Source organism: Onychomys torridus, unplaced genomic scaffold, assembly GCF_903995425.1.
Source record: "Onychomys torridus unplaced genomic scaffold, mOncTor1.1, whole genome shotgun sequence".
Lineage (NCBI taxonomy): Eukaryota > Metazoa > Chordata > Mammalia > Rodentia > Cricetidae > Onychomys > Onychomys torridus.
In genome coordinates, this window is record NW_023413825.1 from 607769 (window position 1) to 668716 (window position 60948).

Below are 60948 nucleotides of genomic sequence, written 5' to 3' on the forward strand. Positions count from 1 at the left end.
CTAAGAGATCATGGATGCCAGCCCAGACTAATATACCCACCAAAATTGTCGGTCATCATAGACGGAGTGAATAAGACATTCCAAGACAAAGCCTGATTTAAACAGTACTTAGCCACAAACCCAGTCATACAGAAAGCACTAGAAGGAAAATTCCAACAAAAGGAAGTCAGATACACCCTAGAAAACACAGGCAATAGATAACACCACAGCAGTAAAACCCAAAGAAGGGAAGTGCACACATACTACCACCAAAAACAACAGGAATGAACAGTCACTGGTCATTAAAATTCCTTAATATCAATGGACTTAATTCACCTATAAAAAGACACAGACTAACAGAATGGAAATGAAAGCAGGACATATCTTTCTGCTGCATACAAGAAACACACCTTAAGTTCAAAAGCAGAAACCTCCTAAGAATAAAAGTCTGGGAAAAGACTTTTCAATCGAATGGTCTTAAGAAGCAAGCTGGTGTAGCCATCCTAATATCCAGCAAAATAGACTTCAAACTAAAATCATTCAAAAGAGATCATGATGGACATTACATACTCATCACAGGAAAGATCCACCAAAATGAAGTTTCAATTCTGAACATTTATGCCCCAAACACAAGGGTACCCACATATGTAAAAGAAACACTACTAAAGCTTAAATCACATATAAAACCCCACACATTAATAGTGGGAGACTTCAACACCCCACTTTCAACACTGGAAAGATCTCCCAAATTGAAACTTAAAAGAGAAATAAAGGACATAACTGATGTTATGACTCAAATGGACTTACTCAATATCTACAGAATATTCCATCCAAACAAAAAAGAATATACCTTCTTCTCAGCACCCCATGGAACCTTCTCTAAAATTGACCACATACTTGGCCACAAAACAAAGCAAATCTCAACAGATACAAAACAATTGGAATAACCTCCTGCATTCTAACAGACCACCATGGTTTAAAGTTAGATTTCAACAACAACAAAAACTACAGAAAACCTACAATCTCATGGAAACTGAATAGTGCTCAACTGAATCAGCAATGGGTTAAGTAAGAAATAAAGAAAGAAAGTAAAGGCTTCCTAGAGATCAACGAAAATGATTACACAACATACCCAAACTTATGGGAAACTATGAAAGCAGTGCTAAGAAGGAAATTCATAGCAATAATTGTCCACATAAAGAAGTTGGAGAAATCTTACACTAGTGACTTAACAGCACACCTGAGATCTCTGGAACAAGAAGAAGCAAAGTCTCCCAGGAAGAATAGATGCCAGAAATTTATCAAATTGAGAGCTTAAATCAATATCATAGAAACAAAGAGAACAATACAAAAAAATAATGGAACAAAGACTTGGTTCTTTGAGAAAATAAAAAAGATAGACAAGCCCTTATCCAAACTAAACAAAAGACAGAGAGAGAGCATCCAAATTAACAAAATCAGAAACGAAAAGTGGGACATAACAACAGACAGTGAGGAAATCCAGAGAATCATCAGGTCATACTTCAAAAACCTCTACTCCACAAAACTGGAAAATCTAAAAGAAATGGATAATTTTCTGGATAGGTACCACATACTGAAGTTAAATCAAGATGAGATAAAATATTTAAATCGTCCAATAACCCCTAAGGAAAGAGAATCAGTCATTAAAAGTCTCCCAACCAGAAAAAGCCCAGGATCAGATGGTTTCCTCACAGAATTGTACCAGATCTTAAAGGAAGAGTTAATACCAATACTCTTTAAATTGTTCTACACAATATAAGCAGAAGAAACATTACCAAACTCCTTCTATGAGGCTACAATTGCCCTTATTCCTAAACCAAACAAAGATGCAACAAAGAAAGAGAAATATAGACCGATCTCCCTCATGAACATTGATGCAAAAACACTCAATAAAATACTGACAAACAGACTCCAAGAACACATCAAAACAATTATCCACCATGATCAAGTAGGCTTCATCCCAGGGATGCAAGGGTGGTTCAACATATGAAAGTCCTTCAATGTAATACACCATATAAACAAACTCAAAGAAAAAAAACACATGACCATCTCACTAGATGCAGAAAAGGCATTTGACAAAATTCAACCTCCCTTCATGATAAAGGTCTTGGAGTGATCAGGAATAGAGGGAACATAAAGTCAATTGACAGCAAGCCAATTGCCAACATCAAATTAATGGAGAGAAACTCAAAGCAATTCCACTAAAATCAGGAACAATGTAAGGCTGACCCTCTCCCCATACTTATTCAATATAGTACTTGATGTTCTAGCTAGAGCAATAACACAACATAAGGAGATTAAGGTGATACAATTTGGAAAGGAAGAAGTCAAGCTTTCCCTATTTGCAGATGAAGTGATAGTATACATGACTGACCCCAAAAATTCAACCAAGGAACTGATACAGCTTATAAACAATTTCAGCAACATAGCAGGATACAAGATCAATGCAAAAAAAATCAGTAGCCCTCCTAAATATAATTGACAAACAGGCTGAGAAGGAAATCAGAGATACATCGTTCTTTACAATAGCCATGATATTAAATACCTTGGGGTAACTCTAACTAAGCATATGAAGGACCTATATGACAAGAACTTTAGGTCCCTGAAAAAAGAAATTGAGGAAGATGTCAGAAAATGGAAAGATCTCCCATGCTCATCGGTAGGCTAGATTAACCTAGTAAAAATGGCTGTCTTACCAAAAGCAATCTACAGATTCAATGAAATCCCCATCAAAATACCAACACAATTCTTCACAGACCTGGAAGGAATAATATTCAACTTCATATGGAAAAACAAAAAACCCAGGATAGCCAAAAGAAGCCTGTATAATAAAACAACCTCTGGAGGCATCACGATCCCTGACCTCAAGCTCTACTATAGAGCTACCATAATAAAAACAGCTTGGTACTGGCATAAAACCTGACATGTGGACCAATGGAATCTAACTGAAGACCCTGACATTAATCCACACACCTATGAACATATAATGTTTGACAAAGAAGCCAAAACTGTACAATGGAAAAAAGAAAGTATCTTCAACAAATGGTGCTGGCATAACTGGATGTCAACATGTAGAAGGCTCCAAATAGATCCATACATGTCACCATGCACAAAACTTAAGTCCAAGTGGATCAAAACCTCAACAGAAATCTAGTTACTCTGAAACTGATAGAACAGAAAGTAGGAAGTAGTCTTGAACGCATTGGCATAGGAGATCACTTCCTATATATAACACCAGTAACAGGGACACTGAGAGAAACAATCAATCAATGGGACCTCTTAAAACTGAGAAGTTTTTGTAGAGCAAAGGACATGGTCAACAAGACAATGCGACAGCCTGCAGAATGGGAAAAGTTTTTCACCAACTCCATATCTGACAGAGGGCTGATATCCAGAATATATAAGGACTCAAAAAATTAGACATCAAAATGCCCAACAGTCGAATTAAGAAATGGGCTATAGAACTAAACAGAGAATTCTCAACAGAGGAAGCTCAAATGGCTGAAAGACTTTTAAGGAATTGCTCAGTATCCCTAATCATTAGGGAAATGCAAATTAAAACGACTCTGAGATACCACCTTCCACCAGTCAGAATGGCTAAGGTCAAAAACACTGAAGACAACTTATGCTGGAGAGGATTTGGAGCAAGGGGAACTCTCCTCCCCTCCTGGTGGAATGCAAGCTTGTACAGCCACTTTGGAAATCAATATGGCACTTTCTTAGAAAACTTGGAATCAATCTCCCCCCAAGACTCAGCTATACCACTCTTGGGCATATACCCAAGGAATGCTCAGTCATACCACAAGGGCACTTGCTCAGCTATGTTCATATCAGCATTGTTTGTCATAGCCAGAACCTATAAACAACCAAGATGGCCTTCAACTGAAGAATGGATAAATAAAATGTTGTACAAATACTCAATGGAGTATTACTCAGCAGAGAAAAACAATGACATCATGAGGTTTGCAGGCAAATGGATGGATCTAGAAAAAATCATCCTGAGTGAGGTAACCCAGACTCCGAAATACAAACATGGTGTGTACTCACTCATAGGAGGATACTAGATGTAAAACAAAGATGATTAGATTGCTACACAACTCCAGGGTGGCTTCCTAAAAAATAGCAGCCTAAGAAAGACACAGGGATCACCCAATGACAGAGAAATGGTGAGATCTACATGAACAACCTGATTGTGAGTGGGGGAAATGAAGTGCAAGTTTCAATGGGAAGAGAGCTTAGGGGAGCAGGAGATCCCAGCTGGATCAAGAACAGAGAGGGAGAACAAGGAATAAGAGACCATGATAAATGAAGACCACATGAGAATAGGAAGAAGCAAAGAGCTAGAGAGGTCCCCAGAAATCCACAAAATACCTCCACTGTAGACTACTGGCAGTGGTTGAGAGGAAGCGTGAACTGACCCACTCTTGTGATTGCATGGCCAAACACCCTAACTGTCATGCTAGAAATCTCATCCAATGACTGAGGGAGGCAGATGCAAAGACCCAGGGCAAGGCCCCAGGTGGAGCTCCAGGAGAAAGAGGAGGGGGTTGTATGAGCGAGAATTGTTGAGACCAAGATTCTAAAAAGCACAGGAGCAAATATCCAAACTAGTGGAGACTCATGAACTATGAACCAATAGCTGAGGGTTCCCAACTTGATCAGGCCCTCTGTATAAGTGAGATAGTTGATTAGCTTGAACTGTTTGGGAGGCACCCAGGTGGTCGGACCGGGACCTGTCCTTAGTATATGAGCTGGCTTTTTGGAACCTGGGGCTTATGCAGGACACTTTGTTCAGCCTGGAAGGAGGGGACTGGACCTGCCTGTGCTGAAGCTCCCCAGGGGAGTCTTTGCCCTGGTGGAGATGGGAATGGGGAGTGGGTTGGTGGGTTGTGAGGGTGTGCTGGGAGGGAAGAGGACAGGGGAATCCATGGCTGATATGTAAAATTAAATCAAATTATAAAAAAAGAAGTAGTAATTGTTAAGGCAACCCGAATCTCATGTCCACCTCTGGCAGTGTCTTTCACTCAACACAGACACTAAGAATTTGTTTTATTCTGATGATGACATGACTTGACATTAATCTGATCTGGAATTGAGTTGGCCTGATTTTAAGGGGAGTCTTTGCCCTGGAGGAGATGGGAATGGAAGGGGGGGGGGGGTGGGGATGGGGACAGGAGGGGGGAGGACAGGGGAACCCATGGCTGATGTGTAAAATTAAAACACAAATATAATAAAAAAGAAGGGAAAAAAGAACACAGAGGAAGATAAAAAAAGAGATATTTAGTGAAAATACTTAAATTTCATAGATATTCGTCATGCACACTTTCCAACTAGTTGCTCAGGAAATATTAGCACCTCCTTTGCCTTGAGTTTAGAGGTACATTTCATAGATTTGCAATTGAGTATTACTGTCTAGGGATTCCACATTAGGAAATAAGGAAAAATAAAAAAGTCTCAAAGAATATACTGTTCAGCTTTTATGCAAAACAATTAAGGTATGGTATCTTTGAAGAAAGAAGTGTCTTAGCTATGAGCAAGTCTGAGGGACAGGATTCAACCATTCCTGCTCAATGATGGGTGGCATGTTTGGACCCCATTAAGACTCCTGGTTTCAGATTCTTCCAGACACATCAGGTGTTTATACCAATGTGTTTGATACAGAAATCGAAGGGAGAAAGAGAAAGATCAAGACAGACAGATTTCAAAGCATTCTTTATAGTTCAAAATAATTATCCCTTCCTGAGGCATGTGGGCAAGCTTCTATTTAGTATTTTGAAACTTCAACATCTTTTTCTTCTTAAAAATTTTTTAGATTTTTTTTTGTATTTTATATGTATGAGTGTCTTAAGCATATGTAAGTCTATGTATGTATCATATAAATCCTGGAACTGGAGTTACTGATACCTGTGAGCCTCCATATGGGTCCTGGGAATTGAATCCAGGCCCTCCACATGAATAAGCACTCATAACTGCTGAGTCATATCTTCAGCCCTGAATCTCTAACACCTTCAATGAACATTTTTTACTGTAGAAGTTGAAATAGAAGTTTAAGGTTCTCATATTCCTATATAATTTTTATCATTGGGGTCAAATCATTTTACGGTTCTCATTTAAATGCAGTAAACTGTCTGGAAAGAAAACTAGTAACCAGCTTTTGGAACTTTGAACCTAAAAGAAAGTAAGAATGTGAGTGAATGTGGATGATTGGCAGCAATGGAGAAAGAAGAAGGTCAAATTTAAAGATTCAGAAAGAAGACCTTTGTGGTACAAGTAAAAGTCTAGTGTGAAGAAAAAACTGGGACAATGAGTTGAATGTTTTAAATATTTTTTGAAATTGCAATATAATATAACTGTCATTTCCTCCTAACATTTCCACCCTCCATAAACTCCTATGTATCCTCCATATACATATTTCAACTTCATAGCCTTTTCTTAAAAATTATTTACAAACACACACACACACAAACATGCATGCATGTACACACAAATATATATTCCTACAGACAAGTTGGGGTTTGAAAGGATGGGCTCTAATCCAGGGTTCCTATGTTTATCCTAAGACAATCTTAGCCTCAAGAAGAGACCATGTTTTGACAGGCTTTAAGTGTTCAGTGGAAATAGTCTACCCCCAGGTATCATTGCATAAGCTGTCATGTGAGATCAGTTCCTCACCTGGGATCACATTCTGGAAAACATTTTTTCATTTCCATTTTGTGTCATCTTAAAAATGCAGTAAAAGTCACTGACAATGTCTCAGAACATGGAAATGTCAGAGTGAGTGACAGGGACACCTGGCCAGGCCACATTCACATACTACAGGAGAGACTAAAGAGGTATTGAAAGACTTTTGCTTCCAACCTGAGCCTTGGGAGGTGGCCTTCTCAAGAGGCAGCCCAAATAAGTACTGACTAATGATCAGTCTGCCATGAACAAAACCTTCACAGTCCTAGACATTCCATGTAATTCTAGCCATAGGTGGACAAGTGAACTCTTGAAATGGAACAGTGTAACAAAGGAATAGAATGTTTTCATTTTAGTTTTTATTGTCTTTTGAATTACATACATAAATATTTCCATAATGAGTACCCTTTCCTCTCCAAACTTCTCCTATGCTCCCCAACTATGTCTTAAATCAAGGACCTCTTCTATCTATATATCTATATCTATATGTATATATGTATGCATGTATATATATAATGAGTCTGTTGAGTGTTTCTATGTACATATGTTTAGGGATGATCACACGGGATTGGATAACTTATCAGGGAGCTTGATCCCTGGAGAAAACTGACTTCTCCCTCTCCCAGCAGTTGTTGATTGCCTGTATCTCTTTTTCTAGGGGTACAAGCTGATGAATCTTTTCCACTCACAGTGTCATGTCAGCTGATGTTGTTATACAAGTCTAGCTTAGACAAACATATAGTTGAGAAGTAATGGGAACAGCTTTTCCCTCAGGAATTCTGATTCTCTGGCACTCATAATCTTCCTACCTCTTCTTCTATGATCCTCCCTACACCTTAGGGATAGGATTGCACTGTAGATGTGTCAATTAAGGCTGGGAAGACCACTGCCACTTATTCTTCATACTGAACAGTTGTGAATCTCTGTATGTTCTACATTTATTACAAAAAGAAGCGTCTTTTTTGAAGCATGAGAGCTGTATCTGTGCATAAGGGTGAGGATTTAGACTACAGTGAGGAATTATATTGGTTTAGGAGAATGGCAGCAATGAGTCCTCCTCTGGGGTCTGTGGCTTTCAGCAATAATATACAGCCCAGCCCTGGGCTAGCTAGCATTCACCATTGCCCTTCTGACTCTGCTGACTGTCTCTAGAAAGATCAAGCACACTGGGCTGAGCAACAGTTTATTCCATTGTTACCAGAACAACAAAATTTAGTATTCAAAATCTCAAGCTATTTTATCTAATTTGTTTTTTCTCAGGTCTAACATATTGAATGCAACTGGTAAAATATTTATGATTCTGTTTGTATCTCTTCTTAAATATCTGTAAACCATTCTCCTACTTACAAGGGCCAGACCTGAGTTATCCATTATAGTATCTTTATAAATTTGTGTCTTAATACTTTGTTTTAATTTGTTCTCTTTTACTTCTGGCTTCTTCCATGCCCACAGCCATCTCCAACTGGTTCCTATCCATCTTCCAGTTATCCCTCTACTCTGTTGTCATATAACATGCATTACCTTACCCTGTATGTTTCTCACCTCCTTTGAGATGTTTTCCTCAATTATTATAACCCCCTTTCCAGTTTCCTGACCTACACATATCTACACATTTACACACACACACACACACACACACACACACACACACACACACACACACAAGTATAAGCCTGTAGATATTTAAAAAATGCAAGATTTATCTTTCTGGATGTGGCTTATTTCAGCTGATGTAATTTCCACTTATTTTTCTTCATGGCTGCATAGAATTTCATGTGTCTAGGCACCATGTTCACCTTGTCCATAAACCTGTTCATGAACCTCTACACAAATTCCTTTCATGATTGTGAATATTGCAACAATAAACATGGATATACAATTGTACTAATTCCTTTTCTGTTACAGGGACAAAATAACATGACCAAAAGCAACTTAAGAAAGAAAGTTTTTTTCAGCTTGTAGTTCCAGAGGGATAGAGTTTGTAATGGCAGTGAAGATATGAAATATCAGCAGGAGCTGGAAACAGAGATGATATTTCATCTGCACACAGGAAATAAAGAGAAGGTACAGGAAGTGGGGCTAGGCTAGAAAATCTCAAAACTAACCGAGAGTGACCTACTTCCTCAGAGTGACCTACTTCCTGCAGAGTGACCTAATTTCTCCAACAAGCTTCTACTTTTTAAGGGTTTCATGACACATGCTGCAAACTGCTCCACTAATGGAGGACTAAGTGTTCAAATACTTAAGCATCTGGGGACATTTCTTATCAAATTGATATAATAATATAAGTATTTTTATAATATGGTTGCTTAGGGTATTTGGGTTTATACTTGTGAGTTTTAGAGCTGGGTCACATGATAATTCTAATTTCAGTGTTTTTATGAACTTCCATACTTATTTCAACAGCACTTGGATGAGTTTATGATCCCACAGGAGTGAATAGGGTATCTGTTCCCACACATCCTTGCCAATATGTTATCCTTTCCCCTTACTGACAAGCTGTTATGACTGGAGTAAAATGGAGTCCCAAGCAATTCTAATTTAAATTTCTCTGGTATCTAAGGATGTTAAACACTTTTTCAAGAATTGTATATTCAGTTCAGTAGTCCAGTTACTGAGTGGATGGTGTTGGCATTCTGGCCCGGCCCTTGGGGACCCACCCTACATCTTGACATAAAACCTCCTTTAAGACGAAAGATCCCTCCCACTCCTTCTTCTTCCCCTTTCCCTCTCTCTTCTCCACAAGGCTGCACACACCTCTGATTTCCTTTCTTTTCTGTGTTCTCTGTCTCTGTCTCTCTCTCTCTCCCTCCCTCTTTCTCTCGCTCTCTTGTTCTCTCCTCTCTATTATAATAAACTTTCCATGTGGATGCATGTCTGCATGGTGTGAATAAAATCTTAGTATACCACACTGCCACTTGCCACACCTGCATAGTCTCCCTCAACCACCAGGCCATCTTGGCCCAACCCACAAAGGCTTCCCATGTGCTGTATCATTACACTGGTGCTGCATGATTGGCAGGTTCCCCCTGGCATTTTCTCCTATCCACTTGCAGTCTAAAAGATGCTGGGACCCTGTACCTTTCAATTGGAGGATCACTGGGACCCTTCATCCTGTCAGTAAGCTCTTCCCTTCTGGCCATTTTCCATGAGTGAGGATTTGTTTCATGTTTACCGTGGTTTCCCTCAGGCCCTTGTCCCTATGTGATGGCAGGCACATGGGACAACTTGTGCCTACTCAGTACTCCATGGCCCATAGCCTTTAGATGATAATCCACTGGCTATCTTACCCTCTAGGATGCTGGATGTCAGTCAGATGGACCTGTGGGAAATGAAAAATGTGCCTACCACCTAACATCTATCCCAGCTCTAACTGCAGGAGTCCTTCCTTATCGCCATATCCTCATGCTCCTCCAGTCTCTGCCAAAGCAGTTATATCATCACCTGTTCCTGGGTCCCATTCCACAATATGTGCACCCTTTTAAACTGCTGACCATGCAGACCTCATTCTCTTCACCTGTCCCTTGTCCCTTATCCTTTTCCTTCTTTGTAATTTCATTCCAGCTTATTTTCTCTCTATTTCTTAATTCTGTTGCCAGGACCTCATCTGATTGTTCCATCCGGGAATGCCTTGACTTGTTGTGGGTGCCCATGGGGGCACACGTGAGCCTGAGTTCTCCTGGCTGATAATGAATGACACCTTGAGGCCCACCCCAGGCCAACAGGTGGGCCAGGAGCTGGTATGTAAGGGGATGGAGACATTCTGGTGCTTGGGGGTCCCAGGTCCTTATGGCTGCCAAGAAGAAGGGATGGTGGATGAGCCCCAGAAATGTCTGGCCATTTGCCTGTATTTATGTCAGATTTTTAAATGCTTGAGGTTCTCTGTTCCTCATCTGTTCAGTATGTCATGGAAAAAAAACAAAACCATGTAACCCCACGGTCAGGTGCCAGAGAAAAATCAAGTGGTCAGGGGTGCCATCTTGACTGAGGTCAAAGACAGATCATTTGACTTTGTCACTATCTTTGATTTGGTTAGGACCTGCTTCTCCCAAGTCTCCACCCCTTTTCAGCAGATCTACTCTCTTCCACTTGTACCAGGCCTGCTTTCTGATTCATCCTCTTATACTAATAACAAATTTGCTTTCTTGCAGCTTTACAGTTTACTAAAACATGAGAGTCAGAGATGAAGAGGCCAGCTTTGGCCTGCTCAGCCCACACTGATTCTTGCTTACCTTAAGATTTATAGATTTGTTTTATTAAATATGATTAAAATTTTGTTTAAATTAAAGAAAAAATTAAAACTATTAAAACTGGGAATTAAAACAATGCTTGTTTAATGAGATATTAAAGCTGCACCTCAATGCTTTTATACATAAGAATACATCTTGCCCTGGCAGCTAAACTCTGTAATTTAAGAGTCACCAAATGATAATGGTTTGATATAATTATGGCATATTTTCTCCCTATTAAACTAAAAGAGGATACTTTATGTCTGATATAGCAGGAAGATATTTGAGAGATTTAAATTCTTCAGATCACTTTCCCCTTCTATGATATTGTTATAATAAGATTTCAAAAGTTCAGATTTTAACAATAATAGAATTCTGATACTGTTTGGGTCAGGATTTTAGATTTTCCCTGGTTGTCTTCTAAATACAAGCTTAAATGTTTCATCAGGCTAGAGACATCTCTATCCAATCTATACCTGGCTCTCTCTAAACAAAAATTGTACATACCTTTCAGCCTAAATCTGTCATTTTGCTAGGACTCAAAGGTATAGCCTAGGGACCCATTACCTGCTTTTCTACAATTTGGATTTCAGTACTGATTGATAATACTAACATATCTAAAACCTTTATGTACTTTTATAAAAATAAAAATTTATTTGATCAAAATACCATTGGTCTACTTCACAGAGGTCAAAAGAACTCCAGATAAATTAGTTTTCCCCACCTGTCTATTCCAGAGAATGCCATTTTTCTCTCTCTTGGTCTCCCCTTCCCAATAACTAAGACTGGAGGCCTAAAAGCTCCAAATAAGTTCATGAATTTTAACATTTGTCTCTAATCTATTTGTTTCGGCAGGTTTCTACTTGGCTGGCAGACACATCCAAGCAGCAGTTGCTGGTTGTAACCTGCTCCAAAAGCTCACAAGCTCTGGACTTGCTGAATGCCAATATGATGTGGACCAGTTCAGCCAAATGTAATTGTTGCCTGTCTCTATAGCTACATCATATGACCACATACTTCTGATAAATACCCCATTACCTGAGTTCCCTCCTTACCTTTGACTGGCCTTTGAGCCTCCCTGGTCTCTGACCATCTGTGTCCCATTTCAACTTGAATCAGTTATGGAAGAGAATATGTCATCCTGTGCTACCTGTTCCCAAAACAGGCTAAAAAGCTAAGTTAAAGGTAAAACCCCTGGCATAGGGGACAAAATGGCTACACAATGCCCATTGATATACCAGAAAACTGGACACCAAATTGTCAACTGGTAGATTTATTAACTAAAATGATTCTGCAATAAGATAAGACACTTGGCTATCTTTATGCATAACCATAGAGGTATTATATGACCTTAAGAAATTATTATTTCTTTATAAATTACCCAGGATTATAATCTGGCTCTACTCAAATATAGAAACTACAAAGCCCTAAAAAACAACAGTACAATAATGTATGTCTAGCCTCCTTATCTTTGCCAGCTGTAACTAATTGGGAAAACTGCTAAAATTAAAGAAATCCAAATTTAACTTATATATGCTCTCAAAGTTAATTTAGATATACCCAACAGATCTTGTTCCTCCAGTCTTCAAGCACCTTTAGGCATCTGAGAATATGGCATTTAATATAAAGGATTTTTATGATAGACAGATATGTCAGCTCCAGGGAATACCCTATATCTTCTCCAAGAAGATGGATGGCTACAGTAGAACTTCTACCTGGAGGCTTATGGCAAGGCTGGCAATACTGTGAAAATCCAACTTAGACTGCTGCTGAGATCTTGTCCAGACTGTGAACTAGTGAAAAAAATAGAGGAACTATTGCCTCATGCTGCAAAGCCAAGGTGGGTCAGTCTCCCAAAATTCCTACTTCATAAATAATCTGTCAGATTTTCTGGTCTCAGCAGCTGAATGACTGATGCCTTTGGGGCTTCTGTCCCCTAACAACCATGGAAAGACTTGGGATTGCTGCCTAGGTAGATGGAAAGCTGTCTTAGTTCTTCTAAAATTTTTCTTTCTCGGATGTGATGTTGTTTGATGACTAGGGTACCAGTTTAACAGTTCCAATCCCAAGACTTTAAGCATCTTGATAGAACATTAATAAGTTTCCTGTTAAAAATACAGACATGTAAGCATCATTCACAGATTTCACGGTACAGGATAAAATTGTTTCAAATATGCCTTTGGAGGGTCAAGGTTTTAATATTGATAAGTGTAGTTTAGCCTACACACAGTTCTTAAGAGTCTTTAAATTTCTGTGGATTTTTAACCCTTTTGCTATGATGCCAAAATGTAAATTTGTTCCAGCTGTCTTATAGATAGATATCTGCAGGTTCCTGGAAAAAGTTACGCTACTGTTATCAAGAAATCTGGTCTGATGGAAATCAGCAGTCTCCCGAGCCCATTTTGACTCCACCTGTTTTCTGGCATATTTTACAGTTTCACTCCTCCTGTAGATTTATGCCAAAGCCAATCCACAGAGGGCTCCTCTAGATACACTAGGCCCCAGAACAGCTCCAAGGGTGCCAATCACCAACCAAGAATGCCAACTGAGCAAATACTGGCAGGTTGATTTCACCCACATCTCTGCTCATAAAAGGCTCTCTATCTCTTGATTCTTATTGACACCTTTACAGGATGGATACACCCCCACCTCTAGAGAAACAGCAGATGTGATGATGGCTCATGTACTCCTAAAAATATATCATCCCTCAATTCACTGCTGCTACCACCTCTCCAGGTTCAAGCATGCACCCACCCAGCAACTAGAACCTGGTTTTCCAAGGTGTCCCAATAAAGGGTGTATCTACACTCATGTTTCACTCAATCACTCTTGCCTCTTCTGTACAACCAGGACACTTATCTTTTTCCATTCTTTCTGACAGATATCACTTTTCTCATGGCTAGACCTGATGGCCCATAATTACAATCTATTTTTTTTCTCCTAGAAACCTGCCTTCTCAGCTCCCTCAAGGAACAGAGGCTAAGGACTCCATAGTAACAGCCAACTGAATGCTTCCTCACTCAAACCTCCAAAATTCATAGCCCCAATTCCCAACTTCCCCCTCCCACTTTGGCCCCAAAAGAGGAAGAAGCAATCTCAAGAATTCAGTGCCCTTATTCCCCCACATGCTATCCATAACTCACCTTATAATCAAAATGGAAGAATGTTGGCATTCTAGCCTGCCCCTTGGGAACCTGACTTGCATCCTGATTAAAGTCTCCTTTAAGAGAACAAATCGCTCTCCTTCCTTCTTCTTTCCCTTTACCCCTCCTCCGTGAGGTTGCCTGTACTTGTTCTTTCCTTTCTCTCCTTATCTCTCTCTTTCTCCCCTCTCTTTCTATTCCCTCTATATTATAATAAACTTTGCACGTAGATGTGTCTGCACAGCATGAGTAATTTTCCATCATGCCATGCTACCACTTGCAGAGTCTCTCACCCACTGGGGCACTTTGGCCCAACTCAACAAGTTCTCCTGTACACCATATCATTATAGATGGATGCATTGTTTTGTTTTAGAGTGCTTAATTGCTACAGTTTATTTATAAATTTATAAATTTACAGTTTGTTTATAAATCCTATCTATAAATATCTTGTCTGCTATGTAGTTGGCAACCAATTTTTCTAGCATCATGGAATTTCTTCACCATCACAATTGTTTTATTTTCTTTGCAGAATTCATTAATTTAAAATGAGGTTTATCTACTTCTTAGCTTTATGTGTATGGGTATTTGTCTGTATATATATATGCATGCAGCACCTACAGAACACAATAAAACATCAGATTCCCTGGAACCACAGTTACAGATAGTTATGAGCAACCATGAAGGTGCTGGGAACCAAACCTGGGAACTCTGGAAAGGCAGACTTTATGCTTGTCTGTTAGATTGATGAAGGAAATATGTAAGCAAAGGCAGAGGAGACTGAGTGCTTCAGAAGCAGATTGTCATTTAATGAGTGAAGGGCAGCAGTCTCTCTGAGGACATGGAAACTGCATCTGGTGCAGGAGGCTTGGAGCTTTATAGGGCAGAAAATGGAACTTTGTCAGAACAAAGTTTATCAGAGTGTGTGTTCTCCAGAGTTCCAAAGCCAAGTGAGCTGGCAAATGTTCTCAATATAATGCTTTATTTCAAAAAGGTGTTCTTATCATTAAGTTAAATCAGGAGTTTCAAGCTCATCTGAGATTCCTTATTTTAGGTTATTAACCTCTCATTATCCACTGAAATATCTCTAGAGTCTCAAGATCATTTATTTTGCACAATCCCCTTGTAAACCTTGGCATTATATATGGATGGGGCTCCTTTGTTTTTGGGGATCATTGACCACTGGCCTTTGAGGGAAGAGAGAGCAAAAATTAAAAGCATGATTCAGGCACCTGCAAGTACACACACAGTACCACCAAACACAATAACAGGAATAAACAATCCTGGTCATTAACATCCCTTAATATCAATGGACTTAATTCACCTATAAAACGACAAAGGCTAACAGAATGGATATGAAAGCAGGACCCATCTTTCTGCTGCATACAAGAAACACACCTCAAATTCAAAGAGAGACACTATCTAAGAATAAAAGGCTAGGAAAAAAACTTTCCAATCAAATAGCCTTAACAAGAAAGCAGGTGTAGCCATCTTAATATCCAACAAAATAGACTTCAAACTAAAATCAATCAAAAGAGATCAAGAAGGGCATTACATACTCAAAATAGGAAAGATCCACCAAGATGAAGTTTCAATTATGAACATTTATGCCCCAAACACAAGGGCACCCACATATGTAGAAGAAACAGTACTAAAACTTAAATCACATATAAAACCCCACACATTAATAGTGGGAGACTTTAACACCCTACTTTCAACACTGGACAGATCTCCCAAATCAAAACTTAACAGAGAAATAAAGAACATAACTGATGTTATGACTCAAATGGACTTATTAAATATCTGCAGAATATTCCATCCTAACAAAAAAGAATACATCTTCTCAGCACCCCATGGAAACTTCTCTAAAATCGACCACATACTTGGCCACAAAACAAAGCAAATCTCAATGGATGCAAAACAATTGGAATAACCTCCTTCATTCTATCAGATCACCATGGTTTAAAGTTAGATTTCAACAACAACAAAAACTACAGAAAACCTACAATCTCATGGAAACTGAATAATGCTCAACCGAATCACCAATGGGTTAAGTAAGAAATAAAGAAAGTAAAGACTTCCTAGAGATCAATGAAAATGAATGCACCACATACCCAAACTTATGGGACACTATGAAATGAAAGCAGAAATGAATGCTAAGAGGGAAATTCATAGCACTAAATGCCTACATAAAGAAGTTGGAGAAATCTCACACTAGTGACTTAACAGCACACCTGAAAGCTCTAGAACAAGAAGAAGCAAAGTCTCCCAGGAAGAATAGATGCCAGGAAATCATCAAATTTAGAGCTGAAATCCATAAAACATAAATAAAGAGAACAATATAAAAAATTAATGAAACAAAGAGTTGGTTCTTTGAGAAAATCAACAAGATAGAAAAGCCCTTATCCAAACTAACCAAAAGACAAACAGAGTATCCAAATTAACAAAATCAGAAATGAAAGGGGGGACATTACAACAGACAATGAGGAAACTCAGAGAATCATGAGGTCATACTTCAAAAAACTCTACTCTACAAAACTGGAAAATCTAAAAGAAAAGGATAATTTTCTGGATAGGTACCACATACCTAAGTTAAATCAAGACCAGATAAACCATTTAAATAGTCCAATAACCCCTAAGGAAATAGAATCAGTCATTAAAAATCTCCCAACCAGAAAAAGCTCAGGACCAGATGGTTTCAGTATAGAATTGTACCAGATCTTCAAAGAAGTTAACACCAGTATTCTTTAAATTGTTCCACAGAGTAGAAGCAGAAGGAACATTACCAAACTCCTTCTATGAGGCTACAATTGCCCTGATTCCTAAACCATACAAAGATGCAACAAAGAAAGAGAAATACAGACCTACCTCCCTCAAGAACATTGATGCAAAAATACTCAATAAAATCCTGGCAAACAGACTCCAGGAACACATCAAAACAATTATCCACCATGATCAAGTAGGCTTCATCCCAGGGATGCAAGGGTGGTTCAACATATGAAAGTCTGTCAATGTAATACACCATATAAACAATCTCAAAGAAAAAAAACACATGATCTTCTCACTAGTTGCAGAAAAGGCATTTGTCAAAATGCAACACTCCTTCATGATAAAGGTCTTGGAGCAATCAGGAATACAGGGAACATACCTAAACACAATAAAAGCAATTTACCGCAAGCCAACAGCCAATATCAAATTAAATGGAGAGAAACTCAAAGCTATTCCACTAAAATCAGGAACAAGGCAAGGCTGTCCACTTTCCCTATACTTACAATGTAGTACTTAAAGTTCTAGACAGAGCAATTAGACAACATAAGGAGATTAAGGGGATACAAATTGGAAAGGAAGAAGTCAAGCTTTCCCTATTTGCAGATGACATGATACTACACATGTGTGACCTCAAAAATTCAACCAAGGAACTGATACAGCTGACAAACACCTTCAGCAACATAGTAGGATACAAGATCAACTAAAAACAAACAAACAAACAAACAACTGCCCTCCTATATATAATAGACAAACAGGCTGAGAAGGAAATCAGAGATATATCACCCTTTACAATAGCCACAAATGATGTAAAATACCTTGGGGTAACTCTAAATAAACAAGTGAAGGACCTATATGACAAGAATTTTAAGTCTGAAAAAAGAAATTGAAGATGTCAGAAAATGGAAAGATCTCTTCCCATGCTCATGGATAGGTAGGATTAACATAGTATAAATGGTGATCTTACCAAAAGCAATCTACAGATTCAAAGCAATCCCCATCAAATTACCAAGACAATTTTTCACAGAGCTGGAGGGAATAATACTCAAATTCCTATGGAGAATCAAAAAACCCAGGATAGCCAAAATAATCCTATACAATAAAAGAACGTCTGGAGGTATCATGGTCTCTGACCTCAAGCTCTACTATAGAGATACAGGAATAAAAACAGCTTGGTACTGGCATAAAAAGTGACATGTGGACCAATGGAATCGAATTGAAGACCCTGACATTAATCCGCACACCTATGAACAAATAATTTTTGACAAAAAAGCCAAAACTGTACAATTGAAAAAAGAAAGCATCTTTACAAATGGTGCTGGCATAACTGGATGTCAACATGTAGAAGGCTCCAAATAGATGTATACATTTTACCATGCACAAAACTTAAGTCCAAGTGGATCAAAGACCTCAACATAAATCCAGTTACTCTGAACCTGATAGAAGAGAAAGTAGGAAGTAGTCTTAAACACATTGGCATAGGAGATCACTTCCTACATATAACACCAGTAACACAGATACTGAGAGAAACAATCAATCAATGGGACCTCTTAAAACTGAGAAGTTTTTGTAGAGCAAAGGACATGGTCAACAAGACAAAGCGACAGCCTACAGAATGGGAAAAGGTCTCCACCAACCCCACATCTGACAGAGGGCTGATATCCAGAAAATATAAAGAACTCAAGAAATTAGACATCAAAATGCCCAACAGTCCAATTAAGAAATGGGCTATAGAACTAAACAGAGAATTCTCAACAGAGGAAGCTCAAATGGCTGAAAGACTTTTAAGGAATTGCTCAATATCCCTAATCATTAGGGAAATGCAAATCAAAACGACTCTGAGATACCACCTCCACCAGTCAGAATGGCTAAGGACAAAAACACTGAAGACAACTTGTGCTGGAGAGGATGTGGTGCAAGGGGAACTCTCCTCCACTGCTGGTGGGAATGCAAGCGTGTACAGCTACTTTGGAAATCAATATGGCACTTTCTTAGAAAACTTGGAATCAATCTCCCCCAAGACTCAGCTATATCACTCTTGGGCATATACCCAAGGAATGCTCAGTCATACCACAAGGGCACTTGCTCAGCTATGTTCATATCAGCATTGTTTGTCATAGCCAGAACCTATAAACAACCAAGATGGCCTTCAACTGAAGAATGGATAAATAAAATGTTGTACATATACATAATGGTGTACTACTCAGCAGAGAAAAAAACAGTGACATCATGAGGTTTGCAGCAAATGGATGGATCTAGAAAAAATCATCCTGAGTGAGGTAAACCAGACTCAGAAATACAAACATGGTGTGTACTCACTCATAGGAGGATACTAGATTTAAAACAAAGATGACTAGACTGCTACTCACAACTCCAGTGAGGCTACCTAGAAAACAGGACCCTACGAAAGACGCAGGGATCGCTCAATGACAGAAAAATGGATGAGATCTACATGAACAACCTGGATGACAGTGGGAGTAATGAAGGGCAAGATTGGAGGGAAAGAAAGCTTAGGGGAGCAGGAGATCCCAGCTGGATCAAGAACAGAAAGGGAGAACGAGGAATAACAGACCATGATAAATGAAGACCACATGAGAACAGGAATATGCAGAGTGCTGGAGAGTTCCCCAGAAATCCACAATGATACATCCACTGAAGACTGCTGGCAATGGTCGAGAGAAAACATGATCTTATCTAGTCTGGTGATCAGATGGCCAAACACCCTAATGGTGGTGCTGGAACTCTCATCCAATAACTGATGGAAGTGGATGCAGAGATCCTCAGCCAGGCCCCAGGTGGAGCTCCAGGAGTCCAATTGTTGAGAAAGAGGAGGGACTGTAAGAGTGTGAATTGTTGAATCCAAGATTGCAAAAAGCACAGTGACAAATAGCCAAACGAATGGAACCACATGAATTATAAACCAAAGGCTGTGGAGCCCCCAGCTGGATCAGGCCCTCTGGATAAGTGAGACAATTGAATAGCTTGAACTGTTTGGGAGGTGCCAAGGCAGTGGGACCTGGACCTGTCCTTAGTGCATGAGCTGGCTGTTTGGTACCTTGGGCTTACACAGGGACACTTTGCTCAGCCTGGAAGGAGGGGACTGGAGCTATGTGTACAGAATCCGCCAGGTTGAATTGAATCCCCATTTGAGTCTTGGCCCTGGAGGAGATGGGAATGGAGGGGAGGGGCGGGGGGGGAAGGTGTGGAAAGTGGGCAAGAGGGGGGGAGGACCGGGGAACCCATGTCTGATGTGTAAAATTAAAACACAAATATAAGTTAATATATATAGGTGTGGAGGCTTAAATGAGAATAGCCTCCATAAACACTTAGATTTGAATGCTTGGTCACAAGGGTGGCACTATTTGAAATGATTAGAAGGTATGTTCTTGTTGGAGGAAGTCTGTGACTGGGGTGATATTTGAGGTTTCAAAAACCCAAGCCAGACCTAGTGTTTTTCTCTTCCTGCTGCCTGCCAATCCAGAGGTAGAAATCTTGGTTCCTTTTCCAACACCATATCTGCCTGCTTTATACCATGCTTTCTGACCTGATAAAAATTGACTAAACCTCTTAAAGGGTAAGCAAACCTCAATGAAATAACCTTCGTTAATTAGAGTTACCATAGTCATGGTGTCGTTTCATAGCAACTGGCCACTGAGAAGTTGTGGTCCATGTTGTTGCCGGAAACCATGTTGATGCTCACTTCCTTGTTGCTGCCAGAGTCCATGTTGATGTCCATTGTCTGTGTTGCCTCTGCAGAAAACCATATTGGTGCCCACGATCCATGTGGCTACTGGAAATCATATTGATATCAGTTCAACTGAAGAAGAGTCTTTCTGATTAAAGCCAAGAGGGTTTACTGTCTATATTATAAATGCATGTATTTAGAAAGTGACCCAGTGCTTTTTGAATTTAACTCACCAACTCATGTGCTGAGGTTCTGTGGCCTCATCTATGGGCTTTGGAATGGTTTGTGGTGCCATATATGGAACCTTTCCTGTCCAGTGGACCTCCAATACAATTAGAGAACATGTTGGTTACCTTCATAACATCTTTGCCACTTGGACACATCTTGTTTGGCAGGGTTGATATCATAGTTAGACACACAGTGTGGTAAGAATATTCTTTCCAAAAATTCTGCATAGCATCTCATGGCATTATGAAAGCAACCAAGCAGAAGGGAGGTTTCCAACACAGCTCCAGCTTGATAGCTTTGTATCATGGGACTATAATGTATGATATATCAGAAATCAGGTCTTACCACCTGGTTCTGATGTATGACCCTTACATAGGAGTTCCAAAGACCATCAAAACCACAGATATTTACATTATGATTCAAAACAATAGAAAACTACAATTATGAAGCAGCAACAAACATGTTTTTATGGTTGGGGGCTCACTACAACAAGAAGAATTGTACTAAAATTTATATCATTAGTAAAGTTGAGAACCACTCATCTAAGTAGTGCTGTAACGATTCATGTGTCATGAAAGTAGATGGAAGGACTGCATAACAAGAGAGATGGGGCAAGCATGAAGGTCAGTGGGGAAGAGAACAAACAAGAATGATCTATAAGGATTGTCTTAGTTAGGGTTTCTATTGCTATGATGAAACACCATGACTATAGCAACTCTCATAAGGAAAATATTTAATTGGGGTGGCTCTTTACAGCTTCAGAGGTTCAGTCTATTATTGTCATGGCAGCATGCAGGCATATGTGGTGCTAGAGCTGAGAGTGCTACATTCTTGCAGGCAACAGGAAATCAACTAAAACACTGGGCAGTATCCTGAGCACAGAGAACCTCAAAATCTTCTCCCACAGTGACACAGTTCCTCCAGTAAGGCCATACCCAGTCCAACAAGGCCACATTTCCTAATAGTGCCATTCCCCATGAGATTATGGGGTCCAGGTACATTCAGATTACCACAATGATATATGTGTGAAAATACCATAATGAATCCTGTTCTTTTGCATGCTGACTTTCAAATAACCTTAAAAGGCTGGGTATGATGATGTATGCATTTAATTCTAACACATGGAAGGCAGAGACATGTAGAGCTCTTTAAGTTGGAGGCTAACCTGGTGTACATAGTGAGCTCCAGGACAGCCAGGGTTATGTAAAGAGACCCTGCTTCAAAAAACAAAAATAATAACTAAAAAATAACTTCAAAAGCATATTTTCAGAGCTTGACAGCTACTGTGTATTGTCTGAATTTCCATTTTCATTTATATTAAGTTGTTGAAAATGATATATCCCCTCAGCAGGGGATACAAGAAAATCCAATGAACCAGCCTCAAGTTCTTACCTGAACAGTGCTGTTTACTCTTCTCTTGCAAGAAACTGAGGACTTCACTCCCAGATCTGTCTCTTCCAGATACTAGCCTATGGCTGTGCCAGATAGCACCTAGATAAGGGGACCAGATCTACTACTCTTGACACCCAGATTAAGGGTCATGAAATCCAGGGCCCCAGTCCCAAATCCTGATGGCACATCTTCTTCCATGTCTAGAGCCTGTGACCACGGGGGTCTTATTTCAGTCCAGGCTTAAAGAGGAAGGATCAGGGACAGCATGGTTGTGTTTCCCTAGAAGTGCAGTCTCTGCCGAGACCCATCTTGCCATTCCTGGATGACCATGTGGTAATCCTTCTCACATGTCTGTTTCTCCCACACTCTTGTCTTTATCACCTTCTCCTCTCTTCCTGCAACAGTGCCACTGAAGCTATTCTTCCATATCTGATTTATCTAGGCCATTTTAGCCAGTGGATTTGCAGGCCACACACTACCAATCAGTTTTTAATAGGGAATATACATCATTTCTTTTTGCAGTTGCAGAAGGGGAATTCCAGGCAGGCATATGCAGAATTCTGTGGGGACATCATAGATATTTTAGTGAGAAACTGAAATATTAATACAGGGAGTGGGTAATGAATCTCAGGTGTTGGTGTGCACCATGTAGTGTGGGTTAGTTAAAGAAAGAAGGCACTCCAAGATAAATTTTTAGGCCTATGTGACAGCAGGAAGGTCCACTTTCCTCTGATAGACTGAAGCCCAAACATAGGCATAATTATTGATTGTTATACAAAGTATTTCCTCATACCAAGGTCCATAATCTAATTTACATGTCTTACTAAAAAAAAAAACATTAGATGACCCCATGACTGTAGTCATTTATTATGTATTGTTTGCAACACACAATAATACAAGAGCCTCAGGTTTGCCTGAGGCATCTTATGACCAAAGTCATGGAATGGCTACAATTCCCCTTTAGCAAAACAATAACTTTTCCCACAAGGATTCTTTAAGGTCAAATTATTTCTAAAATATAGCTGTTCATTCTAATATCTATGCTGATACAGTGATTCTGCTAAAGTCCTATAACACCATGTCCAGATGCTTGGCTACTGTGGTTGATGAGGGAGTCTATGTGTATTTCCGACTTCTGTCTAAAACATCACACCTTCCTTCTTATTGCAAGTAGTGCAGTGGGGATAATTGTAAAGGAATGTTTTAGTGCTTTCAGTGAGGAACAGTACAAGATTGGAATCAGGGCTGTCTGACCCCAAAGCATCCTCACCACATCAGCAACTCAACTCTCAGCCTCCACTGAGCCCCGGATTGCACCAGCTGCCTTCCTACCAGACCAGCTGTTGCCATCTGCCATTCCATGATCTCCCTCAACTTGTAGTCTCCTGTGATACACTTGAGTTCTCCTTGGCATCCTAGGGTGGATGGGACTTGGAAGAGAAGTGTGTCTGGATTTGAATCTGCAAAGTGAACTCAGATGACTCAGAAAGGCAGATGAAGATGATGTTGACCTAGAAACCTAGAGCCCTAGGCCCTAGCCCCATTCCAGCTGTTATTAGTGTACCTGCTTGGGGAGGATTTGCTGGGCACATGTGCATATGAGCACTGGGAAGGGAGAGGGACCTAGCTATGTCCCTGTGTTGTGGGTTCAGCATGAGAGACCTTGGTGTGTGTGTGTGTGTGTGTGTGTGTGTGTGTGTGTGTGTGTGTGTGTGTGTGTTTTCTAGGAGAGTCCCTGGGATGCTTTGACTTTGGGAGGAAGTGTTCTTGGCTGTCTTTAGCATAGGAGCATAATCACAGATTCCTGAGAACCTTGTGGGAGCAGGATGACCAATGTTTATCCAAAGCTAGTGGCTCAAGTTTTGTTAGCACTGTATTCAGGAGGCATATTGTGGCAGTCCATGGGCCTGCTGAATTTCATGGTAACGAGTCTCTACAAGAAGACACAAGGAAGAGCACAGTGAGTGTACATCTCAGTAGCAGGGATTGTTGAGGGTTTTAAGTGTCCCAAATCCTAAGACTATGGAGAAAGAGTAACAAACACATATGTAAAGCCAGAAGGACACTGTAGAGTTAACTGATAGTACATTGTTTGTACTGTGTCTCCTAGGTGTAATACCACAGCTTCTAAAATATTTAATTAACATGGCTTCCTGTTTGTGTCTATACAGTCTTTTGCTGCTGGAGCTAGAGAAGTATTATAAGCAAGCTGTGCAACAGGATGGACAGTTTGCACTTGTTGGATAATGGTCACTATGGAAGTAGCTACAGATGCTATAGCCATGGTTAATGCAAAAATACTAGTTAAAATAACACATTAAAATCATCTTTTTCTAGAAAGAGATTGATATACTCCAAGGAGAATAAGTTGTCCAAAAACATCATATTGGGTATTATTAAGATACACAGGATCCATAATAAAGAAAGCCAAAAAAAAGGATGATGGGATATTGTCTTTCTGTATGCTACAAATATGTGTTGCTCTGATTGGTTGATAAATAATGCCATTTGGCCTATGGAAAGGCAGGTAAAGCCATGGAATGTGTGGCGATATATAGACTAATAGTTATGGGCTAATTTAAGATATAAAAGCTAGCTAGGAGAAGGTTTGAGCCAAGGCCATGCAGTTATAATTAATATAAGCCTCTGTGTATTTACTTGGGGGACGTGAGTGGGAGAGATTTGTACTGACTGCTGGTGGGCTGGGAAACAGAAAAGCTCCCATTACAAAAGGCTCTTATGAAATGACACATTTAGAGGGGTTATAATTGATGTAGGTCATTTTGAAGTCTCCCTCAGTCTCTTAATAGAGGAACTCCTAGTCAGTAACATATACCGAGGGTTAACAAGGCAGTGAGTACAAACACAAAATGATGTCCACATCATAATTGTTCATTGTCTCCAAAAATCCTATGGACACTCACACAGTGCAGCGCTGTGGCTAACAGCCAAAGGTCCAGTTGAACATTACCCTCTGGAGACACTATAATAGATGTGGACAATGAGGGGTCCTAGAAAGTTATCTTCATCCAGTCTAGGTGGTTACCCTCAGCACAAGTTGATCAGTACCTTAGATTGTTCACTCAGAAGGACAGAATTATTTAGAGCCATGGAGCACACTACCCACGAGGGAAGTCCATTTTGAAACCAGAACACCAGATTCTCATTGTATGCTGGGAAATGTCCATCTGGCGGAATAAACTGTGGGTAATAAAAGACTGGAAAACCCAAATGATAGACAAATTGATAATATTTGAAAAACTGTACAGTAGACCCCTCCCAGACCCCAAAGCTATAGGCTTTATGGGTCACTCAGATGAGCACGTATCTGTGCAGACCCACCAGCGACAAATAGGAATGGTGGATGATATCCCAGCATTGTTTGAGAAGGCAGTCTAGAGACTACATGAGAAACATCTAGAATATCAGTTATCTGATACTTTTAATTATTATGTGATAGTTTAAAAGCCAGATATTTTAAAATAAACCTTGACTTGATACAAATTATAGCCAGTTTTTCCCCATGTACTTGTTGATCTTAGGTCTTGGAAATTTTAACTTCATATATATTATCTTTAACTCTTTTCATAATTCATATATATCTTAAATAACTTACTCAGACTTATAAAAAACTTATAAAAGTTTTTAGTTATCCATTTTGTAAACATACCTTAATATTCAAATATAAATCCTTATTTATAATTAGTATCTTTTACATATAATTCTTACACGTAGTATTTAATAAATAATTTTAATAATAATTTTTAGCTTTTACCCTAGTAAAATATTTATTATTTAATACCACATTGTTTAATAGTCATATAGGTAGATCTCCCCTTTTTTATTTTAAAGTAGGAAGACAGCGGTTGTTTAACTTAGAAAGTAGGGAAGAAGTCCAGTATTAGACCTTTAAAAACTCACTTGATTATTAGTTTGTATGTAAAGAGATAGTAGAGTTAAAGAAAATCTTTGAGTGTTTAGCCATCTGATCACCAGACTAGGTCAGATCAGGCTTTCTCTCGACCATTGCCAGCAGTCTACAGAGGATGTATCATTGTGGATTTTTGGGGACTTCTCTAGCACTCTGCCTATTCCTGTTCTCATGTGGTCTTCATTTATCATGGTCTGTTATTCCTCATTCTCCCTTTCTGTTCTTGATCCAGCTGGGATCTCCTGCTCCTCTAAGCTTTCTTTCCCTCAAATCTTGCCCTTCATTACTCCCACTGTCGTCCAGGTTGTTCATGTAGATCTCATCCATTTCTCTGTCATTGGGTGATCCTTGGGTCTTTCCTAGGGTCCCGTTTTCTAGGTAGCCTCCCTGGAGTTGTGTAGCAGTCTAGTCATCTTTGTTTTACATCTAGTATCCTCCTATGAGTGAGTACATACCGTGTTTGACCTTCTGAGTCTGGGTTACCTCACTCACTAACTGTCGTGCTGGAACTCTCGTCCAATAACTGATGGAAGTGGATGCAGAGATCCTCAGCCAGGCCCCAGGTGGTGCTCCAAGTGTCCAACTGTCGAGAAAGAGGAGGGTCTGCAAGAGCGTGAATTGTTGAACCCAAGATTGCAAAAAGCACAGGGACAAATAACCAAACGAATGGAAGCACATGAATTATGAACCAAAGGCTGTGGAGCCCCCAGCTGGATCAGGCCCTCTGGATAAGTGAGACAATTGAATAGCTTGATCTGCTTGGGAGGCACCCAGTCTGTGGGACCAGGATCTGTCCTTAGTGCATGAGCTGGCTGTTTGGAACCTGGGGCTTACACAGGGACACTTTGCTCAGTCTGGAAGGAGGTTACAGGACCTGCCTGTACTGAATCCACCAGGTTTAAATGAATCCCCAGGGGTGCCTTGATCCTGGAGGACATGGGAATGGAGGGGAGGGGCTGGGGGGAAGGTGTGGGTGGGGGCGTGATGGGGGAGGACAGGGGAACCCATGGCTGATGTATAAAATTTAAAATACATAATAATAAAGAAAACAAACAAACAAAAAAACCCCAAAAACAAACAGGAAAAAAAAGAAAATCTTTGAAATCCTTTAAATGTTTATATATATATATATAATAATAATTAAAGGCACAGACATAGGTTATTCTTACCCAAAGCAGCCGTCCAATGGGGAATGTGTGTCCTGGATGGAGTGGGTGCGATCACCTCCTGAGACGTTAAGACCCAACAGAGCGACCTCAGCATCTCTTCAGGGTCCGCAGCGGTCATCGTCCTGTGATTTCCTGTTGAAGTCTGTCAATCTTGAAGACTTAGCTTGTTGTGTACATTGGTGTTTTGTATTATGCAAAAACTGTCTGAAAATTAAAACAAAACATTAAAATAATAACAACATAATCATATTCCTAGCTCAAGGAACCTGAGCCCATGGGTAGTTGAGAGAGCTGTGGTTTTTAAGAGATAAAGATTAGAGGATGGCAGGGCAAAATTAATTTTCCAAGTCTCTCTAAGGAATGTCACCAAGTCAGTTTTAACTTTAACCCTGTGAATATAACATCTTGGGTTTTTTTCATTCTCCTTTTTCCTGTTACAGAGCCAGAAGGCCTGTTTGGCCTAGGAAAGGGATTAAGTAAGCACAGACCAAGAAAAAGCATACTTCAATCTGAAGTGGGATGACCAAACTCCATACCCCAGTCAGTATCCCAGCCAGAACCTAATCAGACAGGATGGTTCTCAAACAGCAGCGGCTCTGTTCTCACAGAGATGTTTTATAAACCTAACTAGAATCCAGGTTGAGCTGGTAAAACCTGATGTGTGGTAATAATCCAAACCTGATGTGGAAATACTGAAATTGCAGGACTGCAGGGCATGGTGAGGATGCTGGGCCAGGAGCCCCAAGTCTGCATAGTAGCTGCCTCTGTGTCCCCACTGTGCCCTTTTTCTCTACTGTCAAATTCCCAGCTGTAGTAGAGGAAAATCCAGGAAAAAATAAAAACAAACCAAATAAACAAAACAGGCTGCTTTTGTCCACAATATTTTATTCTGGGGTTCAGGTCCCATTGGCTTCCACAAATGAATTGCAGAAAGCTTTAACAGGGGACTTCATAATCTGTGTGTGATGAAAGAGGGGGGACGCGTGGCTTCACTAGAGGTGTAGGAACCATTTCAGGGAATTTTAAAACTGTATCATCAAAAAGGAAAAAAAGATGATACAAAGAGAGCCGGGCAGTGGTGGTGGCGGCGGCGCATGCCTTTAACCCCAGAACTCGGGAGGCAGAAGCAGGAGGATCTTTGTGAGTTCCAGGCCAGCCTGGTCTACAGAGTGGGTTCCAGGAAAGGCACAAAACTACACAGAGAAACCCTGTCTCAAAAAAAGGGGGGGGGGAGGAAGGAAGGAAGAAAGAAAGAAGGAAAAAAGGAAAGAAGGAAAGAAGGAAAGAAGAAACTTTCTGCTAACCCTCTCAGACATCATAAAGCAAATGTAATCCAAAAACTGACCTTTCTTAGTTCTCAGGATTTTTATCTGTTTTTTTGACCTTTCATTTTTTTTATCTTCTGCCTCCCTGTATGTTTTGGAATAAACTGACCAGATTTACAGGGGTGTTGAACTACAATTGAATGAATTTTGTGCTGTTGATTTGTTCATATGGTTCCTCCTCCACAACTAGCCTTTATGTTCCACCCTTTCCAGGAAGGTTGGCTATATGATTACTTAGCATCTGTGTAGTTTCCACACCATTATAAGTCAATAGCTTCTATATCCATGCAACAAAAAAGAATCATGGTTACCAAGATCTTTGATAAGAAAATATCAGAAGGAGGACCTAGGTGTTAGGACATCCATCCTGTATTAACTGATGACATTACTGCTGTATGTTATGTTAAGGGGAAGGGTTTGCTTTTTGTTTGTATTTGTTTGTTTGCTTTTGTGGATATGAGAGAGAGAACAGCCAGAGGCAATTGGAAGAGTCCACAACAAGTAGTACACTGAACTTAACCAGCAGACTGGTGGCCATTAGAGCATGAGAGAGAGAGAGAGAGAGAGAGAGAGAGAGAGAGAGAGAGAGAGAGAGAGAGAGAGAGAGAGAGAGAGGTGACATAGAGAGTGCAGGATAGCAGAGAGAGGAAGGAGGGAAGCAGGTAGAAAGAGGGACAGAGACAGAGACAGAGAGACAGAGACAGAGAGAGCATATCCAGAATAGCAGGGTTAGAAGGAAAAGAAGTAGCCTGGGGAGCGAAGCCCATGAGCTGGGGTAGCTTAGGGTAGAGGAGAAGATGACCCTAGCCAGAATGCTAGCACAGACTTTGAAAAGTGTAACAAATACTTGTGATACTGAGGGATCCTGGAGGCCAGCATGTGCTTTGATATGTTAATAGGCACCAGAGATAGCCACTTCTCCCTCTTGACTTTTGGAATTTGGGGAAATGGAGTTTCCTTTGGACCTGATGCATCATTTACCTCTCAATGCTTCCTCTACAATTCCTGCTCTGCTCACTGTCTCTAAAAACCTAGACCCAAACCCAAACTCACCTCCACTTAACGTGCTTTTTTTTAATCTACCTTTTCCACTACAATCTTCCCTGCCAGTAACAACAACCCCCCCTCCCTAACTAACCCTCATCCTATTAATCCTACTGGTAAGAATAAAACGACTACATTTTTGGGGCTAAATTGAAGCAAGTTTTATTTTTTGTTGAGGTAAACCCTAGAGCTGGCCAGTGACTGCCTCCTAAATCAGACTGGGGAGAGAGCAGTAATGAGCTCATTTCTTAGGACCCTTTTAAGGAGTAAAATCATGTATTATTACAAAACAGGTTATAGAAATGAGAAAATGAAGCAGTAAGGGAGTACAGAAAAATCAACAGCTATCACCACATAGTCACTTATTAGGAAAGGTTTGCATGCTCTCAGAAGCAAGTCAAGATCATGTGTTGGTGCAGGCCAGATCCAAAACAGAAGCTCATCTCTTATAGTAAATGGAAACTTATTATTTAGCAACAAAACATAGTGTCTCCTGCCTTCAAAATGGAATCAGGCAGCTTCCTCAGTCCTCACCCCTCACACTTCACCCTCCTCAGGCTCCTATCCTAGCCACTTGATTCTTAACTCCAGTCCACTTGTCAGCTCCAATCCACCCGACCCCATGGATACTTCACCCAACCACCCATCCCCTTACCCTCCAGGGCAACAATGTTCCCCTACATCAGGTAGTAGGAAGGATTGGCCCTGACTGAATCTGCATACCTTTCACAATGGTGGAAATGGACATTATAGAACAAAAACTTGGTTCATTCTCCAAAACCCAATCCATTTCTGAAAACAATTCATCCAAATAACTCAAATACATGTCTCAAAAATAAAACATGGCAATTTTGGCAGGTATTGCATTAATTCTGCAATTAATTTTGATAGTGTGGGTATTTTCACAATATCAAATATAATTATCCAGAAACACAGAATATTTTCCATTGTCTAAGAGCTTCTGTGTTTCTTTTTTTTTTTTTAAAGTTGTCACTGTAGAGATCTTTCATTTCCTTGGTTAAATATATTACTAAATATTTAATTTGAAGGGAGTTATCTTGAACGGAATTTTTTTTCCAAAGTCTGTTCTCAGAGAGTGGGCTGTTAGTATAAATGAAGGATATTGTTTTAACAGTTGATTTTTTGTCTTTACTATGTATTTATTAGGTCCAAGTGTTTTCTAGTAGAGTCCATAGGGTCTGAGAAGTTGGCAACCCCAAACTCTGTGACTCAGTCAGTCTCCAAGGTTACAGGAGAATTCACCACTGTGCAGTGTCTAAGAGTTAGTTTTTGTAGTATAGAGTTTTATTGAAAAACTGAAAAGAGAAATCAGGTTGCTTGTTTTTGTGAATCCCACATTCCTGGGCATGTGATGGCACTGGCTGCTTCCTGTATTCCTATATTCTTGGTCATGTGATGGGGGTGGCTCAATTCTGTAATGGCTGCTTCCTTTTTGTTAAATTTGTTTTTGTGATTTTAATTATGATTATGTTTCTCCCTTCCCTTTGTGACAGTGTAAAGCAGTGCAGATTCCTCCATCTCTCATTCTTGCTGAGGCCATTTCAGGTTTAACTAGAATTTTATTTTCTTGGTGGAGAATCCCATGAAAAATTACCCAACTCTGTTCTAAGAGCCCAAAGTCAAAGTGCCCCTGATAACTTAGCTTTTGTTAAACTTCTTCATTGTGCAGACTCTTGAGTCCTGACATGACAGCCATGTGCTACCACACTTGGTATAAACTAATTTTTTAATCACCTGAAGGATCTGTTGATATTTTGTCTTTATTTCTATGTCAGTTTCCATATGATTATTTTTCTCTAAAAATGTTGGAAATAGCCTCCATCAGAGTGATATATTGGCTACACTGCATGAACTGTATGGACTTACCATTGTCACTCAGAGTCCATAGGGCACATAGTAAACACCCCGAAAGTATATTTAATCGTGATAAAGAAATATTTCTCTCTCTCTAATCTGCCCACATCCCATCATGAATCTCAATGTTCAGATGCCATATATTTCTTCAATAGAATTCTCATCTTATATTCTATTTAACTTTTTCACTGTCGTCTTGAGACAGGACCCACACATGCTAAGAAAGGGATCTCCCACTTAGCTCCAGGCCCACCTGCCCACATCTTATGTCTTTATTTCAACACTCTGGAGAAATCCTTTGTCCTTTTATAAATTTTTGTAATATTTTCTTAACACATGTAACATAAATTTCATAATATGCATAGTTTATTTTTCTAATATTAGAATTTCTATTCATTTTGCTGGGTTTTTCCTCTTTTTGCTATGGTTCAGACAAATGTCATCCAAAGGCTTGGTGTTGCAAACCTGACCTCCAGTCTGTGGCCTTATTGGGAGGCATGAGTACTTTATGGCACTGAGTTGAGTGAAAGGAAGTTGAGCCATAGAACAGAGGGTCATGTGTAACCTCAGACCCTCCCTTCCTTCTCATTTTCACATTCTAGATGCTATGTTGTGGGAAACATTGTGCCTTGACACAGACCCCAAAGCAATAGAGCAAAATGTAAACTGAAATGTCCAGAAAGAAGAATCAAATCAATCTCTATTTTTGTCTTTTCCTATTTTTTTAAGACAGGGTCTCATGCAGCCATAACTACCCTGGAAATCACAGAGATCTTCCTGCCTCTGCCTCTTACTTTATTGCTTGTGTCAGTTGTTTTGTTTGAACAGCAGACAGCTGGCTAACATAAACTTCTTGGCCTGCATGATGGCTCAGTAGGCAAGGGACTTGCTGGACAATCCTGACCACCCTACTGCAACCCCTAGAATCCACGTGAAAAATGGAAGACCATAGCCTTTACTTTTTTCTTTTTCTTTTTGTTCATGGGTAGGTGTGTGTGTATGGTACTTGTTTGCAGGTGTCTATGGAGACCAGAAGAGGGTGTCTGATACCCTGGAGCTGGGTTACCAGGAATTGTGAGGCATCTAATGTGGGTGCTAGTAACCAAACTCTGGTCTTCCACAAGAGCAGAAAGCACTCCCAACCACTGAGACATCTCTCCAGCTCCTCCATAATCCTCTTGATTACCAACAATTGAGTAGTGCCTTTCATACGGCTAACATGTACATACTGTATCCTAGGTGGTGCATAAAACAGTTTTAGATTCCATAGTGATGTCCAAGGAGGGTTTTCTCACATCTTATCTTTAGTGCATAGTAGAAAGGCTGATCATCTTTGTCACTCAAAATGGAGCTGTGTCAACACTAGAGTCATAGCGTCACTGAGCCTCAGTGTGTGCTGCTCGGGATCTGTCATTCCTATGTCAATTTCTGTCAAAATGCACTCTGTCACCCTCTGCCCTGTATGCCTTTCAATCTCTCTCTGCTCCTCTCTCTCTCTCTCTCTCTCTCTCTCTCTCTCTCTCTCTCTCTCGCTCGCTCTTCCTCTCTCCCTCTCTTACCTTGTTTTCTTTTTTATGCTATAACAAAACACTCCACTTGGTTTCTTATACTCATACGTCAGCACAAATAGTCTGAGCTCAATCACTTAATGAAGAGCTAACTGTGGAAACCATCAGTTTCCTAGGAGGATCACCTGTTTCCTCCTTCCTCAGGAACCCATACTCTGTGCTACGACCCCAGGGCCTTATCTCTGGAGGAGTCTAGGTCTGTGGGGTTCCAATCCCTGGGATACCTTGATAATGAGCTCTGTCTGTGCTATGAAGGGGACAGTAGGAGAGCAGAGTCCTAAAAGCCCAGACTCAAGGGGCATGTGGGGGCTGAGATCTGGACAAGAGGACCAAGGACCTACAAGAGAAGAAGAAGCAGCTCAGTTGGATGCTGGCTGAAGTCATGACCCCAAAGGGCCAGCATGGAGGTAAGTAAGCAAGCAAAGATAGAAGCATGCAATTCAACTCTGGTCCCTTAAGTCAGGATTGGGGTCTGGACACCACTGCCCTGATTGAGTAAACCAGTGATGCTTCTGTGAGAGGACTTGACTCCTAGGAGGGCACAGAATGTGCCTGATTCACCTTAAGATGTGTTGGGAACTAAGGTCCTTAAAAAGGAGGTGACAAGTCTTGGCCTGGTATGGCCAGGCATTCACACCCTTCAGGAAACTTTGGGCTGTAAAATCCAAGGAAACAACACTAGAGGCTTCTGACTCTTAGGCTGTGATGGTGAAGAATTTCTCACCTTTGTCCAGAAGACCCTAACATGGAAAGTGTCCATACCTTCCAACCAAGACATTCTGGGAGAGGCATGGCCCCAGGTTGGATCAAGTTAAGACTTTTCTGTATGGCATATGTCCTCACCATCTCCAGAAATATATGACTTGCATGGAGAACCAAATGATGGACACAGATACTGACTACTGGCAGGTGGGTCTATTCTCTAAGTCTGAGTCTGCATCTTGCCACCATGATTGTGAGGCACTGGGTTCTTGCTAAATTATACAAGCATCACATAGCTTAAGGTGATACTCAGATGGAGTGTGAGGAATTTTCTCCTCCTCAATGAGGAAGAATAAGTCTCTCTGACATCAGTCCACAGCTATAAGTCCCCAAATGTTAGGAAAGTGAGATTTCTCTTCATCAATCTGACTCTCTGAAATGGGCACTTTGAGGAATGGAGACAACAGTGTGTTGGAGTCCTGGGTTCTGTTCCTAAGGTGGGGTCATCATATCTGGGAGCTGTATCACAACCTACTCTGTGCCGGGGTCAAAGGTCATTTTGCTCTTGTTCTGATCTTGATTTAGAAAGGTCATGTTCAGGCAGGTCCTGTCACCTCCTTCCTGACTGAGCAAAGTATCCCTGTGTAAGCCCAAGGTTTCAAACAGCCAGCTCATGCACCAAAGACAGATCCTGGTCCCACAGACTGGGTGCCTCCCAAACAGTTCAAGCTATTCAATTGTCTCACTTATTCAGAGGGCCTGATCCAGCTGGGGGCTCCACAGCCTTTGGTTCATAATTCATGTGCTTCCATTCGTTTGGCTATTTGTCCCTGTGCTTTTTGCTTTTTGCCTGCCTGTACTGAATCTACCAGGTTTAAATGAATCCCCAGGGGTGCCTTGATCCTGGAGGACATGGGAATGGAGGAGAGGGGATGGGGGGAAAGTGGGGGGGGGGGCGGGAGGGGGGAGGACAGGGGAACCCATGGCTGATGTATAAAATTTAAAACACATAATAATAATAATAAAAAAGAAAGGTCAAGTTCAATGCTTCTAATTCAGGTAAGTCTCTGACAAAAACAAAGAGAGTTGGAGGAGGCATGTATGTCCTTGTGCTCACAAATAAGCACTATCAAGACCAGCAATATTAAATACACAAGGTTATATCTTCAAAGGGAGAGATGTTTCACCTTTTTTCTACCAAGAAAACTAGGAGTAGAGATGATTAATAGCCTGGTGACTTTCACACTACCTGTATGGTGAAGCAACACCAGTTCCCCAGAGCCTTATCATGAGCTTGTTTATCATGAGTTGTTTTCTCAGTTAATCTATAGAATCTATATTTATGGAAGATGTCATTTGTATACTTTACAAGGATTTCAATGTAGTCAAATCTTAGTTTTGTTGTACTTACAAGATTCAGCTAACTATCACTAGGAAACTCTTTTCCAAATTGATCTGTTTAAATATGCCAAAAATAAACTAACCAGGTCAGACTCTCAAAGTTTGAACCAACACCAGCAGACTTCTTTCTTGCCTCTCATGGTTTGATACTCTGCTGACCATGGTGTTTGCAAAGACTCCCACAAAGAGTGTTCTAGGAAACCAGTGTGGTGAATGGGGATTCAAGATGAAGAAACTACTTATCAGCTAGGGGTCTTCAAGAGGAAAAAGTCAGAGCCTTAGGCAAACAATCAAGACTCTAGTCATTTCCCTGTTCTAGGATGAATGGCCCCTTCCTGTGCCTTGGAGCATGCAGAACTGGATTTTTTTTCTTCTTCTGTGGAAGAAGGAGCTACATTCCACTGATTCCAGGTGACTAGGCCCTGCAGAACAGGATAGCTCTTTGTTCTCTATCAGTTTCTGCAAATTCTTCTACATCACAGGCTAGGCTGGCCTCTGAGAGTGAGATCTTCATGTCCTCTCAAGTTCTTCAGGAAAGTAGGAGCTGACACCTACAGACTGTCAGGGACTGATGGAGCTGTGTATGAATATCACACAGTCAGGTAGCCTGGCTCCCAGGGAGAAGAGGCTGGAGGCAAATGTCCACAGGGTGACACTTAATACCTGGATTGTTTCTGTCCTTGGAATTTCATCATGCAAGGACTTCAGAGTCCTCAAACTCATTGGTCTCTGCCTTGCCTTTCGCTAGGTCTCAAAGAGGTGACCCACCAGAGTTCTGCAGTGGGGTGGCACACTCTGACTTGCTTTGCTTTTAATCTGTGTCTTTGCAATACCACCCTGACCTTAATTCAGGATGGAAAACCTGTTCAGCAGCCCACTGTGGACCTCAGCAACCGCTTCCTAATGGAGAAAGAACCTATCAGATCTGGGGTCAACAGTGATCCAGGCTGGAGAGGAGCTGAGATTCACCTGTCATATGCACCACTCTGTCAGAACACCATGGTCCCTACAGACTTCAGTGAGGAAATGTCAAAACCCTGAGCACTGGGGAGGTGGAAGCACATTGTGAAGGATGCATGGGACACAATCAAAACTTGTTTCATGGTCAGGAAGCCAGGAAGATTGGTGGTACATGCAATGCCATCATTCCTCAGGCTGTTTCTGCTTTCCATGCAATGTCAGTGCTACTGGTCTGCATCTATATAAAAACACATACAGAGCAGAGATAGCAGGTAAGAGGTCCATGGGAGGGAAAGGATGACACAGGATGTGGACATGATTTTCCTCTGGTGACTATCAGACACCACTCTTCTTTATTCTCTTCTTTCTTGGAAGGGCCAGAGTGGAATAGACAAAACTTTTCCTGCTTGCTGGATCAACCAATTCCTTTACACAACAGGCCAGATATATGATAGAAGAGGGAGAGACAGAAGTAATTATACTGCCGTGTCCACTAAAATCTGTGCCTTTGTTTATAGTTAGCTGAGGAAAAGGAAGAAGGATTTTTAAAAATTTCTTTATGGAAGTTTTAGTTACACAATTACAAATGGAAGAAATGTCATGGGGCACATAATAAAACAAAAAAAAGTATGTCTCATTGGAAATTTTCCCTAAGCATGCTTCAAAATGTGCAAAACAGAGAAAAATCCCCTACTGTGAAACCTCTAGCTATAGACTGTTTTCACCTGACCAGAGCTGCAGCCATGTCATTGGAGCCTCTTCCCAGGATTGAGCATTGAGCAATGAGGGCAACCTGTTAGATTTCTGAAGGACTTACGCAGAAGGAAGACAGAAACATAGGTGCCTGACCTTAGACAGGCAGGGTTGTATTTATTGGCGCACAGAGAAAGGAGCCTAACTCTAAAAGATGGCTGGAAATGACTGCAGCATGCATCTTATATTTCCTTGCTTCTAGAGTTTCCTTGCATGGTTGCAAGAGAATTTGAGATGTGTGTATAAAGAACTCAAGAAATTAGACATCAAAATGCCCAACAGTCCAATTAAGAAATAGGCTATAGAACTAAACAGAGAATTCTGCACAGAGGAAGTTCAAGTGGCTGAAAGACATTTAAGGAAATGCTCAACATCCTTAATTATCCAGGAAATGCAAATCAAAACGGCCTGACACCTTACACCTGTCAGAATGGCTAAGATCAAAAACACAGAAGACAGCTTATGCTGGAGAGGATGTGGAGCAAGAGGAACTCTCCTCCACTGCTGGTGGGAATGCAAGCTTGTACAGCTACTTTGGAAATCAATATTGCGCTTCCTTAGAAAATTGGGAATCCATCTCCCCCAAGACCCAGCTGTAGCACTCTTGTTCATGTACCCAAGGAATGCTCAATCACACCAAAAGGGCATTTGATCAACTATGTTCATATCAGCATTGTTTGTACTAGCCAGAACCTGGAAACAACCTAGATGCCCTTCAACTGAAGAATGAATAAAGAAAATTTGGTACATATACACAATGGAGTACTACTCAGCAGAGAAAAACAATGACATCATAAGGTTTGCAGGCAAATGGATGGATCTAGAAAAAAATCATCCTGAGTGAGATAACCCAGACTCAGAAGGACAAACATGGTATGTACTCACTCATAGGAGGATACTATATGTAAAACAAAAATGACTACACTGCTACACAACTCCAGGGAGGCTACCTAGAAAACGGGACCCTAGGAAAGACATAGGGATCACCCAATGACAGAGAAATGGATGAGATCTACATGAACAACCTGGACGACAGTGGAAGTAATGAAGGGCAAGAAATGAGTAATGAGGGAAAGAAAGCTTAGGGGAACAGGAGATCCCAGCTGGATCAAGAACAGAAAGGGAGAATAAGGAATAACAGACCATGATAAATGAAGACCACATGAGAACAGGAATAGGCAGATTGCTGGAGAGATTCCCCAAAAATCCACAATGATATATCCTCTGTAGTCTGCTGGCAATGGTCGAGAGAAAGCCTGATCTGACCTAGTCTGGTGATCAGATGACTAAACACCCTAATAGTCGTCTTGGAACTCTCATCCAATAACTGATGGAAGTGGATGCAGAGATCCTCAGCCAGGCCCCAGGTGGAGCTCCAGATGCCCAACTGTCGAAAAAGAGGAGGGACTGCAAGAGCGTGAATGGTTGAATCCAAGATTGGAAAAAGCACAGGGACAAATAGCCAATCAAAAGAAAGCACAGGAACTATGAACCAATGGCTGTGGAACCCCTAGCTAGATCAGACCCTCTGGATAAGTGAGACAATTGAATAGCTTGATCTGTTTGGGAGGCACCCAGGCTGTGGGACCAGGACCTGTCCTTAGTGCATGAGCTGGCTGTTTGGAACCTTGGGCTTACACAGGGACACATGCTCAGCCTGGAAGGAGGGGCAGGCCCTACCTGTACTGAATCCACCAGGTTTACATGAGTCCCCAGGGGTGTCTTGGTCCTGGAGGACAATGGGAATGGAGAGGAGGGGCTGAGAGGAGGTGGGGTGGGCGCGGGATGGGGGAAGACAGGGGAATCCATGGCTGATGTATAAAATTAACACACATAATTAAAAATAAAAATAAAAAAATAAAAAAAATAGAAATGTAAGAAGTCAGGCAAGAGAGCAGGTTCAGAGTTTAAATGAGGCTGTAGACTTAGAGAAAAAGAAAAGAGAGAACAGAAAATAGATCAGGGAATCAACTTAGAACAATGAAGTGAATGGACTAAAACTGAAAGGCCACAGTGTATATAGATTCTTTTGATTTCCCTAAGATTAGATTCCCATCTGGTTGTTAGTTCCTTCCTCAGACCCTGAGAGGGATTTATCCAGAGTTGGACCCCAATAGCCTTCATTATGTCCCCACATATGTGCACAACACACACACACACACACACACACACACACACACACACACACACACCCCTCACACACAATTAGATAAGATCACAGCCCTGGCCAACACTGTGTCTTCCTGCCTGGAATCTATGCTGAAATTCAAAGGGTGGTGTTTGACTCCTTTGACTGGAAAGCTCAGAATGATCAATTTTGTATGTTTTTATGTTAAGCCAATAGCTACCTCTCCTTCATACCCACTCAAGTTTGACCTCTTTATTTCAAATACATCAGTCCAATATGTGCTTCATATATGTATATGAATGTGTATGTATATGTATGTGTGTGTGTATATATATATATATATTTCTACTCTTCTAAAGAACACTGACTAATAAAAGTCCTTTTATTTGTTGCCTTACTGAAATTTCAGGATGTTTCTGCACATAAAGAAATCCTATAGATTGTATAGATAGAATAGGAGATTCACCTTAGCACAATTTGGGGACTATATCCAAGCACCAACCATCAATGGCTTCCAGTACTGCAACTGGGAGGTAGCTAGATGTTAGGTACCCCCCCCCCGCCCCGGTGAAAGAATGGATGATGATGTTCTTTTTTTGTTATGTAATGTGTTTGGCTGTTTTGGATGTCTGACTATGCAGTACCTGCATGTGGTAGCCTTGGAGGCCAAAAGAGAGCATTAGATGCCCTGGAACTGGAGTTACTTTATTGATAGTTATAAATCACCGTGTAGGTACTGGCAAATGAACCCCAGTCCTCTTCAGTGCTTTTAGCTACTGAGCCATCACTTCAGATCCAATATTTTTATATTTTCAGAGTATATATTCAACTTGGGAATGAAAATATGTGTTGGCAACTATGAATGGGAGTTTGAATGGGAATAACCCCCATTTAAATGGTTAGTCCCCAGTTAGTGAACTGTTTGGGAAAGGTTAGGAGGTGTGACCTTTGAGAATGTGTGTCACTAGGAGAGGAGCTTTGAGGTTTCAGAAAACTTGTGCTATTACCAATGTGCTCTCTGCCCTCTTCTTACAGTTTGAGATATGAGCTGTTTCTGCTGCCAGGCCTCCACTCCACTCTCATGAACTATATCCCTCTGAAACTGTAAGCCCAATTAAAGACTTTCTCTTCTAAGTCCCCCTGGTCATAGTACCTTATTACAGGGATAGAAACGTAGCTAATGAAGCAACTCATTTCAGAACACACAGAAATATGTTATCTTGGATGGAGATAGTGGAAGAGGACTAAGGTGATAGATGCCAAAGCTGAATGATGGGTGTGTGGCCACTGTTTATGAATACATGTTTTATTTAATAAAGTAATTTTTAGTACAAATGTTACTTGCTAAAACTGGGAATGGGCATTGAAGGCAGACTTTTCTATGTGCTGCCAGTCAGCTCTGTCCGGCCAGCCCATGTTCTTAGATCTTTGTTCTTAGATCTTAAATCATCCCATAATTCCTATCTACATTATACCACATTGTGGTCCCTTTTTTCAGCATGGCATGTTCATCTTGCTTCTCTCTCAGTCTCCTAGTGACTCTGCTCTTCTTCTTGCCAGCATCCTCTCTGTTTGGCTTTCCCACCTAACCTCTTTTTTCCTAGATATTTGTCAGTCAGCTTTTTTATGAAACCATTCAGAAGACACCTAGATGAAGACACATCTTCGCAGTGTACAAAAAAGTGTATTCCTTAATAGGGTACCTCAGGTCCTGTGATAAATATTGTTCCTGATATCCTGACAAGATGAGATAAAAGCCAGGAAATCAATAGGATAGAAATAAAGTCAAGGATCAGTGGAAAGAGATTGTCTGTCTTCCCCCAGCCCTCTCTTTCCCTTCTTATTCATTCTGAGTTCTCATCCCTTTGGATACTCACTTCACAGTATGTCTATCCCCTCAGTTAATTCTCCACTGAAATGTCCTCACAGACATATCAGAGGTGTGCCACAACTTCTAAGGAACTTCTAAATCAAACCAAATTCATAAGGAGAACTAGCCATCACAACTCTCTCAAGACAGTAGAGATATAAAAGGAGGGCTGTCAGCCAGGAAGTTGGTAGCTTTAATTTTTTAATTGTATTTTCTTTATTTGTGTGTGCATACCTGTTTGTATGTCCTCACTTGAATGTGTGTGCCTGTATGAATGTCCGTGTGTGTGTGTGTGTGTGTGTGTGTGTGTGTGTGTGTGTGTGTGTGTATGTGTTTGTGTGTGTACATGTGTATACCATGCAGTATGGAAATTAGTTTTTTAGAGCAATAGTGATAAACCAAGAACAATTCAAATCACTTTTAAAAGACAAGTGATTACATACCATATTTGTCTTTCTGAGTCTGGGTTACCTCACTCGGGACGATTTTTTCCTAGATCCATCCATTTGCCTGCAAACCTCATGATGTCATTGTTTTTCTCTGCTGAGTAGTATTCCATTTTGTATATGTACCATATTTTCTTTATCCATTCTTCAGTTGAAGGCCATCTAGGTCATTTCCAGGTTCTGGCTTTTACAAACAATGCTGACATGAACATACCTGAGCAATTGCCCTTGTGGTATGATCAAGTATTCCTTGGGTATATGCCCAAGAGTGGTATAGCTGGGACTTGGGGGAGATGGATTCCCAATTTTCTAAGGAAGCGCCATATTGATTTCCAAAGTGGCTGTACAAGCTTGCATTCCCACCAGCAGTGCTTCATATCCTCTCCAGCATAAGCTGTGTTCTGTGTTTTTGATCTTAGCCATTCTGACAGGTGTAAGGTGGCATCTCAGAGTCATTTTGATTTGCATTTAGCAGATAATTAGGGATGTTGAGCAATTCCTTAAATGTCTTTCAGCCATTTGAGTTTCCTCTGTGCAGAATTCTCTGTTTAGTTCTATAGCCCATTTCTTAATTGGACTTATGTACTCACTCATAGTAGGATACTAGGTGTAAAACAAAGATGACTAGACTGTTACCCAACTCCAGGGAGGCTACCTAAAAATCAGGACCCTAACAAAGACACAGGAATCGCTCAATGACAGAGAAATGGATAAGATCTACATGAACAACGTGGATGACAGTGGGAGTAATGAAGGGCAAGGTTCGAGGGAAAGAGAGCTTAGGGGATCAGGAGATCCCAGCTCGATTAATAACAGAAAGGGAGAACAAGGAATAACAAACCATGATAAATGAAGACCACATGAGAATAGGAAGAAGCAAAGTGCTAGAGAGGTCCCCAGAAATCCACAATGATACATCTACTGTAGAATACTGGCAATTGTCAAGTATCTGATCACTGACCTAGTCTGGTGATCAGATGGCCAAACACCCTAACAGTCATGCTGGAACTCTCATCCAATAACTGATGGAAGTGGATGCAGAGATCCTTGGCCAGGCCCCAAGTGGAGCACCAGGAGTCCAATTGTTGAGAAAGAGGAGGGACTGTAAGAGTGGTAATTGTTGAGACCAAGATTGGAAAAGCACAGGGACAAATAGCAAAACTAATGTAAACACATGTATTATTAACCAAAAGCTGTGGAGCCCCCAACTGTATCAGGCCCTCTGGATAAGTGAGACAATTGAATAGCTTGAACTATTTGGGAGGCACCCAGTCTGTGGGTCCCAGACCTGTCCTTAGTGCATGAGCTGGCTGTTTGAAACCTTGGGCTTACACAGGGTCATTGCTCAGCCTGGAAGGAGGGGACTGGTCCTGTACTGAATCCACCAGGTTTAAATGAATCCCCAGGGGAGTCTTGGTCCTGAAGGAGATGGGAATGGAAGGGAGGGGCTGGGGGGAAAGTGGGGGTGGGGGCAGGAGGGGGGTGATCAGGGGAACCTATGGCTGAAATATAAAATTAAAACACAAATATAATTTTAAAAAAAGAAAAAAAGACAAGTGACACCATAAATTACAGTTTCGAAAAACGAAAATCTAAGTCCCTACGAGATATATTTTTGTTTTGAGGCCTTCAAAATTATTTGTGTAGCATTATCATATCCATGCCAGGGAAAATGTGATACTATGTGTGCATACTTATACAAATATAGAAAATGGAAACACTGTGTTATAATCACAGTTACCTTTGCAGGTTGAGCACAATTTTTAGTTCAGAACATAGAGAATAATCTTATTAATTCTTTGAGAATTTCATGTATTGTACTTTGATTGTAGTCAATGTTCACTATGCCTCTAAGAATCACGACTCCTTCACACTCACTCAACTTTGTCCTCCCTATTTTAAATCCATCAGTTCCAATCTGTGCTGCCTGCATACTTGTGGATATGGGACCATCTACTGAAACATGGTCAACCTTCCACACTCTTAAAGAAACCTAACTCTCCTTCTCCCTGACTTCATCAGTTACCAATAACTCCTCACCTAGTGATGGGACTTCATGCTCTCCTCACTTGTACACTCCCTCCATGTTGGGATTTTGTCTGGCATGAACCTGCACAGGTCTTGTGAATATTGTCCCAACTACATGTGAATTCATGCATGTAGCTGTCTGGTCTGAAAAACATCATTTTGTGGTTGCCATCCATCACCTCTGGCTCTGATAATATATCCACTCCCACTTCTGAAACAGTTTCTCAACCTTGAGAAGGAGGGGTGTAACTTTGATGTCCCATTTAGGGCTGAGCAACCCACAGTCTCATTCTCTGAACATTGCTCAGCTATAGGTCTCCTTGTTAGTCACCATTTACAACAGAAAAATGAGGGTTGAGAGATGCACTGATATCCCTATAGCCATAGTACCCTGAATGTGTCAGATCTTGTCTAATCTCAGAAGCTAAGCAGGGTCAGGCTCATTTAGTACTTAAATGGGAGGCATGCATTAATCTATGCTTATAATGACTAATCATTGAGAGTTGACTTAGTACTATGTTTACTTAGCACAATAATAGTACTAAGTTTTCCCATAAGACCTGTAACCTGTCTAGCCACAAGTTCATGTCCCAAAATGCCATGAACATAAAATAAAAAGTATAAAGGACAACTGGGCAGTGATTGTGCATTTCTTTAATCCCAGAACGTATGCAGTAGATCCACATGAATCTCTGACTTCAGGGACAGCACAGTTGACAGAGAGCATTCCAGGACAGTAAGAACTATACAGGGAAAACCTGTCTTGAAACCTCCAAAATGTTTAAAGGAAAAAAGAAAGAATCTGAGACATAAGCTGGACTTGCATGGACCTGAGGCAAGAAGTTCAAGTATACAAATCCAGGTAATGCTGGAAGAGGCTTCCCCTAACCTTTTCCAGCTTCTAGCACTGAGGAAAAAATCCTGAAAGAATAAATTCCCCAGGGTTCTATTATAGAAGATACAAGATCATCACACAAAAATCTCCATCTTAGGTGAGAATGGCAATCAATGTAAGACAGGTGATGGGACACCTAGTGGTGCAGCCAGCAATTGTGACCTAATATCCCAAGGACCACCCAGAGCTGAGACCCTCTCCTGGGAACTAATAGAACGGTTCTGGGATGCAAAACTGAAACCAGTAAACAAGTATTGTGCTGCCAAGGACATGATAGAGATTAAGTTTGTTTTCAACTCTACAACAACAAAGTCTTTCACCAAAATCATCATAATAGGGTAATATTTTCCATGAAGAAGATGTTGGTTAAAATCTGTCATCTTCATTCTTTTGATAGAATTGTTTGTTGTAGAAGTGTTAGGGTCTCATTTTCTTTTGCTCAATTTGTCTTCTAAACACCAGACTTGATCCCACACCCCTATACATATGGGCAGCACTAACTGAACTTATTGGGTTATCAAAAACAAATCGCACAGTTGGGAAAGGGACGTAATAGGATATGGCAGAATTGTCCTGAGGAAAATGGAGATAGGTACGATCTCATTTCACTGTATACAGGCATTAAATTCTCAATAATAAAGAAAGATGGGAAAGAATTTAACCAATAAGCTAACTCAAAATCACAAGCCACGTGAAAACCAAGGTAATGACACCTCTCCAAATCACCTATTCCCCAGTAATGGCTTCCACTGACAGGGAAATAGACAAAATTCCACACAAAGATAGAATTCCACACAAAGATATCAAAGGAAGCTGTGCATGGTTATGAATGGCTTTAATCCCAGCACAGGAGAGGCAGAAGCAGGCAGATCTATGTAATTTCAAGTCCAACGTGGTCTACTTAGTGAGTTCCAGGACATCCAGAGGTATGTAGAGAGATCCTGTCTCAAACAAAAAGACCAAATAAATGAGTGTAAGAATGTCCAAAAGAATCAAAGGAGACACAAATAAATTGACAAATTAATTTAAACAAAACACAAAAAGGTAAATTAATTGAGGAATCCAATACAGGATAAGAGGGTGGAATTCAATTAAGAGTTAGAAAGATTAATAAAAATTTATCTACAATGAAAAATTAGCATTTGAATATGTCTAAAATTCTGTGGAAGCCTCATGGATAAAATGGGTTATGCATAGAGCAGCATATCAGGGCTTGGAGACAAGATTAAAACATAGCAGCTTTCAGTCAAGAACAATTATCAATTTGCAGGAAGCCATGCATGGAACATTCTTGGGTTAACCACACATTAGCACTGAAGAATTCAAGAGCCCTGGACAGTGACAGAGAGAGTTTATTCACAGTGGGGGACACTCACACATTATGGAGCCTTGGAGAAATGACTGTTTCTACCAGTAGGGATTCGTGACAGTAACTTTCTCGATGGTGTTACTGAAATTGGTGAGGGGTCACACAATGTGTACCAAACTGGGTTTAGCCATTCAACCTCAATAAGTCAATTAAAAGACCCAAAGGAACACTGGGAAGTAGAAAGATATTTATTTAGAATGGCTAATTTGGGGAAAAGGGCAAAAAAGATAAGTGAATTTCCAAATTCCATCTTTGATTCTTCAAAGTCCATTTTTCACTAGTCTCAGCTGGTCTTTGACTCTCTGAAATCCAACTTTCAGATCCTGAAGTTAAGTTGAAGCTTTAAATAGAAAACAAATGATATGCACCTCTAAGCAGCCCAATCAAGCTGTAGACCTGCTCACCACTGCCCCATTATTGTCTGGGCTTCAGTCTTACCATACAAACAGGGCCTATAAAGTGGACTCTCTTTCCAGAGAGAAGGTCCCCTTTGGCTGGAGCCTCTTCCTTTTCTCAGCATGAGACTACTAGGGAGTTTCTCATTTTGGAGTGGACTCCACTGTTTTAATAATCTGATGAGTTGAGAGACATAAACGTCTTTTAGAATACTGTCATTTCTGCCAATCCAGCTACAATAGGCAAAAAATATGTTATGAATACCCAGGATCCAAGACCAGTTCCTGCAAAGAATACTTCTCTACAGCACAGAAAGGCCTTAGACTAAGCTCTGAGTGCTGGGTCCCATTTTGATTAAATGTAGAAGCTAAAACTTGGTTTGAAACTGGTGACTCTGAACAGACAGAGATCTGTAAGTCCTGCTGAGGACAGCACTGACCAGAGGGAGAGTGTGAGGTTTCTCTACTGTGCAAAATTAGAAACAACTCTCAATTTGCACCAGTGTCACATGCCACAGTTAGAGTCCATTTACAAGACATCTGTGTCCCAGTTTCTGTGAACAGTGAGGCACAGAGGAACCGGGCCAGCACCGTGTGAAATGTACTTTTTCTTTGGATACTTGGAATCACAAAGTAAGTTGCATGAAATGCTTTCAGAATGAGCAGTGCAACTGCTGGATCTTTGGACTGTGTCACTAGGTAACAGGAGCCACCTTGTGGCAGTGTAACGTTATGAGAAGTAGGTACATGTGGTACCATTAGGCAGTGCTAACTGTGTCACCCCTCCCTTGGTGGCTCATAAACCACAGGAGGGAATCATGAGCCACACAGGGAGGAGGATGCCATCAAAAGTGAAGAGGAGAAAGGAAGGAAGACTTTGGGGCTGGATGTCATGTTCTTCTACCTCTAGCTCCCGCAGAGTCAATAAGGAGATGCAGGATGTGTTTCTTCCTGTCTCTTGGCTTATTCTACATATCAGCAATGCAGAAGTCAAGAGCCCTGGGCAGGGACACAAGGTGGACTCCTTCACAGTGTGTGTGTGTGTGTGTGTGTGTGTGTGTGTGTGTGTGTGTCTGTCTGTGTGTGTGTGTGTGTGTGTGTGTGTGTGTGTGTGTGTGTCTGTGTGCAGGGTATAGGCATATTTTGGAGCCTCAGAGGAGAGGTTGTTTTACTGATTTCTGTGCCCTTCACTGTGGCTTGTAAAAAAAGGCCTATGTCCAGGTGTTGCTGAGAAAGGACCAGGAAATGCAGCAATTCATATGGGAAAGTTAAGGGAACAGTGATTGGGCAAGATGGAGGCAGACCTGCCTAGACAAAGGTGCAGATCATGAGTAACAGGGAAGGAATAATAACAGCAGAAATATGCATGGCAGTGACAATGGGGGTTAAATGACTTCTAGGACCCCAAAGAACTCTAAATGACTGCTTGAGGAATGTCACTATGAGAATGCCTGCATACACCAGCATCTCAATGATCCTCATGTATTTTTCTTTCTCCAGTGGCTTAGGAAAAGAAGGTCAGAGAGATGGAACAAGGGTCTCACCTGCAGGATGTATAGAGCATGTGCACAGCTAGATATATTAGAACTTTACATATAGCTTTAAATCTCTGGAAGGTGTTCTAAGACAACCATTCATAAACCCATCCATCCATTCCCAATCTGCTCATAAACCCATCCACTCATAAATCCATCTGCCTACCCACTCATTTGTTCATTCATTACTCATTCTTTTCCTCCTTCATCACAAGAGTATTAAGAGTACACTGAAAGTAGACACTGTGGCTTACAGGTTATTGATGGAGGGATAAGGCAAAGTCTTCTCTTTATTCTCCAGGAAGAGTTAAACCACCACACCGATTAACCTACGATCTGAAGTTCAGAGCCTGGGGGTAGTGAAAGTGGGCTGGGGAAGTCCAGGATTCAGTTGAGGCTTCATTACAGAGTCAAAATTTATTGTTCATTTGTTTCTGCTGCCAGGACCAGACATGTGAGCTGCTGATTCCTAAGATGAAAGTTTCTAAACCAACAGCTCTGATGTGCCCCACAGACATCTCCTGGTGTAGAGAAACTGGGGTTGTGGCTATACACAGACATCTTGTGTTTCTGATCTGACAGTCATGGGCTGTGTGACCATCATTCAACCAGTGTCTTTGCTATCTCTAAGTTTCCCTACAATAGGACACTTGGTAAATTATTATTGCCATAACTATAAGTGAAACTTAAGTATTAACAATAACCTCATCTTGGGACTGAGGAGCTATTAAAATCAGTGATGCCTGCTATTTGACCACAGGAGAAAATTCCTTTGGATGGACTCCTAAGGAGAACTGCATGGCTGAGAGGATCTCTGTCCTCTACTCCTCCCATTGCAGACTCTGACCTTCCTGTGAACTCATAAGCCCAACAGGACTGTTGGCTGATGGCCTGGGCACCTGTTCAGCTATGCTGTCCATGCTGAGTCTTGGGAAAAGGAGGTGACAGGTTACCTACCCTAATCATGTTTGTCCTAACAGCTACTGGTTGGTTCCACATACTCCAAGAGTTGGACACATAATAAAGAATTGTTTCCAGTCAGCTCTAGCAGGTAGTCAAATTTAAGCAATATCACAAAGCTCCCAGGAGTTACCTGGAATTCACTTTGGAGCCAGGGCTCCTTGGTTCTCACCACTCTGCCAGGATTCCACACTCTCCTCATCCTCTTCCTGGTCAAGTCCCTTGGCACCTTTCTCAGGGCCACATACATGGCAAGAATCCACAGAATCTGAGCTGAGGGTGACATCCTTGGACTGAGTTGCCATCCTTTTCCCTGCAGGTTAGATTCAGGTGAAGCCTTCTGATCTAGTGCAATTTGTCTCTCCCACATGGGTCCTGCCCTAAGTGCCCAAACCCAAATTAGAAGACACAGTTCAGACGGGAGATAGTCATAGTCTAGACCATACTGTCCTGTGTGTACAGAGTAGAACAAACTCTGCTTGTCTCCCAGGAGTCACAAAGAATCACTTACTGTTTACTTGGAGGTGCATTATGGCCCATTCTGATCTCAAATCTGCAGATATGGTTCGTAGGGTATAAATTCCTGTGTCTTTCTGGGTGACATTCTTGAGTAACAGGGATCCATTGGTAAATATTGTTGCTCTTCCATAATATGCATGCCCAAGCACGCTTGAATTAATGAGGATTGCATGACTTGCTATCTTTAAGTGGTCGAGTGGAAGTACCCCTTTGTGCCAAGCAAAGCCTTGAAGCTTTTCTGGCAGATTATGAGCCAGTAAAAGAACATTGTCTTCTTCAGCAACCATGGGTGGTACCAACTCAATTGTGAGTTGGGAAGGGGCAGTATGCTTCTTGAAGCCTAAAATTGGTGCTAGAAGGAAATAGAAAGAAATCCATCAATAGTGAATCCTCTGCATTGGTGGAAAATGGAGTCTCTGAGTCTTGAGCAGGTATGTCCATCACTGAGCCTTGGTGTGTGGGTGAGGGTGTGCCTATCCTACTTGGTAGAGGTCAGCAACATGAGCTCCATGCCCCCAGTGCCACTGAACTTGTCATTTTCTCTGTATGTAACTCTCTCCTCATCTGTCTGCATGACTCACTCCTCACTGCCCCCCCATCCCTGTTTACAACCACAGCACATGGAAGAATGTACCTCTACTGGTCTCTTCCTTGTCAGAACCTGGTTCTTCACACTCTGACTTATTTTGTATTAGTTCCTTTGTAGTACCTTCTTGATACCCTTGTTCACATGTCTTGCGATCCACTAATACGACTTTGTTGCTAGGGATCAGTTTGATCTTTTTAGAAAGTCCAATGCAGATAAGGGATTCAGCGGATAAATGAATGAATGAATGAATGATGAATGAATGAATGAATGAATGAATGCACATTTCAGGAAACTGTAGCTCTATGCATTAATTTACCAAATTCTCAGATTCTAGGTTAATTACAGTTTTTCATGCCCTAATTTGATTTTTATGTTTATTTACTGGTTGGGGGGGGCACAAGTATACATTAATATTGTATTAGTGTATGCATGAATGGGTGCATGCCACAGTACCTATGTGTAGGTCAGAGGACAGCTCAATTCTCTCCTTCCACTATGTGGGATGTGAGGATTGAAGTCAGGTCATTAGGGCTGACAGCAAGAACCCATGTCCACTGAGTCATCTCACTGGCCCACTGCATTTTGTTTTTCATTTGAACAGTCCTCTTCTCATAGATGGGAACATTAGTCTCCAAAATACAGTTGCCAAGGTGATTAACCTGATTAAAGAACAATCTAACGCCTCTCCTCTGCCCCTTAATATTTCCTGCCCATCAAGAGCAGGATTCTGCTGCAGAATCTCTGTCTCCCTTGTTGTATCTCCTCCTCTCCAGCAGAAAAGAGAAAACCCAAGTCTCTTCTTAGGCCCTTATCCTCTTTAGGAGACTCTAGGCCATTTCTGAGTGAACAGCACAGTGTAGGGATGGCCTGGGTACCTGTAGCAGGAGTTCCTGCCATTTTGTGTGTTATTTACAGGAAGATGTGCAAGTGGCTCCATGGCCTCTGCTGTCTGCTCTGTTACCCCTCCCTGGAGAAGATATTAGCACCAGCACTTCCCCCAAGCTGTTCTGGCGTCAGCTCTGCTGTCCTTCCTTCCTGTGATCTGAGTCTAGGACAGAAGTCAGGAGACAGGGCCACTTAAGACCTCACAGTTTCCTTATCTTTTCCAAAACCCAAGGTTATGTTCATGATGAGAGCCCCAAGAGTCTCTTCTGAGGCTGACGTTCTTGAATGAGTTATCCAGCACAGGTCCTCTCTAGAGTCAGGTGAGGAATTATGATCTATGGCAGTTTGTCTCCATGATGCATGTCCTGAACTAAATCATCAAACCACAACACGAGGACACAATGTAGAGGGGAGGTAGATCTAGTTCAGGCTTGACAGCACTGTGTATGTACAAATGCAATGAACCCCATCCAGCATCAGAGGTTACAAAGAATGACTTACTGTGCACAAAAAATTCCGCACGTGTTATTTCAGATCTCGAATTTTTATTATGTGTTTGTAGGATGTAGTATCCTGAGTCCTTCCTGGTGACATTCTTCATCAGCAGAGATCCATTCTTGAATGCTGTCTCTCTACTACTGTGTGCAGGCCCCAGCACACATGAATTAGTAGCTATTGCACACCTTGCAATTTCACGGCTCTTGAGCACCATAACTCCTGAGTACCAGGAAAAGGCTTGAACATTCTCAGGAAGGTTGTGCACAAGCAGAAGAACATTATCCCCTTCAGCAGAAATGGGTGGCACTGATTCAATGGTGAGCTGGGCAACAGTAGGAGGCAGCCAGAAGGTTAAAAGGGAGGCTAGAAGGGAAAAGAGAAATGCATGAACATTGGGAATTCTGTATTTGATGTAAAGATAGAGCTTGTATCCTCAGCAGACATGCTTATCACTTAGCCTGGCTAGGTGGGTGACAATGGGACTACCATATAGGAGGGGATGAGCAGATGACCTCTACACCTTCAGTGGCCCTGAACCTGTTACTTTCTCTATGTGGAATTCTCCCCTCAGGTATATGCAAGACTCACCTCAGATTCCTGCTTATATTCAGAGTATATGGGCTGAGGTGAAGCTTCCCCTTCTCTCTTTTTCTAGACAACCCAGGCATTCACATTCTCCTTTTTCTTTTTCTTTTCTCTGTTCCCACTTTGGCCCAAGTTCTCTGACTATTGTTGTGGAATAATCTTTTTGCACACTGTGAAGATTTGTTAGTCAGATTGGTTTAATAAAAAGCTGAATGGCCAGTAGCTAGGCGAGATTTTCAGGGCAGAGAGAAAGCTGTGAAGAAGAAAGGTAGAGACATAGAGAATCAACAGCCAGAGACAGAGGAATCAGGAAAGCAACACTGGCATTATAGAGTAAAAGCAATAAAGCCACAAGGCAGAAAGTAAATTTTTAAAAATGGGTTAATTTAAGTTATAAGAGATAGTTAGAAACAAGCCTAAGCTATCAGCTGAGCTTTTGTAATTAACTGTAAGTCTCCATGTTGTTTATTTGGGAGCTGGCTGCCTGGACAGAAAAGTCCAACTACAAATGGCACCATATATATCCACATAAGATCTGAGAAAGCTTAAACAAAGGTCCTAAACACATAAAAATAGAGCTTCTTAGTCTTGTGTCTCTCATGCTGGCCATGGTACAAAGACACATCTGCATGCTTCAGGCAACAGTATGCCATGAGTTAAGCCATGTGGAAAGTTTAAGGTTTTGCTCATGCAAACAGAAAAGGTTACATATATGCAGTAAAGCAGGATCAGGTAGAAAAATCCTCTAAACACATTACAATGTGTATAGACTTAAGGAAAAATGGGTGTAGACACTCAGAAAAAGTAGCTAGTTTAAAAAATGAAGTATTTAAAGGGATAGTGAAATAATAGAAAAAATAAGCCATGTAAGGATGGAAAATACACAGGGAGTCTGGATCCTATATGATGTCTTGTTTCCTTTGAAATTTTTAAATGCTAATGTAAAACAACAATAGATACTGAGAGACATTGGATTATGGAAACTACTAAATTAAACCAACCTATATATTTTTAAAATGTCTTAACTTCAAAATGGAAGTTGGACAATGTGTTGTGTTGGGGGAGAGGTAATGCTTTTGTTTCTCTGGGAAACAAAAGCCTGTGTATTCCTTTCAGATTATTAGAGATCAGATTTGACCACAGGAGACCTCCTGAGTATCTTGGCTACAGGCATGTGGGAGGAAGCCAAAAAATACTTCAGGACAGATGATCTGTAAACTGATCCCTTAACATGGGAACAGCTCTGAGATGAGATGAGGCATGATAAAGCTTGTTGGCTACAGAGTCCTCACGACTTACAATGACATATAACACTTTCTTGTGGCATAGATAGATGCACATTTTTGATTATACAGTCCAAACAGGTTTATACAATTGACAGATGCCATTTATCTGACCAAATATAAAACAAAAATTCATATTTTTACTGACTTTTGCACACTGCATATCCCATACTTGTGTTAATGCAGGTATGTATGTTACCTTTGAAAGTTTATGTGTTTTTAGAGGAACAGGACCAGATACCAATGAAAACAGGTGGCCCAGGTGAACCAGCATCTCTGAGTGCCTCTGTTGCAGTTTCCTCAGAGTTCTACATCCAGTACAGCTTCAAGGCTGCTGGCTGAGATGCCCAGTCTCAAAGACTACTCCAGCCAGGACTTCAGCAAAACCTTGTACTTTCTGATTGCACGTTGACTGGACAACAAATAATACAGATATATCTCCCAAGACTTGACCATTATCCCAATTTTCTCAGGGTCTCCTAAAGATGCCAATCTCCCAGATAACATCAGGCAGTCTAGAGAATATGACACCCACATTCCTAAGAGGTGAGGTGGATGACTTTTGGTTATTTGATGGGTTATAGATATCTGTCATCATTTGGGGGGTTGGTTACAGATTGTTATTGGTAATGGCCAACAATCTCTTTCTGAAGGAAAAGGGGGCATATAGTATAAAAATGATGAGATAAAAAGGTTGACTGTTGTGTCTACTTTTAAACAAACACTAGTCTCAAATATTTTACATTGGTATGGGTTTTTGTATATTGATGCAAATTTAATGTTATTTTGTTATACTGTATATATGTTTCTATTCTTTTTTAAGATATTATACCTATACAACTCATTTAAAAAGGTTGTATAAAGCTTTAGTCTCTGAAAGCTATTTAGAGTAATAAATACAGGTTAATAGTCATCTATATCTATGAAACTAATAGCCATGTTAGGTATGTTTTCAAGACCACACAGAGATATATTTAAGATAGGTGATCTTCAAACACTTAAAAGACATACATAATATGGCATTTTAATGTTTTAATAGCTTTTCATTCCAATGAGACATGTCTTCTCCTGGTGTTACCAATCTACTTTAAAAAAGAATAGTGGGCATCAAAGAACCTCTATATGGCATTTGCTTTCTTTGCGGCAAAAGCTAGCCATCTGATCAAGAAACTGCTGTTGCCTCAACTACTGACATGCTATCCAAACTGGACCAGCAGGACACAAAGTAAAATGACTGCTGAACTTTGCTAAGACAGGGTAAGCTTCACAGAAAAGTCTGTCAGATATTCTCGGCAGATAGGCCAAAGATGGATACCCCCAAATTGCAGAGGAATCTTGGGTGACTGTCCAGGCAGCCAGTGTTTCTGGCATTTTAGTTTTGGAAATTGCTTGCTCTGCACTTCCTGTTTACTAAAGCAATATTATATCCTTCTGGGGTCAGTCTTTGATGGAGTTGAAGACTAGATAGTCATAGTTTTCCTTATTTATGATAGAAGGCAAATTAGGTACAGAGCTTTGGCCTCATCAAGATAGAATAATGGAATATTTTCTTCAACTATGCTAAATACAAATGGACAGGACATTGTAAATGTAATTTTTACCTGAAAATTGTTCTTATTTTTTGTAGTTTTATTATGCTAGAGTTAAGTCCTTTCCTTTTTATTTAGACAAGAAGGAGGAAATGTGGAATACTCTTTTCATACACTGTGAGATTTGTCACTTGGATTAGTTTAATAAAAAGCAGAACAGCCAATAGCTAGGCAGGATTTTAAAGACAGAGAGGATGCTGGGAAGAATGGGGCATATGTGGAGAAATGCTAGCAAGAGTTGGAAGGAGCATGAAAGCCACATGGGCAGTGTAGAGTAAAGGTAATAAAGTCATGAGGCAGAAAGTAAATTAATAGAAATTGGTTAATTTAAGTTATAAGAGCTAGTTTAAAGCAGGCATAAGCTATCACCCAAGAATTCGTAATTAATAATAAGTCTCTATGTCATTTATTTGGGAGCTGGCTGCTGGGACAGCAACATCCACCTACCTACTACTCCTTCTGGACATTCAGGTTTGTCTTTCATTTCACTAGACCAGGGCTTTATGAGAACCAAGATGAGCCTGACATGTTTGGAGAGCCTAGTGCGTGATTAAGGCTTGGATACTTTGGATGAATGGGTGAATGTGTGTTCCAGGATCCTTTTATCCAGGAGTGTATTTACAAAGTTCTTACATCTGGAACTAATGGTATCTTTAGTACAAGAGTTTAATACTTTTTCTTAATTTGTATACTTTGTGTATTTCATGGATGAATGTATGTATGTGTATGCACTTGTGTGTCTCTGTGTATGGATGAGTGTGTGTATAGCATGTTCACAGATGTAAGACACTTTGTAGGTATTGGGGATTTAACTGGTGTCTTAGACTTGGCAACCAGTACCATTACCATTAAGTCTTCTCAATGACTTTCCCTAGTTTGATTTTTAATTTTATAGTCACCCTCTCATGGTTGGCGACATCAGTCTCCATGATATAGTTGTTAATGCGATTAACTTAGCTTAGAGAAAAATGGGGCCTTTTTCTTCATTTTACCATCTCATATAAATAAGAACTTTCTGCTGCTGAGTGCCTGTCCCTGTCTGTGTCCTCTTCTCTCAAACTGAAAACAGGAACCCTGAGTCTCCTTTCAAGATATTATCTTCTTCAGGGGACTCCAGCAAGGCTCTGAGATGCCCCTCCTCCCACAAAGTCAGATAGTGACCTCCTCACCTGTGAACAGGAGCCACTGCCAGGAGAAGCAACCTAAGCAAGGAAGTGCAGCAGAGTCCCTCATGACCCCTGCCACCTGCTCTGTGCTCCCTCTGTGGAGAAGGGCTTCTTCAGCTCCACCACTGTTCAACACTCTGCTGCCTTGGTGTCAGCTCTGATGTCCTTCCTCCCTTTTATCTGAGACTTCTCCTAGGTAGAAACCCCTCCTAGAATCACATGTTGTACAAGACACAACAATTCATTTCCCTCTCTCTTCCATCCTCTATCCTTCTCCCCTTTCCTCTCTTTATGTCTCAGTTCTCCAGACTGTATGGTGAGCAATAAAGCTGATAAATCTCCTCATGCCCTAACAGAACAACACCCTAGGGATGACCTCTGTGGTGTCCATGGCCTTGGGTCTGTCAGCACCAAAGAGGGAAGACCCCCCTCCAGTCCTTTCTGTGTATCCTTTTTGACACAGAAATCCAGCTAAGTGCTTAGCTATCTCTGTGTGCTCTGGAAAGGCAGGATTTACTTCCAGCAGGAATATGACAGAGATACCTATGAGGGGTAGAAAGGGACCTGCTTACTGAAGCCTGTGAGAGGGAACTCAGTCATCACCAATCATTCACCAGTCAGGGGCAGAGGACATAGAAAAATTGTATCAGGAGTTTCATGTTCTGGATGTGTGGGAGTAGGTCACCTGTGTGTCCTGGGTAAGAGCTTCATCATCATGTGGATAGTTTTGAGTAGCTACTCCCGTTTCCTACTTTGGTTAATCTGTACCTCACATATGCCCACATCCACCTTGATTTCTCTAAAATGCCTATCTTCTGCCTGGGTGATTACATTCTGGGAAGTTTGTCTTTCCCCCAAGGGAAATGACAGGGCTCAGGGATTACACAGCGTCTCCTGTCAGAGCAGTGTGTTCAGAGACACAATAAGTAGCCAGGAGGCCAAATAAAACTTACGAGAGCAACCTCTGGAGCTTTGGGGATAGGGACAAAAACCTAGTTGCAAGTTATAATCTCCTGAGTGTTGATCATGTGTCTGGATGTCACACCTTGGAGAGCATGATGAGACCTGTGGCACTTGTCTCAGGCTACAGTACAAATGATGATCAGGTGCAAATGTTGTGACCTGAACTGATGTCTGGGCACAGGTGTGTTGTGGGGACAATCATGTTGTTCACTGTGGCTCTCCAGACCTCCTGATTCCTTCCAGTTCTGGGCGAGCTTGGGAAAAACTTGAGATTTTTCTTGGAACTCCTAGTCCATAGGGAGAAGCAGAATGCACCTAGGGTATGGGCATCCATAGACAGAGCCATGTACTTCCAGAATTTCAAAGGAAATGCTTGGACTTTATCTTGAGATCTAAAGGAGAGCATGCTAGCAAGGCCACTCTTGCTCTTGGTGGGCCCATATGTTGTGTCTACATTCTTGAATCACTTTGCCCATATGGTGCTGTGGGATTTTCAGATGAAGATATAAAACTATGTGGGATCCAAGTGAACATGCTTTATACTCTTGCCAGAAAACTGTTTGTTCTAACTTTACTTCTACTGTTGTGATAAATACCCTGACCAAAAGCAGCTTGGTGGAGCAAAGAATTTATAGGCCTGACTCAGGTCACTGAGGGAAGTCAGGGTAGACAGAAGCCTGGAGGCAGGAGCTGAGGAGGAGAACTACTTGTAGGGCCATTGGCTGGTTCCCCTCAAACCCACCCTCTCTTCCTCTCCCCGTCCCACCCCCTCTCTCTCTCTGTGTATGTGTGTGTGTGTGTATGTGTGTGTGTGTGTGTGTGTGTGTGTGTGTGTGTGTGTGTGTGAATCAAGACAGTCTTTAACATATTTAGGCAGAGTGACCTGGAAAAAACACTGACTCAATAGAGTCTATTTTAGCCCTACATCTAGAACTTTAGGCTGTATCAGTTTGACAGTAAATGTTAACTAGAAAAGGACACTCCATGATCTCCAAGGCTGTGTCCATCCCTGCTGTCAGTGATCATCATGTGTGCTCATGTCCACAGCTTCACACAGCAGGATCTTCAAAGCCAGGACTCAGCTCAGAGGCAGCCTACCCTAAGGTTCACTTTCCCACTTCACTGATCCTCAACCAAGGGACTCTTTGGTGTCCATCAGTGACGTTTTTCACCCCCAAGAAGAGTAGTGAAATTAGTAACATGTTCTGTTCTGACTGAGGACAGGCCCTACAGGCAATTTCACTTCTCTTTCCAACTACAATGGCACCAGAGGTGAGTCAGTCTGCACATGAGACAGGAACAGACCTGGTAGCAGAGCTCTGAGCTGCTTTTTGTCCCCCATCTATGGTACATTTTCACCAACCATTTGGGTTAACTGACTATGAAGCACCTTTCAAAACCCTGGGTGTTTTTTGTAGGTCATGAATGTCATAAAAGGAAAAGGAGAGGACATGAAGACATGGCTTAGTGACAAAAAGAAATCTATTTGGCCTTAAGATTCCTACCTTCCCCTGAGATGTCCTACCCACTTCCCGGGGTTTTTCAGATCTCCACACATCACAGGCCCAACATGGGAGAAATCAGAGAGGCAGAAAGAGAAGATGACTCAGAGCCAGATCTGGAGGCACAGTAAAGAACTGAGATTGATTGGATCCACACAGGCTGGAAATTATCTTCTGTGTCTTTCCAGAAAACCAAAAAGCCTTAACTCTAAAGCTTAGTGTAGATCCACTCATCAAAGAATGCAGTTTTCTCATCTCTGGTCCTATTGAGGCCAGTGGCAGAGCTATGGAGGAGGTAGGTATGGGGTTGTTATTAATAGTGCTGTCCAGGAAAATGTCTTTTCATAAGGATCCTGGATGTCCCCATTGATCAGCCCATTAAGACTATGCAGATGGGCGAGTGACATCATGACAGGAGAGAAGAAGGGGTTTGTTCCTGAATGGAAATAAGAATCTAAGTTACTGATGTAAATAAGTTACTGATGGGGCATCAGGTGAGAACAGAATAAAGCCACTTCTGGTATCAATGAGGGAATGGGGAGTCCCTGATCTATACAAGGCCACAGTCTCTCTCTGGGTTGTGCTACAACCAAAATTAAATAGATTCCAATCACAGATCATGGTGTAGCTTAGTGGGAGGGTGCTTATCTACTATGCACAAGGCCCAGGCTTCCATCACCATCAGCACACACAGTAAAAAACTGTTTTCATGTGTTCACGAAGACTGAGTCCAAGATAACCCTTATTATTCCATCACTGGAGGTAACCCGATCCTGTCCAAACAGGAAGGAACCTCAACCCCATTCCTGTCCCAAGGCTGGTTTCCTTGGGGATAGTAAAGGATGGCATGTCCAAACTATTTGTCCACATGGATGCTTTGGTTCATGAACCCAAGAGTAACTGAGAGACCATGCTCTACTCCTTGTGTTTAGGCAGTTGCAGTCACGAAGGAATGAAATTTACTCTCAGCTAGCATTTAAGTTGTCTGTGTCATTTCAGTTAGCACTCAGTAGGTTACCAGTTCAACACTCATAAAATCCTAAGTCATTCATTGTGACACTGGGTAAAGTGAGAGTCATGTTTCCTTCACATACATACACCCTGACACCATGTGAGAGGCTCTGACCAGTTGACCACCATAGGCGGTTTGTATTCTGAACCTCAGGTTTACTCTGTGGTGTTAGGGTTGTCCTTGTGATGTTGGCCTTGGGTAGCAGTGCTGTGCAGACCACCCCCTGTGAGACTTCTGATTCTTGCAAAGGCTGCTTTCATCCAGTGCTGGTCCCTGTCACCTCCATCCTGAATCCATGCTTTTGGGAACCAGCCAGAAGATGACTCCCAGGCAGATGCAGGAGGACCTGAGTGCTCAGAGATGGTGGGTCTCCTATATTGTGTAGCAGAAACAGTCTTTATCATGTTTGAACTGAGCTGCAGAGATGGATGGTACAGACCTAAAAGGTCACTGACCCATTGCCTGCCTGGCACCACAGAATACTATGTCCCTCTAGCTGGACTGACATCTACTGCCTGGGCCAGTACTCCTCAAGGTTTTGCTGTTCAAGACTGTCCTATACATAGGAAATAATAAGACTTCCCATTGAGTTTCCCTGAAAAGCATCTAATCCTGTCCTCAGAGCTTGATATGTGTACAGAAATCTCACACCTGGAATCAGACCTGACTGTTAGAAGGTAGAGAGGAACAATTTATGGGAACTCTGGCTGGTGGGGCCAGAGGTGTTCAGCATATCTGGGTTAGGGATTTGGAACACATTCTCCATGTGAGAGCACTGTTACTCATACCCAGGATCTAAGGCCAATCACTGAAAGGATTGTTTCTGTAAAGAGCACAATGAGGTATGCTGAGAGACAGATGCTAGAGTTGTTTGAAATAGTGACACTTTGAGCAGAGAGATCCCTGTGTTAGATGCAGGGTCTATTGAAAGTGACAAAGCAAAGCCCTGTCTTTCATGTTCCAGGAGGAGAGACAGTGGCTCATCAGAAAACACATGACTTCTTGTTTAGTTTATGGGCTGCAGAGTCATGGAATTCTGCAGAAATTCTCCAAAGGTAGGGGGCTGCGTTCTAGAATCAAATCTAACCATCCATTTGTTTTCATTTCCTGATGCAGACATCCTGTCAAACCGCTGATGACAAAGATTAACTTCTCTGAAAAACAGCTCCTCCCCCTCCACAGACACCTGAGAAGGCTTCCAGGGTGGAGACACTGGATATGTGGCTGCAGACAGTTAGCTGGTGCTTCACATCTGCCATTGTCTCTCTAAGCCCAAGCAGAGAGAGCCCTGGTTAGATTCAGGATCTATTGGAAGGGACAAAGAAAAGCTCTGTCCTTTATGTTCCAAGAGATGAGAGTGCCACATCAGAAAACACATGATTACCTCTCTGGTAGGTGGGCTGAGGAGTCCCAGGATTCAGCAGAAGTTCTCCAGATACAGCTTTTCTGTATCTGTTTTGAGATCTAGGACTCATGGTAAATGAATGTTGCAATATCTACAATACAGTTTTAAACTTGAACCGGGTCCCGACACTGAGACAGGACAGCTGTCTAGATCAGCAGTGTCTGTTACAATTTGCCTGGAGGAGAGATGTCTACAGACTTAATGATACCTGAACATACTGAGGTGTCAGGATGACCCAGGTCCTCTCTTCCTCCCCTTGTGGACTCTGACATTCCATGAAGCCGCATAAGCCTATCAGAACAGTTGGCTAATGACATAGGCACCTGTGCAGCTAGGCTCTCCATATTGACTCATAAGGAAATGCCCATGTAACATAGCTGAACTGTGGCTCCCTTGGCAGACCACTGACTGATGAGCTAGGAGACTCCGATAGCTGATAAGACATTCTTCTCTGTTAGCTCAAACAGGGCAAATTCC

The 60948-nt window shown here is 41.2% G+C and overlaps 1 protein-coding gene across 1 annotated transcript; it reads right to left on the reverse strand.

Moving 5' to 3' along the window:
- Positions 1-48978: 48978 nt before the first annotated feature.
- Positions 48979-55656, reverse strand: LOC118576512 (carcinoembryonic antigen-related cell adhesion molecule 3-like). Its single transcript, XM_036176762.1, has 3 exons — positions 55593-55656; positions 50970-51329; positions 48979-49346 (listed from the first exon to the last, which is right to left on the reverse strand). Exons 1-3 carry the CDS (start codon positions 55654-55656, stop codon positions 48979-48981), a joined length of 792 nt encoding a protein of 263 aa, XP_036032655.1.
- Positions 55657-60948: the final 5292 nt, after the last annotated feature.

What these genes read in the sequence shown, in the direction of transcription:
- LOC118576512 (XM_036176762.1), bottom strand. Translation starts at nt 55,656, where the DNA reads ATGAGGGACTCTGCTGCACTTCCTTGCTTAGGTTGCTTCTCCTGGCAG. An exon ending in GCAGTGGCTCCTGTTCACAG is followed by an intron (nt 51,330 to 55,592) that starts GTGAGGAGGTCA and finishes TTTCCCTTCTAG; the next exon opens with CCTCCCTTTTAACCTTCTGG. An exon ending in TGCGGAATTTTTTGTGCACA is followed by an intron (nt 49,347 to 50,969) that starts GTAAGTCATTCT and finishes ATTTCCTTCTAG; the next exon opens with CACCAATTTTAGGCTTCAAG.